Raw genomic sequence first — 72,089 nt, 5'->3', positions numbered from 1 at the left:
GAGACGGAGGGCGGGGTTAACTGCAGCCCAAGGTGGTACCGCCCGCTGCTGAGCGCCGCCTCCGGAGCGCAGATGTAGATGGAAAGAGCGGAGGGCGGCCTAGAATGGGAGGGAGCGAACGGTGGGCGGGCTTAGAACGGGTGGGAGAGAAGCCCGCCTAAGGAAAGAGGCGGGGGGCGTGGCCGCGACACCCCCCACCTAAGGAAAGAGGCGGGGGGCGTGGCGGCGACGCCGAACAAGGCCGCAATAGAAGCCGGGGCCTGGAGTAGATGCGGCTGCCGGCGGGGAGCGCGGAGGCAACGCACTGCCGCGCGATCGCCCCGCAATGGATCCATGCCTGCCGCCCAGCTGTTGTCGAAATAAGATAAGTGCAGCCGAGGAGGGGAGGGGGGGCGCAGAGAGAGGAAGAGGCTGCTGAAAGGAGCCATGACACCTGGGGATGTCATTAAGGGCGCCCGCTCCGCAAGGTACCCAAGCCTGCAGCATGGCTGGCCAAAATAAGAGAGGTGTAGCTGGGGAGACGTGGGAGGCTAGGGAGAGGAGGTGACTCCGGGGTCCCATACTTACCTCTCGGCAAAAACCTGTACCTTATCATGATGCTGTCCTCTTCCATAGAAGGAGGTCCGCGTCTCATCCAGACCGACAGGCTCTGGTGGGCGAGTGGGTGGGAGACGGGGGGGCGAGGACCAGGTGGATCGCCTGACACGCATCCATGCTCGGGGCTCTTGGTCCTGCCGTGGAGAGCTATGAGGATACGGCGTGGCAGTACACGCCGTACTCATAGTCTCTTTGTGGGAGTACGGATGTGACTGTTCACTCCGTATCCCTCCAAAACCTGCAAGGGAACGACGCACGCTGAGGTAGATATGGGTCTAATGAAAGACCCGTGTCCACCTCCTACTGACACTAAGCTAAAACTGAGGAAATTAGTGCCGGTGGGTGGGGTGTATACTGCGGAGGAGGAGCTAACCTTTTTCTGTGCATAGTGTCAGCCTCCTAGTGGCAGCAGCATACACCCATGGTCTCTGTGTCCCCCAATAAGGCGAACGAGAAACATACTTTTTTGTGGATTTTTCATTCCTTTGAATCACTGACCTAATATTTGTTACAGTTTTTGGTTTTAGAACTGCTTCACATCTATGTTGCATGGAGGCACCTGTTATTCCAGCCCAGGACGCTCGGACTTCGTCCCACAATCCCTTGGCATTTGTTGGCTTTGCCTCAGAAACAACATTTCTAATGTCACTCCACAAGGGTTCTATCGGCTTAAGCCCTGGGGATTGGGCTGGTCACTCCATAACCAGATTTTGCTCGTTTACTGGTGTGTTCAGCGTCGTTGTCTTGTTGAAACACCCATTACAAGGGCGTATCCTCTTCAGCGTAAGGCAGTATGGCCGCTTCAAGTGTTTTAATACATGCAAACCGGTCCATGATCCCTGGTATGCGGCAAATAGGTCAAGAGTCTGATCAGCCTGGAGCTGATCATTCTGGCTCTTCTTCCATCCATTAGAATGGTAGTCTTCCGTTTTCTTCCGCGTCTCTCCGGTTTGGTTTTAAATTGGAGATCATTTTAGCTGAACATCCTATCATTGTCTCCAGTTTTTTATAAGTTTTACCCTCTCCAATCAACTTTATAAAGAAAGTACATTATTCTTCTGAACAATGTCTCGAACGCCCCGTATCTCTCAGGCTGTCAAGGAGAAATGCATGTAGAACATGTTCTGGCTTCACCCTTGGCAAAGGACCACCGGATTCATACCTGGTTCTTCACAGAATGATTGACCTCACTAATTGATCTCCACATTGATATTATTGTGAACACCCCCCCCCCCCCCCTTCAATTAATTAATCTAATACACAGACTCAAAAACCTGCAGATCATGACTGCGGCGTCTGGCGGTTTTGTTAGAATCTACGGCACCAACTGGTAAATTGTGTGATATAATTTATACCAAAAGCAGGGATTAATCTGATTAGTCATATTGGACTGCTATCATTTTGAACACTACTGTATACCCGTATAATATTTAATATATAACATCTGTATACATATACACCTGATATGAGCAATAGCCCTTCATTGGGAGAGATGAAGACGGTGTGGTGTGCAGTGAGCTGGGTGTCGCAGTCACTTTATTCTACCTACTGGGTAGGATGACGCTCGCTTATTGACAGCCTAGGACTTGCCTCCATAATTACACTTCTTGTTTTTGTAAATGCTGTTGCAAATTTGCTTATTTTTTTTTTTTTTGAGTCAGAAGTTGATCCATAAGGCTAAGTTCACAGGTAGCGGACCTCCCGCCAGAATTCCATTCTGTGGGAAAATCGCATTTTAAATTCCCACGATTTTCCCGTGGAAAAACTAGCGATTTGCAAGCGTAATTAGCTTGCAGAATTGCTAGCGTTTTCCAAGCGATCTGTAGCATCGCATGGAGAAGTGATTGACAGGTAGGTCACACTTGTCAAACATAGCGTTTGACGAGTGTGACCAACTTTTTACTATTGAGGCTGCCTATGCGGCATCAGTAGTAAAAAGATCTAATGTTAAAAATAATAAAAAATCAGGTTATATTCACCTTCCGATGTCCCGCGCAGCGTCCCCAGGCCTCCGCGATGCTCCAGCAGGTCCCGTTCCCAGTGATGCATGGCGAGACCGCGACGTCAGCAAAGGTCATTATCGCAATTCATCACAAGGAACGGGACCTGCCGCGTGTATCGCTGAAGCCCGGGGACGCTGCGCGGGACGTTGGAAGGTGACTATAAGCCGATTTTTTTATTTTAATTATATTTTTACAGGAATGTGGTACCCAGAGCCCGGAGGACAGTCTCCTCTCCTCCAGACCGTGGGTACCATCCGCAAATGTTTTGCTTACTTTTCACATGGTGTGCACAGCCACATGCGGAAAGTAAGCAGAACAATGCATTTCTATGTGGGCGGAATTGCTGCGATTCCGCAAAATGAGCATGTTGCGTATTTTTCCGCGATACGATTCCGCCCCAGGAAAATCCACAGTATTAGCACAGCATTGCAGGATTGCATGGGATGCTGTTTTTTAGCATTTTTGCAGCAAAATCACGTGTTAAAACCGCGACGTATGAACGCAGCCCCTGCAGCAGATTTGTTTTTACTTTTTTTTTATTTTTTTTTTTTATTAGGTTTGTTACAAACTTACTCACTTGTGTAATGGCTCAAAGCTGCACCACTAGTACAGCGTAATATGCAGTGGTGGTGATGTTACTAAGCAATCTGCAGTGCAGGTAAATCAATGTCACCTGCTTTCATAGAATGGTAGAGTTGGAAGAGACCTCCAGGGTCAATATCCAATCCTCTGCTCAATGTAGGGATTCACTAAACCATCCCAGACAGATGTCTGTCCAGCCTCTGGTTGAAGACTTCCATTGGAGGAGAACTCACCATCTCTTGTGGCAGCCTGTTGCAAATGGAATTGATAACAAGATCACTGGAGAGGAAAAGACAGATGAGCCACAAATACGGAATGGTTAACGGCTACCGACAATGCTGCCTTCCTTATCTTTCTTTTGACTGGTGTCCTTATCACTGAACAAAAGGATGTGGCGCTATCTGGTACATGGTACAGCCATACAGGCCAACACAGGCTTTGTGGCTGGACGAGAATGGACAGGAGAAAATGACTTCTCGTGGTACCCTCTTAGGTCTCAGGGCTAAATCCTAAGTGTCAGACCTTACTGTGGTCCAGGCCAATGATCGTCCTCGTGTGGCTGGACTGTAGGCAGTTCCTAAGCGATTGGTGTCACAAGCCCCAGACCTGAATGCAACTGAGGACCTTATGTATCAGTGTATGACACCAAGTAGCACCACAGACTGGAAAGAAGATCCAGGTCTCCGCGCAGATCCCCAGATACTGGGCGCACACACAGGCACGTGGTGGCCATACAACCTGAGTTGCTGTAATGAAGTTCACATAAATTTGATCAATTTTATTTCAATTCTTTTTACTTTGACTTTTAGGGCAATTTGGAATCCAGCCCTCAACTGTTCGATAGTTTGTTTTCCATTAACGGTTCATATGTTTTGTTCTCAACCAACTACCTGCCTGTTCAATCCCAGCACCGGCTCAGAGCGGTTACCGACCTCTCCTGCTGGCTATTCAGAAGCTCCACGTCAACAGAGCAGCTCTACTGCATCACTGCTTTGTAGATGGGGCGTAACTGCTGACATCATGATGACTGACAGCTGGCACCCCCTGAGTTAGGCAGTGGGGAGTCGACTGTCAATCAGCAGTGAATTCCCGTCAACAGAGCAGAAGAGAAGCTGCTGCTCTGTCAACATGACGTTAGCAAAAGCCACTGAATCGTTGGCTGGAGCAGTCTGTGACCGTCTGAGCCGGCAGAGATCAGCACCGGGCACAACAGGCAGGTAGTATTGTATTTTTCAGACTATTTTCAGATTATTAATCGCACTTTTTTCCAAAAATTTTTTTTATGAAAATAGGAGTGCGTCTTATACTCCTAATGAGGCTCACTGAGGGGGGAAGGCGGCTGCGTTGGAGCAGGGTTGCTGCTGCAGGAAGCTGGCAGCAGCAGGAATGGGCTTTCAGAACATATCGGCAGTGAGCCCCTGCTCTGCTCATTGATTTCCCGGCGGTAGGCATCAGAAAATGGCCACTGGAGGCAGTGCATGAGCTGACTGATTTTCTGGGGTGGGACGTGATCTCGGTCAGAAGAGCAGGCCGCTCCACTCACTGCCCACCACCATTTTCTGAAAGCCCAGGGCCCGTAGTCTCACACAGCCAGAACATCCCCTCCTCCCAGCACGGGCCTGCAGCATGATCCCACCCCGGCAGCTTCCTGCAAAAGCGACCTTATCTCCTGTGATGCCACTCCACGCTGCCCCCATGCAGTGACTACCGTAAATTCAGACAAGATGGACCCCCATTTTATTCAAGTTTGTTTTCCTCCCCAAATTTGAGGTGCATCTTATGGTCTGCAAAATCCGGTAACCATTTGCCTGTTCTTCGGCCCTTAGTGGGGAAAAAAAAAAATAAAATGTAGCAGTCCCTGATAACCTAGGTTCAGTAAATACTAAAACTGTCCTGCCATCATCAGTCTCCAAGTCATTACGAGTTCATAGACACCAAACATGTCTAGGTTCTTTATGTAAGTGATGAAAAAAAATTCCGAAGTTTAAGAAAAATAATTGCAGCAGTTTCTGAGACCCGTAGCGTCTCCATTTTTTGTGATCTCAGGTTGGGTGAGGGCTTATTTTTTGCGCACCGAGCTGACGTTTTTATATACCATTTTGGTGCAGAAACAATCTTTTGATCACCCGTTATTGCATTTTAATGCAATGTCGCAGCGACAAAAAAAACTTAATTTTTTCTCGCTACGCTGTTTAGCGATCAGGTTAAACCTTTTTTTTTTTTTGATAGATCGGATGATTCTGAACGCGACGATACCAAGTGTGTGATTTATTTTTTTTAATGGGGTGATAGGGGCGATTTAAACTTACATTTTTAAAACTTTTTTTTTTTTTACTTTTGGCATGCTTCAATAGTCTCCATGGGAGGCTAGAAGCTGCCACAACTCGATTGCCTCTGCTACATAGAGGCGATGCTCAGATCACCTATATGTAGCAAATTACAGCATTGCTATGAGCGCCGATCACAGGGTGGCGCTCATAGCAATCCAGCATTAACAACCATAGAGGTTTCAAGCAGGGCTGTGGAGTTGGTAAGCCACCGTTGCGACTCAGACTCCTGGATTTTATCAGGCTCCGACTCCGACTCCTTTATAAATGGCCAATTCATAACAACAAATTTACTGTTTTAAAATATTAAACATCGTGCTTATTCAGTTTCTCACCATCATATAAGTAATCAGACCACTTATAGCAAAAACTACATTTATTAGAATACAATTAGAATATAGCAAATAACTTTTATAAACTTTTCTAAACTATAAGTAAATATGCAATAAACACTTTTATGCAGTTAATAAGAAGAAATCTATAAATTTGTCCTCAGAAAAAGTATTGCCTCTGTCAGATCCTCCTTCATGGATGCCCTCAAATCTGATCTAATTATTTTGAGAGCAGAGAACAACCTCTCTACACTAACTTGTGTTGGTGGCAAAGCAGTAACCACTCGGGCAACATCTCTGACAATGTCAGGATACAGAGGAATCGCTTGTTGCACTGTTATTTTTGATGAACGGTCAAATTTCTCAATTTCTTTTAGTGCACATGAAAAATTCTGCTGAAATGTACTGGCTGTGTACCTTGATGGGGATGACTCTTCTTCTATGCGGGAACGCTTTGCACGGTCCTTGTGATCCAAATATTTTTCGAAATTAAATTCTTCATCAGTTGATGATAAGGGTGAAGATGTGGCAGGACGACCAAATTCTTCTTGTTCCTCCTGACTGTTCTGCAACCCTTTCATCCTTACTGCTATTTCAAACAGAGCTTCTTTTCCTTTACTTAGCTGTTGATCATCTAGAAGAATCCGATGCATTGGGTCTACATAAACAGCTGCCAAAAGAATGTTATTTTGGAATAGTAGCTCCTCTCTCCGTTTCATTGATGTAGCAATGCCACTTGCAATTAACCCTCCTCTTTGGGACAGGCGAAACATCAGGTTCTTCCACTCCTTTAAGAAAATACCTGGAGTTAAGTCCTCTGCTTGTAATTTTTTAGTCACTGTAAATGGGTGCTCTAGCAATTTTTCCAGCTCAGTCACCTGATTCCACTGACTTTCATTTAGCCTCAGTTGAGGGTTAGCCATGTCTACAAGAAAGGTTTTCAATTCAACCAAGCGCTGAATCATTAAGTACTGCCCCATTGTGTGGCTTGATCAATAATTGCCCCTTTTCCAGCACGTCTCTTCAAAATTGAGTCAACTTTAGGGGTTCTGGCAACAGTAGCCAATTTTCTCACCTTGCCAATCAGTGCAGCAGCATGTCCTTCTTGCAGACTGTCTCTTATAGCCAGCTGTAGCGTATGCACAACACAGCGCATGTGATGAATGAATGAACATATTGACACAGTTTCAACAAGATCATCTAAACTATCATGTTGCTGTTCATCTGAAGCAACTTCAGTTTGCTCCTCAGTTACAATACTGTGTTCCTCTATTTCAAACATTTCTGTGTCTGTGGACCCAGAATGTTCTTCTAGCTGCTGGTCACCATCATTACTCTCATTCATTAGCTTAATAGTACTTATCATATTTGAAGCATTGTCAGTTACGACAGAAAGAACTTGCTCTTTTTTAAGTTCATAGTCTTGCAGAACCTTTTCCACCAAGACCTGGAGAAACTCACTGGTGTGATGAGCTTTGGTGTCTTTTACTGCCAATGTCTTGGTAACTATTTCATTTTTGTCACAAACAAATCGAACGTTGATGGCAAAATAGTTCACTCTGTGACGTGTGCAGGCATCCATTTTAAGAAACAGAAAGCGTCCCTTGAGAGTTTTTTTAAGTTCTTCCTTTTGTTTAAAAGCTTCTTCGATTACTAATTTTCTAATACTCTCTCTCTCCAGAGAAACACCAAGCTTGCGGGCCATTTCCCCATTCAGACACATAAAAGCTGGTCGTGAAAATAATGAAATAGGCACACTATCCTTTACAACAAGCTCTATGATCTGTTTTTTAAATGTATCTACTGTCATTGTCACAGTAACTTTGTCACTGACAAAATATCTTGCAACTGATGGCTGCAAAGTTCTCTGCTCCTTTGTTTGGCTGGAAGAGCTGGGCACTGGTTCATTGGTTTGGATGCAGTCTTTCTCATCCACTGCTTTCAGTACTTCTGGATGAAAGCGCTGTAAATGTCTCTTTAGATTAGAAGCTCTGGTAGGAGCATTTTTATCTTTGCCTGAATATGCACTCATCTTGGCTTCACAGCATTTGTTTTCGTCTGGATCATTTGTCATACACTGACAGACGTGATGGTGAAATGTTCAAATACAGCTGATTTAATGTGATGCTTCTTTGACATTCTCAGGTTTTTAATTCTGCATTCACAATCCAAATGACAATTGTTTTTCCTAAAAACAATTGTACAAAATTATTGCCAGGTCGTACAACTGATATAGTGGTCAGTAATACTGATATTATTCCTCATGTACTCACAGTTAACTGATGCAAAGTTTGTTGAAAGGATAATACTTCTTAGTCTTCCTCTTCTGAGTAGCAGGCAGCTGTGAGATGCTTGGAAGACGCACACCTAGTATGATCTAGTCTAGAGGAGGAGCTTTACTACTAAGAATTTGCAACACATTTTCACTTTCATACATTGTAAGTAGGGGGGTTGGGGCAGCATGAGGTTAACCAAGTATAAGATTAGATAAGGGCAGTGGAGAACAGTGACACACAAGAAGTAAGAAATGTCTCTATCTCCAGCAGAACTGCTTATCACTGTTGTTCATAGTTTGATAGAATATATATTTGAGTAACATTTATAAAATTCATATGAAAGTTCAATTATGAAATATTAATACATTTTTTTTAAAGCTGGAGTCGGTACATTTCTACCGACTCCAACCAAAACTAACCCCGACTCCACAGCCCTGGTTTCAAGGAGACCACTAGTTGTTATGCCATTGCACCGATGACCCCCGATCACGTGACGGGGGGGTCAGCGGTGCACGTATTTCCGGCCCTAATGGCTGGAAGCGCTCGTTAAATGCCGCTGTCAACGTTTGACAGCGGCATTTAACTAGTTAATAGGTGCAGGTAGATCGCGATTCCACCCGTGCCTATTGCGGACACGTCAGCTGTTCAAAACAGCTGACATGTCCCGGCTTTGATGAGGGCTCACCACCGGAGCCCACATCAAATCGGGGGTACTGCCATTGGACGTACTATTGCGTCCAATGGCAGTAAGGGGTTAATTAACGCTCCCCTATTGTGATGGCTGGAGCTGCTTCTCGGTGTGGCTGTGATGTTAGGTGGTATGGATGATGTTGCTACTCCTAACTACTTGTCCAGGTTTACATCAGTCTGTAGCACGGGTGTTTCTTTGAGATAAGATTAGTAAAGAATTCAGTAAAGCCCCCGTTACATACTGCGATATCGCTAGCAATATCGCTGCAAAGTCACCGATTTTGTGACGTTGCAGAGATATTGCTAGCGATATCGCTACATGTGATACTTACCTCCGACCGGCTCCCCCGCTGGTTATCGCTGATCGCGCGAGAAGCTGCTGGACCATTTCTCGTTGGCCACTTCCTGCTGCGCTTCCTGCTGTGACGACGAGCGACGCGTGGAGCCGGGCGGGAGGACGTCAGGATCGCCGCGTCTGACAGGTAAGTAGCGATCCCTGTCCCCAGCGATGTCGCTGGTGAGATCTGCCTGAGTGGCAGCTCACTAGCGACCACCTAGCGATGCACCAGCGATCCTGACCGCGTCATATCGCTAGTCGGGATCGCTGGTGCATCGCTAGGTGTAACGGTACCCTAAGTCGTACTGAACCCAGATGTATATTACACTGCAGTCTCCTCACAGTGGGAAATTCATCATTGCTCACGTTACATTATAGAACTCAAGTAGTGGGAGATCTGCAGTATAAATCACACAGTCACAGAGACTGCCGTATATACATCACACAGGAGTCACAGAGACTGCCGTATATATATCACAGGAGACACCGAGACTGCCATATATACATCACAGGAGACACCAAGACTGCTTTATATACATCACACAGGAGTCAGAGACATATATATATATATATTACACACACATGCATACACAAGCAAACATCACAGGAGACACAGACTGCTGTATATACAGTGGGTACGGAAAGTATTCAGACCCCTTTAAATTTTTCACTTTCATTGCAGCCATTTGGTAAATTGAAAAAAGTTAATTTTTTTCTCATTAATGTTCACTCTGCACCCCATCTTGATGGAAAAAAACAAATGTAGAAATTTTTGCAAATTTATGAAAAAAAACAACCTGAAATATCACATGGTCATAAGTATACAGACCCTTTGCTCAGACACTCATATTTAAGTCACATGCTGTCCATTTCCTTGTGATCCTCCTTGAGATGGTTCTACTCCTTCATTGGAGTCCAGCTGTGTTTAGTTAAACTGATAGGACTTGATTTGTAAAGGCGCACACCTGTCTATATAAGACCTCACAGCTCACAGTGCATGTCAGACCAAATAAGAATCATGAGGTCAAAGGAACTGGCCAAGGAGCTCAGAGACAGAACTGTGGCAAGGCACAGATCTGGCCAAGGTTACAAAAGAATTTCTGCAGTACTCAAGGTACCTAAGAGCACAGTGGCCTCCATAATCCTTAAATGGAAGAAGTTCGGGACCACCAGAAGTCCTCCTAGACCTGGCCGTCCAGCCAAACTGAGCAATCATGGGACAAGAGCCTTTGTGAGAGAGGTAAAGTAGAACCCCAAGATCACTGTGGCTGAGCTCCACAGATGCAGTAGGGAGATAGTTCCACAAAGTCAACTATCATGCAGCCCTCCACCTGTCGGGCCTTTATGGCAGAGTGGCCCGACGGAAGCCTCCCCGCAGTGCAAGACATATGAAAGCCCACATAGAGTTTGCTATAAAACACATGAAGGACTCCCAGACTATGAGAAATAAGATTCTCTGGTCTGATGCGACAAAGATAGAACTTTTTGGTGATAATGCTAAGCGGTATGTGTGGAGAAAACCAGGCACTGTTCATCACCTGCCCAATACAATCCCAACAGTGAAACGTGGTGGCAGCATCATGCTAGGGGGGGGGGGTTTCAGCTGCAGGGATAGGACGACTGGTTGCAATTGACGACTGGTTGCAATTGAAGGAAACATGAATGGCCAAGTACAGGGATATCCTGGATGAAAACCTCTTCCAGAGTGCTCTGGACCTCAGACTTGGCCGAAGGTTCACCTTCCAACAAGACAATGACCCTAAGCACACAGCTAAAATAACAAAGGAGCGGCTTCAAAACAACTGACCATTCTTGACTGGCCCAGCCAGAGCCCTGACCTAAACCCAATTGAGCATCTCTGGAGAGACCTGAAAATGGCTGTCCACCAACGTTCACCATGCAACCTGACGGAACTGGAGAGGATCCCCAAATCCAGGCGTGAAAAACTTGTTGCATCATTCCCAAGACGACTCATGGCTGTACTAGCTCAAAAGGTGCTTCTCAATACTGAGCAAAGGGTCTGAATACTTATGACCATGTGATATCAGTTTTTCTTTAATAAATTTTCAAAAACTTCTACATTTTTTTTTTCAGTCAAGATGAGGCACAGTGTACATTAATGAGAAAAAAAATGAACTTTTTTGAATTTACAAAATGGCTGCAATGAAACAGTGAAAAATTTAAAAGGGGTCCGAATACTTTACATATCCACTGTAAAATCACACAGGAGACACCGACATTGCTGTATATACATCACAGAGGAGTTACAGAGTGTATACACATCACAGGAGTCAGATTGTCATATACATCATATAGGAGACAGACTACTGTCTGTATATCACACAGGAGAGACAGACTGCCGTATATACATTACACAGGAGACTGCTGTATATACACATCACACAGGAGACAGACTGCTGTACACACAGTTGTGCTCAAAAGTTTACATACCCCAGTTGAATTTTTGCTTTCTTGGCCTTTTTTCTCCCAGAGACCATCAATGATAACACCAAACCTTTTTCTCCACTAATGGATAGTGGTCGGGTGAAGCCATTTATTTTTGAAACATCTGTTTTTTCTCTTTTTAAATCATAACTAAAACCCAAAACGTCCAAATAACCCTGATCAAAAGTTCACACACCCTGGTGATTTTGGCCTCATAACATGCACAGAAGTTGACACAGATGGGTTTGAATGGCTACTAAAGGTAAGATCCTCACCTGTGACCTATTTGCTTGTAATCAGTGTGTACATAAAAGCTGAGTGAGTTTCTGGGATCCACACAGGCACTTGCATCTTTCATCCAGCCACTGACGTTTCTGGATTGCGCGTCATGGGGAAAACAAAATAATTGTCAATGGATCTATGGCAAAAAGGTAGTTGAACTGTATAAAACAGGAAAGGGATGGTGTTATCATTCATATTCTCTGAAAAAAGGCCAAGAAAGCAAAATTCTGCCAGGGTATGTAAACTTTTGAGCACAGCTGTACATCACACAAGTGACAGACTGCAGTACATACATTACACAGGGGACACAGACTGCCATATACATCATATAGGAGACACTGAGGTATATATACATCACACATACATACTCAGGCTTCTGTTTATACATCACAACAGACTGACTGCGAGGCTGGGGCATATAAATCACAGGAGAAAAGGGGCTGCAGCATATACATAACTGGAGACCCTGGTTGAGGCATACATGTCACATGACGCTGCCTTTCTTTTTCTGTGGGATGAGAACCCACAGAGTACAGATTAATAATTAAAAAGGCCAGAGCACTTTGGGAATCTGCATGGGAACCAGAGAAAAAGCTCATTGCGAGCCGTAAACAACTTATGGTCCGGAAGTTCCCCACCCCTGATGTAGGGCATCGCAGTGGGGCTGACTAATGGCAAAGCCATCATACCGTCCATACTGGCCCTAGTATATACCACCAACTGAGCCTACAATGGGCATGTGAGCATCTGACTATAACCACGGAGCAAAGCAAGATGGTACATCACCTACCACATCATTGCACAGACTAAGTATCCCCTTCATTTGTACCCAACTTTAAAAAATAAAAATAAATAAATTGTCAAAGTAAGTGTCATATTTTCATTTTTATTAGTTTTCTTTTCCTTTTTTTCGGTGGGGGGGATAGGATAGCATACATGTTTAATTTGTACAATATTTAACAATCACTTTTTTACCAGGGCATTTCTGTAGGTTCTTGCAAAACAGATGGGAAGGAAAAAAAAAATAAAATAAAAATATATATAGGATATGAAAAATTGCAATTATAAAGAAACAGTAGTAACAGCAACCTGTTCAGACAAGATGCATTAGGATTGCTTTTACCAGAAAGATCAGAGGTAACGGATTATTCTATGGACTGAAAGAACTGCATAATAGAACATAGTTGCTGGTTGAATTATCTGAGGTAAATGATTCTCGATCAGACGACTCTTTCCCTTTGCATCGTTCTGCATTTTAAAAACCATAAATAACTTTCTGCATAATTATATACCGAATGCACCCTGGTAAGAAGAAGAAAAAAGTCATAGAAAGTTTCCAAACAAGAGACCGGAAAACATCAGTACATAAAAAAAAAAAAAGGAACTAAAAATTGGCAGTTGATAGTATCGAGCTATTGTCACAGAGAAGCGATCACAACACCGTCCATTACATTCAGTACATGTCTCAAGGCATCGGGAGCATGAAATGTATCACTGCTCCGCACCCATCCAACACTGAGCGAGAAAACGGGAGTCCAGGCTGCAGAAGGGGACGCACCCGCCCGCCGGAGCGGCTCTCTACGGATTCCTAGATCAGATTGTCATTTACACTGGGATTCCACCTGTCCAGACTGGAAAGACAGAAAATAACCGATTTTTCCTATGCAAAAAGGACCACCTCTGCTTAAAGGGGTAGTCTAATATGTCAAACATTAAACATTTTTTTTTTTTTCTTTACCCCTCCACATTAGCTAGGTATGATAAGGCAATATTCACTTTAATAGATCTAAGATGCAATACCAAACATGACCTGAAGGCAAGAGTGGTGCTGTTTCTAGAATTAAAAAAAACCTAGACCTTTAACCTGAGCGGTTACTTTAATTTCAAGTCAAAATTAGAATTCGATTCCCGGTATTTTAGATTACGTGTAGTGTGTACTGGCTCTAACGCCATCAGCCGTATGTACTTTAGCAGATTAAGGTTTTTCTTGCGCCCCAAAACAGCGCCACTGTTGTTTATAGGCAGAATCTGGTATTGCAGGTCAGTCCAATTGAAGTGAATTCTACAAAAAAAAAACCAAAACAAACAAACTTTAAAATAGTAAAAAAAAAAAAAAATGGACACAGACACGTTATAAGTTTTGATAAAGTGAGGTCAGTTTTTCGAGACACCCCCCCCCCCCCCCCATGATTGCTAAAATGAAAGGGCAGAAGCACCAAGTACTGAGTCTCTTCTGAGGATTAAAACGAGCCAATTCTTCAAAAAAATTAAGTTAAAAAAAAAAAAACGGATCTTTTAATTGCATGTGCGCCAGTGTAAGAACTGGAGTGCAGTTTTATCGTAATTTACTCCACTTTTGTGCCATAAATTACGACAAATTCTCGGCCATGCCCAATTCCCGTATTAAAAAAAAAAAAAAAACACTGCTAGCCTCCACTGGCATTAAAAACCCTAGAACGATCTAAATTTTTGCTCAAACATCTCCAACACTTTTCTGCCAGAATCTTGCTGCAAAAACCGAAGAATCGGACGCCTAGACTTTGTAGTGAGCTCATGCTCAATAGATATGAGCCGCGTCTACCGCATCCTTTTAGCGAGCGGTGGGGTCTTAACATCCGGATCTCCACCAATTAAAACTTGCGATATGACTCGTGTCAAGTTTGGTCTTTTTTTGCACGATTGTTACACTTTTTTTTTTTTTTTAATGGGCACATGAAGCTGCCAAGAAAGAACATGTAAACTAAAAAAAAAAAAATGAAATAAAATAACCTAATAAAATAATTTAAAAAAACACTTCTAGGGTAAATTATTGTCTCGATTTCACATGATTTTTTTTTGCCCGCTATGGAGCGTTTTACAACTTGCGAGGTCTCAATACGGATCTGGTCGCTGCCTTGCAGCCACTGGATCACCCATCCGCAACGCTTTCTCACCGGCGTATAAAAAAAAAAAAAAAAAAAGATTGCTCATCAGCTTTAAAATAAAACACCATCTTTCATTTCTCATATGCAAATGTTTTGTAAATCACAATAGACCTGATCAAAAGATTAAAGAATAAAGTAATGGAAATATTTCTCAATATCCAACACTCATCGTAGGATTTCTGCATATAGGAGGGACGGGCGTTCCTAGAGTCTGGACGGGTGGTTTTTTTTTTTTTGCATTGTTCCCGGAGTTCTGTGCATCCCCGAGCAGCAGCCTGGTACTCAGCACTTACAGTGATATTGTAAAAAATAATAATATTACACATTTCCTGCGTTATAATAGACAGAACATAATACTAGAGTCATGGAGGTTTTCACTGAACGTCGACTTTGGCATGCACAAATCTGTTACAACGCAGCCGTCGCCATTACGGCGCTGCAGCCATATTAAGACTTCCAGAACGGGGGGGCGTCCAGTCCGTACGACGGGGGAGTCAGAGCTCACAGCCCAGTAACTGGAGAGGTCGTATCCTCCGCTGAAAGACATTGCATAACATTAGGTGAGGATATTACGTGGCTGCAGACGCTGATGGATGGCGATAAAAGGAAACCGGCCACCTGCATGGACCCCTATAAAAGGAAGAGAGTAAACACTTCTGAAGCCCGACAGCTTGTCAAGTTGATTCCCCTCGGCCCTTCAGATTGTCCGACAAAACTCGGTGTAGGAAGGGCATATCCTATATACACTGATTAAGGGGTTACAAACATATGGCTGCCTTGTTTTTACCCCCCAAAACAGCTCCAGCCCTGTCTTCACACCACATCTGGTAATGCAGCTCTCGTCCATTCTTTTTTCTAATGCTGAACTGCAATACCACACACAGCCTGAAGCCAAGGGATGGCTCTGTTTTTCAAAGTTCATAGAAGGCAACCATGTGTTTCTAATCCTGGACAACCCCCACCGATCAGTATATCTATCGGTCTAGCGTTAGTAGGGGGATCTGTAATAATATGACCACATTTAAAGGGGCGTCTCATGCAGACAGGATCACTTTAAATGTCTTTCCTCCACATTGAGACAGACTTTGGCACCTATTCCTAAGTCTTAACCAAAAACGCCACCATGTGCCAGTGTTGTATCGCTCCCCCTGCACGTAACCTGTGCTACCCACGTCAGTATTGGTTAAACCCGGAAAAAGGAGTTGCATAATGTAGGGTTTGTACATTTCACCAAATTTTCCCTGATATATTATTTTTTGTAATATAAGGTCAACATGAGAAAATTGACGGGAGGTCGGATTCCGCATGTTGCTCTGACACGATGGCACTGTGTGATTGCAATTCTTTAAAAAAAAAAACAAAAAAAAAAAAAAACACCATATTGAGGAATTTTGGGTCGTGAAACTTCCTGAGGAAATCCGGAAACGGCCGGGCTGGCCGCTTGCTGAACAGACGAACAACATAAATAAGAAGAGTGAGGAGAACTTGAGTGTTCCAGTGTTAGAGCTTGCAAATAATAATTAAAAAGAAATTATTTTTCTTTAAAAAAAAAAATAAAATAAAAACAACAAACATGCTTCTATTGTCAATAATTCCTCAGACACAGCAAACCTATATAATACATTGGCAGGTAAAGTTTTACCTACAAAAAGTGATGAGGGGCAGGATTTGGGAAAAAAATAAAATAAATAAAGTTAAAAAAAAAAACTTTAGGAATGGTTTTTTGTCGCGAACATTAACCCTTCCCGTGATCGAGATTTTAGCGAGTCGTGTATTTAATCCATGCGTCTCAAAAAAAAAAAAGGGACAGTTGGATGGCGACGGATGGGTTAAACACAGCGTATGGGCTCTTTGCCTTTAAGTAACACATCGAAACTGTGATACATATATATTTAAAAAGAAAAAAAATATTGGTTCAATTATTAAAATTGCTTAGTGTTATTTTTTTTTCTTTAAAAAAAAAAAAAAAGTATAATTTAATTTCGAGAGGGTGTTGTGGAACTGAGGTATAGCTCGTTGAGGGAGGTTACCGTATATGCCTGGAAGCCTCTTTAAAAATGTCCAACGGTAATAAAAAAAAAAAAAAAAGGTCTTTTTTTTCTTCCTTTTTCGGTTTCTGTACATAGAACAGCAGCACGGGGAACATTCACAAGCTGTGTCATATTGGCATCACAATAGTCATTGATAGAAACACAACAGCAAATGCGATAAAAACATTTACCCTTTTTTTTAAATCTGAAAATGAAATGCTTTGATTAAAAAAAAAAAAAAAAAAATATTCGTATGATATATATATACACATATAGGTATATGTGTGCAATATATATATTATATATATATATATATATATATATATATATATATATATATATATATATATATATATATATATATAGCGCAGTAGTTCGCTCAAGGTTTCAGTCTCTTCTGACATTTACAAAACTCGGCTCAGCGAATTATCCAGAGAGCGAGAGGATCCGGAGAGGGCCGTGTTGCAGTGTTTCTTCATATTTTATTCATTCCATAAAATTGTGTTTTTCTTAGATTGTTTTTTTATAAAGTTTTCCTCTATTTTTGTTTTTTCCTTTTTTTTTCCCTCCGCACAACCGTCACGTGGAATGAAATAAGTCTGGTGCGTCCCGTCCGGAGGACGCCACAATTAAAAGACCAACCATCCGAAAAAAGGCGAAGTCATTCCTTAGCTTATAGCAGCTCCGAGTTCTGTTGGTCGAGTGCAAGTATCATAGACTCGATTCCTTGGGTGGGAAGTCCACGTTTGTTACCATGGTGACCACCGTTACAATGTCCTCGGTGGTGATGATATTTGTAAGTCTTTGCATCTGGATAATTCGCTCCTCCACGCAGCCCGCCGATAACCGCGCTTCTGCGTCGTGATCCCAGCACTCTTCTATCGTCTCGCAGAGCATCGCCAGCCCCTAGAGAGAGGGGGAAATATTCAGAGACAGGAGGGCACCGGGTACACAACAGATATGTCATAATACCAGTCTGCAGAGCTAATCTTCACCAATAGAGGGCATACGGCCTCAGGGGAGACTAGCGCACAGCTGGACTACAGAGAGTCCTCAGGGGAGACTAGCGCACACAGCTGGACTACAGAGAGTCCTCAGGGGAGACTAGCGCACACAGCTGGACTACAGAGAGACCTCAGGGGAGACTAGCGCACACAGCTGGACTACAGAGAGACCTCAGGGGAGACTAGCGCACACAGCTGGACTACAGAGAGACCTCAGGGGAGACTAGCGCACACAGCTGGACTACAGAGAGTCCTCAGGGGAGACTAGCGCACACAGCTGGACTACAGAGAGTCCTCAGGGGAGACTAGCGCACACAGCTGGACTACAGAGAGTCCTCAGGGGAGACTAGCGCACACAGCTGGACTACAGAGAGTCCTCAGGGGAGACTAGCGCACACAGCTGGACTACAGAGAGACCTCAGGGGAGACTAGCGCACACAGCTGGACTACAGAGAGTCCTCAGGGGAGACTAGCGCACACAGCTGGACTACAGAGAGACCTCAGGGGAGACTAGCGCACACAGCTGGACTACAGAGAGTCCTCAGGGGAGACTAGCGCACACAGCTGGACTACAGAGAGTCCTCAGGGGAGACTAGCGCACACAGCTGGACTACAGAGAGTCCTCAGGGGAGACTAGCACACACAGCTGAACTACAGAGAGTCCTCAGGGGAGACTAGCGCACACAGCTGGACTACAGAGAGTCCTCAGGGGAGACTAGCGCACACAGCTGGACTACAGAGAGTCCTCAGGGGAGACTAGCGCACACAGCTGGACTACAGAGTCCTCAGGGGAGACTAGCGCACAGCTGGACTACAGAGAGTCCTCAGGGGAGACACAAGCACACAGCTGGACTACAGAGTCCTCAGGGGAGACTAGCGCACACAGCTGGACTACAGAGAGACCTCAGGGGAGACTAGCGCACAGCTGGACTACAGAGAGTCCTCAGGGGAGACTAGCGCACAGCTGGACTACAGAGAGTCCTCGGGAGACTAGCGCACACAGCTGGACTACAGAGAGTCCTCAGGGGAGACTAGCGCACACAGCTGGACTACAGAGAGTCCTCAGGAGAGACTAGCGCACACAGCTGGACTACAGAGAGTCCTCAGGGGAGACTAGCGCACACAGCTGGACTACAGAGAGTCCTCAGGGGAGACACAAGCACACAGCTGGACTACAGAGAGTCCTCAGGGGAGACACAAGCACACAGCTGGACTACAGAGAGTCCTCAGGGGAGACTAGCGCACACAGCTGGACTACAGAGAGTCCTCAGGGGAGACTAGCGCACACAGCTGGACTACAGAGAGTCCTCAGGGGAGACTAGCGCACACAGCTGGACTACAGAGTCCTCAGGGGAGACTAGCGCACAGCTGGACTACAGAGAGTCCTCAGGGGAGACACAAGCACACAGCTGGACTACAGAGTCCTCAGGGGAGACTAGCGCACACAGCTGGACTACAGAGAGACCTCAGGGGAGACTAGCGCACAGCTGGACTACAGAGAGTCCTCAGGGGAGACTAGCGCACACAGCTGGACTACAGAGAGTCCTCAGGGGAGACTAGCACACAGCTGGACTACAGAGAGTCCTCAGGGGAGACTAGCGCACACAGCTGGACTACAGAGAGTCCTCAGGAGAGACTAGCGCACACAGCTGGACTACAGAGAGTCCTCAGGGGAGACTAGCGCACACAGCTGGACTACAGAGAGTCCTCAGGGGAGACACAAGCACACAGCTGGACTACAGAGAGTCCTCAGGGGAGACACAAGCACACAGCTGGACTACAGAGAGTCCTCAGGGGAGACTAGCGCACACAGCTGGACTACAGAGAGTCCTCAGGGGAGACTAGCGCACACAGCTGGACTACAGAGAGTCCTCAGGGGAGACTAGCGCACACAGCTGGACTACAGAGTCCTCAGGGGAGACTAGCGCACAGCTGGACTACAGAGAGTCCTCAGGGGAGACACAAGCACACAGCTGGACTACAGAGTCCTCAGGGGAGACTAGCGCACACAGCTGGACTACAGAGAGACCTCAGGGGAGACTAGCGCACAGCTGGACTACAGAGAGTCCTCAGGGGAGACTAGCGCACACAGCTGGACTACAGAGAGTCCTCGGGAGACTAGCGCACACAGCTGGACTACAGAGAGTCCTCAGGGGAGACTAGCGCACACAGCTGGACTACAGAGAGTCCTCAGGAGAGACTAGCGCACACAGCTGGACTACAGAGAGTCCTCAGGGGAGACTAGCGCACACAGCTGGACTACAGAGAGTCCTCAGGGGAGACACAAGCACACAGCTGGACTACAGAGAGTCCTCAGGGGAGACACAAGCACACAGCTGGACTACAGAGAGTCCTCAGGGGAGACTAGCGCACACAGCTGGACTACAGAGAGTCCTCAGGGGAGACTAGCGCACACAGCTGGACTACAGAGAGTCCTCAGGGGAGACTAGCGCACAGCTGGACTACAGAGAGTCCTCAGGGGAGACTAGCGCACAGCTGGACTACAGAGAGTCCTCAGGGGAGACTAGCGCACAGCTGGACTACAGAGAGTCCTCAGGGGAGACACAAGCACACAGCTAGACTACAGAGAGTCCTCAGGGGAGACAAGCGCTCAGCTGGACTACAGCGAGTCCTCAGGGGAGACAAGCGCTCAGCTGGACTACAGCGAGTCCTCAGGGGAGACAAGCGCTCAGCTGGACTACAGCGAGTCCTCAGGGGAGACAAGCGCTCAGCTGGACTACAGCGAGTCCTCAGGGGAGACAAGCGCTCAGCTGGACTACAGCGAGTCCTCAGGGGAGACAAGCGCTCAGCTGGACTACAGCGAGTCCTCAGGGGAGACAAGCGCTCAGCTGGACTACAGCGAGTCCTCAGGGGAGACAAGCGCTCAGCTGGACTACAGCGAGTCCTCAGGGGAGACAAGCGCTCAGCTGGACTACAGCGAGTCCTCAGGGGAGACAAGCGCTCAGCTGGACTACAGCGAGTCCTCAGGGGAGACAAGCGCTCAGCTGGACTACAGCGAGTCCTCAGGGGAGACAAGCGCTCAGCTGGACTACAGCGAGTCCTCAGGGGAGACAAGCGCTCAGCTGGACTACAGCGAGTCCTCAGGGGAGACAAGCGCTCAGCTGGACTACAGCGAGTCCTCAGGGGAGACAAGCGCTCAGCTGGACTACAGCGAGTCCTCAGGGGAGACAAGCGCTCAGCTGGACTACAGCGAGTCCTCAGGGGAGACAAGCGCTCAGCTGGACTACAGCGAGTCCTCAGGGGAGACAAGCGCTCAGCTGGACTACAGCGAGTCCTCAGGGGAGACAAGCGCTCAGCTGGACTACAGCGAGTCCTCAGGGGAGACAAGCGCTCAGCTGGACTACAGCGAGTCCTCAGGGGAGACAAGCGCTCAGCTGGACTACAGCGAGTCCTCAGGGGAGACAAGCGCTCAGCTGGACTACAGCGAGTCCTCAGGGGAGACAAGCGCTCAGCTGGACTACAGCGAGTCCTCAGGGGAGACAAGCGCTCAGCTGGACTACAGCGAGTCCTCAGGGGAGACAAGCGCTCAGCTGGACTACAGCGAGTCCTCAGGGGAGACAAGCGCTCAGCTGGACTACAGCGAGTCCTCAGGGGAGACAAGCGCTCAGCTGGACTACAGCGAGTCCTCAGGGGAGACAAGCGCTCAGCTGGACTACAGCGAGTCCTCAGGGGAGACAAGCGCTCAGCTGGACTACAGCGAGTCCTCAGGGGAGACAAGCGCTCAGCTGGACTACAGCGAGTCCTCAGGGGAGACAAGCGCTCAGCTGGACTACAGCGAGTCCTCAGGGGAGACAAGCGCTCAGCTGGACTACAGCGAGTCCTCAGGGGAGACAAGCGCTCAGCTGGACTACAGCGAGTCCTCAGGGGAGACAAGCGCTCAGCTGGACTACAGCGAGTCCTCAGGGGAGACAAGCGCTCAGCTGGACTACAGCGAGTCCTCAGGGGAGACAAGCGCTCAGCTGGACTACAGCGAGTCCTCAGGGGAGAATAGCGCACAGCTGGACTACAGCGAGTCCTCAGGGATGACAAGCGCACAGCTGGACTACAGCGAGCCCTCAGGGGACATAAGCGCACAGCTGGACCGCAGCGGCTGCATTACAGAAAGTCCTCAAAAGAGCAACAAGAGCATGGCTGGACTACAGCAAGTCCTCAAGGGAGACAAGCGCACGGCTGCATTACAGCAAGTCCTTGAAGGAGGCAAGCGCACGGCTAGACTACAGCAAGTCCTCAGATGAGAAACAAGCGCACGGCTGGACTTCAGAGAGTTCTTGAGGGATACACGCACAAGGCTGCATTACAGCAAGTCCTAGAGAGGGGCACAAGTGCACGGCTGCACTACAGCAAGTCCTCGGGCGAGAAATGAGGGTTGGTTGGACTACAGGTAGTTGTCAGGAGGAGACATTCGCACATCTCGACTACAGCAAATTCTCGGAAGACCGTAGCACACAGCTGGACTACAGTGAGCCATCAGAAGAGAAACAAGCACATGGCGAGACTTCGAGTCTTCAGGAGAAAGAAGTGCACAGTTGGACTATAGGGAGCCCTTGGGAAAGACAAGTGCATGGCTAGAATACAGCGTGTCCTCGAGGAAGACACAAGCAAACGGCTAGAATACAGCGAGTCCTCATGGGGAGACAAGCGCACGACTGCACTACACAAATTCTTTAGGGATAGGTGAGCAGCTATAGATAAAAGGATGGAATAGCAGATATAGCCAATTACCACATGGCAGATTTGTAACAGAAAAAACGACTGCCCCATACATCTGAATTATGGTTGTAGAAATAACCAGATTCCCATTGTTGGAGTTACATTTTCAGATCTGGTCACTCACTGTTGGGTTGTACTTACTGCGTGTTTCTGCCAACATTCCCTTAGAATGGGCCTTTTCTTTTTATGTACAACCACCTCCTGCATGTCCTCCAAAGACGGGTGCTGCCCAATCTCCTCTTCAAACGGCAACATGTACTCGTCCACTGGACCTACGGCGACATTACAGAATGTGTAAGAAAAACCCTCGGTCCAGACTGGAACCATCGTAACAAGTCACAAGCAATGAGATGTACGAGTAGAGATGAGAAATCTGCCAACTTGGATGGAAAAGTATACGAAAGGCTGCAGACATCGTGCTTTTTTCGGCAATTACATTAATAAGAGACAGAACAGCTCCTTTCATGTTGGCATAGCTGTAAAACATAAGCATGGATGCCCAGGTCCGGGAACTCACCATCAGATGCCGTGCACCGCGACGCCAGTTCCCACAGAACCAAGCCGAATGCATACATGTCTATCCTCAAGAACGCGTCTCTCTGGAAATTTATAGCGCCCTCCAGCACCTCTGGAGCCATATACCTTCTAGTGCCCACCTAGGAAAAGAAAAAAACGCAATATAGGCAAGGCTGATAACTAACCACAGGCAGGGGGGGGGGTGTCTCCCATATTTCACCCGGACGCCTACCTGGCCATGAGTATCACCAGCTGATTTACCGGCTTCAAACTTCAATGCGAGGCCGAAGTCCGCGATACATGCAGTCAGGTTGTTTTTCAGGAGTATATTTTTGCTCTTTATATCCCTTCAGGATGAAATGCGCAATACGGTGGTTAGAACGGGACCCTCGGGACAAGGTGGCGCCACAACATGAAGACAATGGAGCACGTACCTGTGGGCTATGGCGGGTTTATGTCCGTCCTTCAGGCCTGGGATATCTTCATGAAGGTATGCCAGACCTCGGGCCATGGTCTCAGCAATGTGGTAGAGTTCATTCCACGTGACCACGTTCGCCTTCAGAAAGTCTGTGAGTGAACCCTTTGAGGAAGTAAAGAAGCATGGTGACTTTAACATGTTAAAAAGGGTTGTCCACCTTTGGGCGGACATTTTACATTTTTCGTCAACGCAAACACTTGGGTTTAAAAATCATTTTATAAATACGGTTTCATTAAAAAACATTGCACCGCCTCTGCTGCATGCTGCACAATGAGTTAACTGAGAATCTATCAGTGAGCTCACTCTGACAACAGAGTTTATAACTCTTTGTTCTGTCTTTTTCTGAGCAGATTTATAACCATTATATTTATAAATACTTCTTGTACCGAATATACCGGGGGGGTCATGGTGAAACTATATAGACACTTAGGGAGTGACACAAGTAAGATGAATGCAGGTCCAAGAAAACTGTAATTTGGGAGATAAAGGGCTATTGGACCCAACTGGGGCAAATTAATACAGAGAGGCCTTCACTGATTTGCCACATAGGCAACAAGTGATCTGCGCAAGACCCGAATCATTCAATAATGCACATGCCAATGGGACCCGTGTAATGCTTTATTTCCCCACGAGGTGGTGCTACTACATATGCCAGTGGGCATCCAACCATCAACACTTAGCACAAAGCTACGTAGTGCGTACAGGCCTTTCAGCTTGTGGATGAACCTTTTAAGGACTGGCTCACGCACACATATAAGCTTAGACCGCTCTGGGAGTCTGAATGTGCAGCGTGGACGCCGTCGCCATTTACCTTGTCGTGGAACGCGGATATGAGCCACAGATCGGTGTCCAGGTTGGTGCCGCGCTTCTCTGCGCCGATGAACTGCAGGATGTTCTCGTGCTTCATACCGGGCAGGCTGTACACTTCATACTCGTTTTGCCAAGATAGCTTGTCCTGAAGGGAGACAGTAACAAGGGTTAACACGTAGGAGCCCCCCTTGTGCCAGCATTTAAGACAGGTGGTAGAACTGGAGGTCTGCTCTAATGGCCGAGATGAGAGCGCTCTGATCCTGGGCGGTTAACCCCTTACTGGCAATAGTCATCAGTGACCTTAACGTCTGAGTGGTGAGACAGTCTACCGCATTAGGATACTATGGCAGCCCGGCCTTAAAATACTTTTATTTGGAGAAGTAACTAAAAAAAGGTTGGAAGAATAAAAACAACTTAAATTAATAGATATAATATAAACTAAAGATAAATTAAAAAAAACCTTAAAATACTAAGACTGCTGTTTATTGCCTCTTTTTTTTTTGATGGAGGAACAATAATATAGTGATTAAAAAGTCTATATGATAATAGTCCGCTCTAAAGCCCAACCTGATGAGGGTCCATATAATCGACACAAAAAAGCCTCCGAAAAAAATGTGCAAAAATAGAGAATTGAAAAGGTCAAGTCCGTGGCCGCATTCTTATGCGGACAATGCTTCTTAGCAAGACATAGCAGGGGCCTTGAATGCGACGTGTTAAGTATTGGGGGTTTCTGACCCCCCCATCGCTGCTGTCCTCCGACAGGTCAGTATTAATGGACGCGGCACAGACAACCTTTCACTTTTGCGCACTTTGCATGGAGATCACAGGTCTGAGCTCCAGGAATGAGGCGTCCTGTAGCAACACGTCGGCCGGTACCGTACCTGAATGGGGAATATCTTGACGGCCACCAGTTCGTTCAATAACTGCGCTTTCCACACGCAGCCGAACCTCCCTCGAGCTTTCACCTCCAACAGCTGCAGTGGCTTCAGCCCCAGCAGAGGCGATGGCGGCGGAGGGCCGGGGTCCTGCAAGAGACACAACCAGTCACCACAGTGCTGTATGGCGGCCGCTGCCAGCGCTGGACATGCATGTGACCTATGCGGCAAAGCACGCAGTCGATCCGCTCTGATCCTCACCACAACGCATTGCTCTACGGCCAAACATCACTTTCACCCAAAATTCAAAGACATCCCACCCTCCGGAGAAAACCCCAAATATACTGAACCGCAGCGCTCAGCACCAAGTTGTTAAAAACTTTGAAATTAACCATTTAATAGATGCACAAAACACCAGTAAGTCCACGGCTGTGATGGCCGCCACTTTCCCAGATTTCTACAGTAGAGACTTTCGATGTGGAAATGAACCCTCACATCCTTAGCCACGTATCAGCCAAATTATAGGTAAGAACCCGTTGCAAAAACTATAAGCAATCGTTTAATTCATAGACAAAGCCAAGAAAGGGTTAATTTGACTAATTTAACAACTCGATGACTTTACCCCCTTTTATTTTAGTTGAAAGTGATCTGAATGTGTGTTATGTGCCATCGCCTCCTCGTGTGAGGGGGTGGCCAAAATCATCTGCACTTTTTTTCCCTGCGAAAGGATAAAAAAAAAAAACAAAAAAAAAAAACAAGAAAAAACTTTTTTTAATGAAAGATTTGCTGATTTTTCAGGGAAGGTGGAAAACTTGAACAGTTTTAATATAATGCATGCCGCGTGGGTATGGATTGTCCACCCTTTACCTGCAAGGTACAAAATTCTGTGCAGACTTTCTTACGTATAACGAACATGGGTCTTTAATAATTGTCAAATCTCCTGCTATTCGGCCGCAGCGCTCCCCAATGCTGCCAGCACAGACCGAAAGTTAGATGGTGTAGTGACCGCAGCCACCACTAGGGGGAGCTTTAAGGTCCCCAATCTTTTTTAATGTGAGAAATTACGCCTCCAAATATTTTTAAAATTATCCATCAATGATAAAATGATAGATACGTTCAGCAATGAGCAGATCCATCTGTAGTATAAAAGTGAGAGCTGCTGGAATAATCATTTTAACATTTGACCATGATTGTGAAACAAAAAGGCAAAATGCAGCGAGATTTAAAGGATGGATGTAAAGAATGCAATAAGCTCCCTCTAGTGGTGGCAGCAAGTCATCACAATGTGATGTTCTATGTCTCTACAGGCTTGAGAGTTGAAAAATGGAGCTCTAATGGAAATTAAAAAGTTAAAAAAAAATTAAATCAGCACAGAATTTTTACACCTAAGTAGATTAAAAAAAAATATAATGTATATCTCCTGATGGGTGGAGCATTAGCACCGGCCCTACACACTGATCATGTCCATGACGCATTCCCTGTAACGGTGAGCAAAGCAATTTGTTAGACAGAGTTAGGCAGTTCTGTGTCAATGTCTCCGTGTATCCAGCCTGAAGGAGTAAGCAAGCTCGCAGGCTGACGAGTCTCCAGGTTACAGCACATCCAAAAAAATAAATAAAAAAATAAATAAAAAGTGTATCATGCATTAGCACTGGATGTTACCGGTCTGTGCAAACCGGTCTCTTACCTCTATCATAATGTGAAAGGCGTGCTTGTGAAGAAAAACACATATGCAAAAGGAATTACTATCTGCACCTCTGGAACACTTAAGGTCATTTTACATTCCTAAAATGGCTAAATTCTCCCAAAGAACACAGGAAAAAAAAAAAAAATGAAAAAAAAGAAGTTTGGCTAAATGAGTCCCATCAGCCAGTGCAAACACAGTAACACAGGAGTTCACAAGGGAAAGAGCTGAGGCGCAGTTTCAATTTTTGAACACAAGAGGGCACTAGTGTCACAAACGTCAGGCTGCGCAATAATATGAACATTGCAAATCGTGCACAAGGAGCAGCGACAAAATGGGGCGACGTCACCCTCCGATCCCCACAGTGTCCACGCTAAACACACCCAAATCCATTACACTTTGGTGCAGCAGCCAATACAACTGGACACTACAGTCCAAACTACAAGGTGTAAAAAAATCATCACAGCATAAACTGGAGACATTGTCAAGGTACAAAAGTTACACCAGATAAATAGTCTTGGACCCAGAGTTACATCCTGTATTCTACTCCAGAGCTGCACTCACTATTCTGCTGGTGCAGTCACTGTGTAAATACATTACTAATCCTGAGTTACTTCCTGTATTATATTCCAGAGCTGCACTCACTATTCTGCTGGTGGAGCCACTGCGTACATACATTACATTACTGATCCTGAGTTACATCCTGTATTATACTCCAGAGCTGTACTCACTATTCTGCTGGTGCAGTCACTGTGTACATACATTACTGATACTGAGTTACATCCTGTATTATACTCCAGAGCTGTACTCACTATTCTGCTGGTGCAGTCACTGTGTACATACATTACATTACTGATCCTGAGTTACATCCTGTATTATACCCCAGAGCTGCACTCACTATTCTGCTGGTGCAGTCACTGTGTATATACACATTACCTTACTGATCCTGAGTTACATCCTGTATTATACTCCAGAGCTGCACTCACTATTCTGCTGGTGCAGTCACTGTGTACATACATCACAATACTGATCCGGAGTTACCTCCTGTATTATACCCCAGAGCTGCACTCACTATTCTGCTGGTGCAGTCACTGTGTACATACATTACTGATCCTGAGTTACCTCCTGTATTATACCCCAGAGCTGCACTCACTATTCTGCTGGTGCAGTCACTGTGTACATACATTACTTATCCTGATTTCCATCCTGTATTATACCCCAGAGCTGCACTCACTATTCTGCTGGTGCAGTCACTGTGTACATACACTATATTCTGTACTCATTGTGTGTTATACTCCAGAGCTGCACTCACTATTCTGCTATTGGAGTTGCTGTAGCGGCACCAGGAGAATAATGAGTGCAGGTCTGGAGCATAATAAAAGATGTAACTCATCAGTAAACTAGTAATGTGCTACTATTTCAGTCATGTGACTAAATGACAAAAGGCTGACAACTACACAGATCAATAACTATACCCCAGAACACAGCGCCGCTTGGTGGACATGCTACTGATCTTTGGCAGGATGCCCCATTTAATGACTAATACACTCAGGAGCAGTAATCCTACCGCAGCTTTCACATACTGGATAATCATGGAAAACGTGGACGTTTCTTATTTTTTCAGATACAATTCACTTTGTGCCGTTCTAGCTGAGATCTGCTGGAGGTCGGGGAGTAACTCTGATCCCATCCAGTAAACGCTCTCTCGTTTGGCCGTGCACGTCCCCTTTGTCAGATTACAGGGGTCTGGGGTTTTCGGTTCAGCCTACGCAGCAGTTCCGGAGTCTCTTATTGACAGATGACGCTGGCGCTATTGATACAGACTGTCTCGCTGAGCAGATACATTCACTACTACGAGAGTCACCGGCCGAGATGTGCACAGGAGGGAGGGACAGGGACTAGCTAGCTGCAATTCACCCCTATTATTAGTGCCACCACAGCCCTTTAACCACCGGGCTCAGTAACATTTACAGCTCATGGCGCTCGAACATACGCTGGCGTAATCGTATACACGGGCATCCACCACAAGAATTCCACACGATGCCAGGAAAACCCCCTGATCACTCAATTGCAATATCCCATAATGGGTTAATAAGCAATAAAACATTATTACATCCACTGGATGTCCCGACTGCTAGAAAACGGGGATCCCAACATTCAGCTCCCGGAGGGGCTCCAGCAATCCACGCACTCAGAAATAGCAGAGAACAGCCCCTTTCCCTTACCAAATCACTGCACAACATGGATAATACACCGTAAAGCCCTATACTGACGGCACCGCCGGTGACACATGCAGAGAACGTACCTGTGTAGGGACCAGCACCGGAGGGTAAGCCAGCTTGTGATGACGGTACATCCAGAAAGAGATGAGAATAATGACAGCAAATCCCATGATCGGCACAAGGGTGTACAGCAAAGTATTGAACAGGGGCGGTTTGGGTGGAACGGGATGCAAGGTGGCTGCAAGAAAATAATAAAGGAATCAGACGTCGATACAGTTCATTGCGGAGATTGGGAAAGGCTCTCCTCCCGGCCATGACAATGATTCCACAGAAGGTAGAAATACGACATACTGCAGAAGTCTGATCTCAAAACAAACCCAAAACGCAGAAAGTAACATTTTTATTCCGGGCACCGGCTTATACGACGGCCGAATCGACTTGTTGGGGTGTGTGCACACGCTGCGGATTCGGCCACTGTAGATCCGCAGCAGTTTTTGCTGCGGTGTACAGTAGCATTCAAACCTATGGGAAAAAAACCCACTGTGCACATGCTGCAGACTTTTCCGCGCGGATTTGCTGCAGTTTCAAAACCGCAGAAAGAATTGACATGTCAATTCTTTCTGCTGATTCCGCTGCGGTTTGCCATCTCCGCACGGCCAAATCCGCACCCCAATCCGAGCATGTGCACAAACCCTTATTACTTGGGAAAACGTCATTTAAAGGGACAGTCTTATGTATCAGGACTTCTGCGATACCCGCACTGAAGCCCCCTCTGGACATTTTGCCTCATGCAGCAATCACTGATTTTGAGGATTGGTCCCAGGACTCTGTCTCTCACTATTGGGTAGTAGCCAAATTGTGTCCTTGTGGTCAGCCATCAAGCCCATTAACCCTTTAAATACAGTGTCAAGATGGGAGAAACTGGACATGTTCTGGTTAACACAATCCGCTGCCTCTGTATGAAGAGGTTTCCAAACGCTGACAGCAACGATTTTGAACGTTTGGTTTTTGAGCTGCACATTTTAAATCCGAATTGCAAAAAGGAAAAATATATAAAAATATATATACAAAAAAAAAAAAAAAAAAAAAAAAAAAATAGGTGAGCAGCTACTTATCAAAGTGGATTCTCTTCAGAAAACAAGCACACAGATATGCCACGAACATGTCCATTGCAGAAATCTGAAGGTCGGCCTTGGATTCCATGGTGTGACTACATCCTGAGCTCGGGCATTACTCAGACTCACTACTTACTGAGTGTGAAATAAATGAAGCCAAATGTGGTTTATCTGCGCTGCTGGTAGGTAATGAAGATCCAGATGGAAGTATAATATAGGATTTTAATTCCAAGTTTTACTCAAAATGTATAATACTTCCACCTGGATCTTCATTGCCTACCAGCAGCGCAGATAAACCAACCACATTTGGCTTCTTTTTCCCCCTCTTCCCTGGTTGGAAGACCCGTGGATCTGCAGCAGCTGTTTCATGTGTATTCATGGTTGTGTGTCACAAAACCTTATCAGGTTAGCATAATTTTATTTGACAATCATTATTCTCAGATAAGACTATTTGTGCTTTTTTTTGCTCCTAGCTTCTACTTACGGTGTGTGACCTCCATCTCCGGGCTGTGGAAGAATCGCTCATTGCAGATGTTGCCTTCACAACAGCAGAAAAACACATCCGGGTTCTCCTTTCTTTCTATGCAGTCAACACTGGTGAGAAAAATAAAAATATATCTAAATATTAACCATCACATTGCTAAATAAAAAGCAAAGCGATCACTCCGCAGCTTTCCCAACAGGTGCTGACTTAACTCCTCAGTTACGGGCAGAGGAAACACTTTCCACGTCATCTTTTAATGTCACACTCCAGGCAATTCCCATCTGTAGAGTCATGCACAGCGCCGGCCTGCGGGGGTGGCGCCATGATGGAGGGATTTTAATTTCCCCGAGTCACGTTTTGCCCCCTCAGGCCTTGCACTAAGGTTTCTTTATATCTGCGCCTTATGCTTTACCCTTCATTGACTGCACTAGTAGTTGCTTTTTCAGCTTTCTCTGCACACCGCCGACTGCGTCAGTCGACAGTGCTGAGTGGTCTTCTCTGCACAACAGCTGCATTTTATTAATGGGGTCCGACATGTCAGAGTTTGCACAGGTAATTTGATTTGTGAATCAATTATTTCTTATTATTCTCTGGGGTCTGTTTAGAGTCTCACCTTTCCCATGCGGGGGCTTCTGGCACCAAACAGGCAACTGACCGGGTGATGTGCATCATGACCCTCAGATGTTCACTCCGCACCGAAAGATGAAGGAAGGGGACGATGCATGTGGTGCAAAAGGAAACGAGAGATCGAAAGGGGCCGTGTGGCGCTCGGAGAAAGGCCACAGTGACCAGAAAGATTTTTTCCCCCCACCCCTGAGTAGAAAGCCGACAGGACTCCATTTTGCACAAAGCAAATCACAATACGATTCATATTCTGGAGAATTCAGCTCTTTTGTACAATTTCAGACAAACCCGAACTTATTCGCTCATCTCTACCTTTGCAAATCTTATAAAGTGGTGGCTCAGCATATACCATCACTTTACAGAGGGAATACAACCTATGGTTTAGCAGTGAGCCCCCTGGCACAGCGGGTGGCTTGGAGAGCCATCGTACGGGGAAAACCTGCAAAGGGGATGGAGCAGTAGCCGACTGATCGCATGCCATCACTTTCTATGGTTGTCTGGAAAATACTCCTCTTTCTCCTTGGGAAAACTACAAGATGGCAACGCTTCCTGGCCACGTAAATTAGCTCTTCCTTCAATTTATAATCAGGGCTATGGAATCGGAGCCCATTTTAGTAGAGTGGGAGTCATGGAAATTTAGGAGTTGGAGTCGGAGGTTTGGCTTACCGACTCCACAGCCCTCGTATGAGGTAGTCGGAGTCTGTCGTGGAAATCGAGGAGTCGGAGCTGGAGTCGGAGGTTTGGCTTACCGACTCCACAGCCCTGGTTATAATACATAAGCACGTAGAAAGTCTGCGGCGTTTCTTTACCTGTCATAGCAATTGATATCGTCCAACCAGCAGCCTTGCTTCAGAACTTCTATGGAGCCAGAGTTATTCTTCCAGCTGGCGAAGCAATGGTGTCTCTTGTCGAGGTCGCCCAGGCAGCGCTCGATGCCGCTGTGGTTCGTCTTATCCTTCTCCCAGCTGGCGTTATAGAAGATGCATTCCTGGGTCTCGGATCTCCCCAGTATGGCTCCTGCAAATGAGGACAACGACCATGGTAAGCAAAATGGACAACACGCGATGCGCACACAGACACGTCCAGGGCCTGCTTCCACTATTGATTGGCCTCTTAATGCAAACACTGAGCCGGTTTTACAAGGAAGATTACCTTATGTGACCAATTACGGTAAGACGACGACGGTGATGAGGATGGCAAATTATTTTCACCAACATCGATGGTGATGATCACCAGAATCATCCATCACAGCTTATCCCAATCATGTGGTCATGACCTATAGGACCACCACACTGGCTGGACGGGGCCTCAGTTACCAGGTATGAAACATCTACGGTCCTATTACATAGCAGGGAACATGAAGGACAGTGATGGTGCGAATATCACAAACATCATGTTAAAGGGGTACTCCCCTCTTAGTAAGTGATGGCATATTGCATCTGGTAACCATTGCCAGGGGTCCGACCTCTAGAAGCCACCACTACACGTGCAGGGAAAGGGCTCGTCGGCACAAACCCGCCGTCAGGTCATTCTACACAAATCAAGCTTTCAAGTCTTGCAAGCTCTGGTTTATGGTGGAATAAACTAACTTCAATAAGACAGGTCCAGGCAGATAAGAGGTGGTTGCGTCCCCTCCTCAGTCTGTTAGCCCCCTCTATATTGAAAGCGCTAGTCTGAAATATCAGCAGATTATGAGAAACATCAAGGGACGCCTGGCCGAGCTCAGTAATAAAAGCACAGTGGTGCGATGTTCGGCAGCGGACGGTATATTACACTTTAATCAAGCTCCTTCATACCCGGCACGCTAGGGGAATTCTCATCAGCAGCTTCGGTTATAAATATATGAGGACGGGCGCTTTGCTGGCAGCGGCACAAAGTGAGAAGACGACAGGCGAGGAGCTTCATCAATCACTTCACAATCAGTTACTATAGATATAGCTGCACACAGCGGTGGCTGAGTTCACGCGGGGTCAGAGCAGAGAGGCCAAAGCCAAGAGGTTGTTACAACTGCAAAGGAGACTGCCAAGACCGCCAGGCCTCCGGTGGCACGACGACATCCAGATCTACATAAGTCAAAGTCCACTCTCTGCAGCCTTCGACACTGTTGACCACCATCTCCTACTCTCTAGGCTCCAGTCACTAGGCATTAAGGACACTGCTCTCTCCTGGTTCTCTTCCTATCTTTCTGACCGCTCCTTCAGTGTTTTGTTCTGTGGCTCCACTTCATCTCCTCTTCCTCTCGCTGTCGGGGTCCCTCAGGGCTCAGTCCTTGGCCCTCTTCTCTCTCTACACGGCCCCAATTGGACAGACCATCAGCAGATTTGGCTTTCAGTACCATCTTTATGCTGATGACACACAAATATATACGTCATCCCCTGACCTTACCCCTGCTGTACTACAGATCGCCAGTGACTGTCTGTCCGCAGTCTCCAACATCATGTCCGCTCTCTATCTGAAACTCAACCTCGCCAAAACGGAGCTTCTCCTCCCGCCATCTACTGACCTCCCTAAATCAGACACTTCACTCTCCGTGGGCGGCACCATAATAACACCCCGGCAGCAGGCGCGCTGTCTGGGTGCTATGCTTGACACCAATCTCTCCTTCACCTCCCATATACAATCTCTTGCCCGCTCTTGCCGCTTACACCTAAAGAACATCTCTAGAATCCGCCACTTTCTCACCAAAAACACTCAATGTCGCCCTGATCCACTCCCGCCTGGACTACTGTAATGCTCTAATAATTTGCCTCCCCCCTCACTTGACTTCCCCTTTCCAGTACATCCTTATTGCAGCAACCAGGGTCGTCTGCACATACCCTAATGGGGAGAACGACAGAAGCCCGGGACAGGATGCACACAGCGGTGCCAGCTCTGGGGCGCATCTGCTGATATCGGGATGACAACCTATATTTGTCCTCAGGTCCTGGAAAGCCCACTAAAAATCCATTCCCAAGTCATAGAGCAAATGTTTTGTGTGTAGGTAAAGCCAACATGAAAAACAGATGGCAGCGTACAAGAAACCCCGAAAACCTCACAGTTCTGAACTATAAGACACCTCAACCACTGGACGAAGCAGGAACGATAAATTCCTCGCCTCCATTACTCATGCTGCACACATCTGAACCACATATCTGAAGGTGCACATTAAATCTCCTGCATAATCATTACAGGCCCGCACCTACGACTCACGGAGCATCATCAGTGCGAAGATTCACTGCCTATCTGGAAGGAGGCTCCCTCCCGGGAAATGTACCAGGAACAATACGTAATCAGCAGCGGCCGCCCTGCACAAACACTGCACCTCGCTGACGTCACCACCCCAAGCACCTCTGGAGGCAGTGCCACGGCCAGGCCACGAGGCGGACCACAGAGACCCCCACTCCACAGGGCAACTGCAAGACCGCCCCACTCCACAGGGCAACTGCAAGACCGCCCCACTCCACAGGGCAACTGCAAGACCGCCCCACTCCACAGGGCAACTGCAAGACCGCCCCACTCCACAGGGCAACTGCAAGACCGCCCCACTCCACAGGGCAACTGCAAGACCGCCCCACTCCACAGGGCAACTGCAAGACCGCCCCACTCCACAGGGCAACTGCAAGACCGCCCCACTCCACAGGGCAACTGCAAGACCGCCCCACTCCACAGGGCAACTGCAAGACCGCCCCACTCCACAGGGCAACTGCAAGACCGCCCCACTCCACAGGGCAACTGCAAGACCGCCCCACTCCACAGGGCAACTGCAAGACCGCCCCACTCCACAGGGCAACTGCAAGACCGCCCCACTCCACAGTAAAACTCCTTTAGTTCGGCATTTAGTTTGCACTCATGGATAATCCGCAATCTCATAAAACCAGCAGCAGAGGATGAAGATTTCTATTTTAACCTCTTCATGGCTAGGCGATATCCTCCCCACCCCCATTCACTTTTGCTATAAAACTATTTATTTTTCCATCAATATACTTGTAGTGTTGAATGACATCATTTATGTACCGCCAAAAGGGAAAAAAAAAAATGCAGTTTTTTTTTTTAGGGGGTTGGTAAAATTTGGGGGATGCAAAATTGATCCATAAAAAAAAAAAAAAAAAGCTTCCAGTAGACAGTTGCATTAACCCCTTCATGACCAAGCCTATTTTGACCTTAATGACCAGGCCATTTTTTGCAATTCTGACCAGTGTCCCTTTATGAGGTAATAACTCTGTAACGCTTCAACGCATCCTAGCGATTCTGAGGCTGAGTGCAGACGTACTTTTTGGCCCTGCGGATTTTTCCGCGCAGAATGGAAGAAATCCGCAGGTCAAATGACCTGCATTTTTCCTGCGGATTTCTTCCATTTTTCATGCGGTTTTCCCCCTGCGGATTTGGTGACAGGGGAGATGGAAAACCGCACAAAAGCAACATGCTGCGGATTTTGTACCGCGCGGAAAAATCCGCAGCGTCTGCACAGCGTTTTTTTTTACATTGATTTTAAGGCTACTGTACATCACAATGCGGATATGCAACGTTTCTGCGCGGTAAAATCCACTGCAAATCTGCATCGTGTGCACACAGCCTGAGACTGTTTTTTCTTGACATATTGGGCTTCATGTTAGTAGTAAATTTAGGTTGATAATTTTTGCGTTTGTGAAAAAAATCAGAAATTTGGCGAAAATGTTGAAAATTTTGCAATTTTCAAATTTTGAATTTTTATTCTGTTAAACCAGAGAGTTATGTGACACAAAATAGTTAATAAATAACATTTCCCACATGTCTACTTTACATCAGCTCAATTTTGGAAACAATTTTTTTTTTGCTAGGAAGTTATAAGGGTTAAAAGTGGACCAGTGATTTCTCATTTTTGCAACGAAATTTACAAAACCATTTTTTTTTTTTTAGGGACCACCTCACATTTGAAGTCACTTTGAGGGGTCTATATGGCAGAAAATACTCAAAAGTGACACCATTCTAAAAACTGCAATCCTCAAGCTACTCAAAACTACATTCAAAAAGATTATTAACCCTTCAGGTGCTTCACAGGAACTAAAGCAACGTGGAAAGAAAAAATGGACATTTTAATTTTTCCAACAAAAATTTTCTTTTAGCATCAATTTTTTCCATTTTCCCATGAGCAACAGGATAAAATGGATCCTAAAAATTGTTGGGTAATTTCTCCTGAGTACACCGATACCTCATATGTGGTCATAAACCACTGTTTGGGCGCACAGCAGGGCTCAGAAGGGAAGGAGCGCCATTTGACTTTTTGAATGGAAAATATGCTGGAATATTTAGCAGTTGCCATGTCGCATTTGGAGAGCCCCTGTGTGCCTAAACATTGGAGCTCCCCCACAAGTGACCCCACTTTGGAAACTAGACCCCCCCAAGGAACTTATCTAGATGTGTGGTGAGCACTTTGAACCCCCAAGTGCTTCACAAAAGTTTATAACGCAGAGCAGTGAAAATAAAAAAATCATTTTTTTTCCCTCAAAAATTTTTTAGCACACCATTTTTTATTTTCACATGGCTAACAGGAGAAATTAGACCCCCAAAGTTGTTGTCCAGTTTGTCCTGAGTACGCTGGTACCCCATATGTGGGGGGGACCACTGTTTAGGCGCACAGCAGGGCTCAGAAGGGAAGGAGCGCCATTTGCTTTTAGCAGGGGGTTGGACCAGATGGCCCAGGAGGTCCCTTCCAACTCTACGATTCTATGATTCTATGATTTGACTTTTGAAATGAAAATTAGCTCTAATCGTTAGCGGACACCATGTCATGTTTGGAGAGCCCCTGTGTGCCTAAAATTTGGAGCTCCCCAAAAAATGACCCCATTTTGGAAACTAGACTCCCTATGGAACTTATCTAGATGCATAGCAAGCACTTTGAACCCCCAGGTGCTTCACAGAAGTTTATAACGCAGAGTCGTGAACATAAAATATATTTTTTTTTTCAAAAAAGTATTTTTTAGTGCACAATTTTTTATTTTCACAAGGGTAACAGGAGAAATTGGACCCCAAACGTTGTTGTCCAGTTTGTCTTGAGTATGCTGGTACCCCTTATGTGGGGGGGGGGGATGAGAGACCACTGTTTGGGCACACGTCAGGGCTCAGAAGGGAAGTAGTGACATTTTGAAATGCTGACTGATGGAATGGTCTGCGTTCGTCGTTACATTTGCAGAGCCCCTGATGTGCCTAAAAAATAGAAACCCCCCCACAAGTGACCCCATTTTGGAAACTAGACCCCCCAAGGAACTTATCTAGATGTGTGGTGAGCACTTTGAACCCCCAAGTGCTTCACAGAAGTTTGTATCGCAGAGACGTGAAAATAAAAAAAAAAAAAAATTTTTCCACAAAAATAATTTTTTAGCCCAATTTTTTTTTTTATTTCCCCATGAGTAACAGGAGAAATTAGGCCCCAAAGTTGTTGTGCAATTTTTCCTGAGTACGCTGATACCCCATATGTTGGGGTAAACCACTGTTTGGGCACACGTCGGGGCTTGGAAAGGAGGGAGCACAGTTTGACTTTTTGAATGCAAAATTGGCTGGAATCAATGGTGGCACCATGTCGCGTTTGGAGACCCCCTGATGTGCCTAAACCGTGAAAACCCCTCAATTCTAACTCCAACCCTAACCCCAACACACCCCTAACCACAACCCTAACCATAACCCTAACCACAAGCCTAACCCTAATCCCAACCCTAACCTTAACCCCAATTCCAACCCTAACCCCAATTCCAACCCTAACCCCAATTCCAACCCTAACCCCAATTCCAACCCTAACCCCAATTCCAACCCTAACCCCAATTCCAACCCTAACCCCAATTCCAACCCTAACCCCAATTCCAACCCTAACCCCAATTCCAACCCTAACCCCAATTCCAACCCTAACCCTAATTCAAACCCTAACCCTAATTCAAACCCTAACCCTAATTCAAACCCTAACCCTAATTCAAACCCTAATTCCAATCCTAACCCTAATTCCACCATAACCCTAATTCCAACCTTAACCCTAACTCCAACCCTAACCCCATTTCCAACCTCAACCCTAATGGAAAAATGAAAATATTTTATTTTATTATATGTGCCTACCTATGGGGGTGATAAACAGGGGGTTTGTTTACTTTTTATTTCATTTTCTTCACTGTGAGTGATCAAAATGAATGAATGGAATCTGCAGCCGCAGATTCCGGCCGGTGCACTGCGTCCGCCATTTTCCAAGATGGCGGCACCCACGATCCGGGACATCGGGAGCGACAGCGGCACTCGGAAGGTACCAGGGGGTGGGAGGGGAGGTGATCGGAACGCAGGGGGAGCGGAGGGGGGAGCAGATGAGGACAGCGGCGGGCGATCTGCCCCCGTTAACCAGTGAGGGGGGTTGGGTCGGTGTCTCCAGCCATGTCCGATGCTACTGCAGCATTGGCCATGGCTGCTTTGTAATATTTCATCAAATTTCATTGATGAAATATTACTATCGCTCTGATTGGCTGTTAAAAGTGAAACAGCCAATCAGAGCGATTGTAGGCACGTGGAGGCTAAGCCACACCTCCTGGGGTTAACTATGAAGGTTCCTCTCTGTGCGGGTCTGGTGACCTTACAGTGACCCCGGTCACCCGACCCGCAGGAGTGCAATTAATTCATGACGCCACATAGGAGTCACTGGTCATAATGGCACAGGTTTTCATGCCGCCTATGTGGCGTCATTGGTCGGGAAGGGGTTAATGTTTTTTATTCCCCCTAGATACGGGCTATATTTTTATTGGCACAATTATCCATTTGACTTTTTCGGTCTTTTACTCTATTTTTTGGGAGGGACTATAACCCCGCCACCACCACCACCCAAAAATGCCCCCAGAAGTTTGCTAATTTTCTCCCGTTTGGAGTTCACTTTATAAGATAAAATGTTTAAAAATAAATTACTTCCAACAACTAGACAAGCAGCGATCCCACATGGTAATTTCTTTTCTTATTTTCCTACTCGCATTATGGGACAAGGTGACGATGTAAAGCTTTTATATAGTACTTTTTTTGTGGACGACACATTGTATTGCAAAGGCAGGATGTATGTATAAATGCGTAAAAAAAAAAAAAAAAAAAAAAAAATACATCCACTAAAATATACATGGATGCATTAAAAATGGTGTGAACGGGGTCTTAGTTTTGCACTCACGTCATGATATGTAGGTGTACTTGGCGTCTGCACCACGGACGCTCCAGGCACATCACTGGCGCCCAATCACCCAATGGAGGTCGAATAAGTTGGCATTAGACCGCAAATAGGGTTTTTTGTCCCCCCCCCCCCCATTTCGGAGAAATCTTCCATGGCCGTTTGCTAAAGCAGTTTGAAAATAAAGTTTATTTGATAATCAGATCCCATTTGTACAAGATTTAAGGAGGTGGGGTCCATTTTTAGAAAAACTTTTCAGACAGAACGAGCTTCTGAGCTCGGCGATCGGCAGCAGCGGTGATGCGAGTTTTCAATCCCACGTCATCTGCTGTAGCCAAAGCACCGAGATCGGAGCAGTGACGGAAGGGGCTACCTGAATGCTATTTTACATGACAGACCTCAAACCTTTCCTACTTTTCTAAAAGTGGAAAAGCCCTTTAAGGAAAATATATGGGGAAAAAACAAATCAAAATCCCTGTAAGTGATCAATCCTGTTCATTTCCAACCACATACACAATGCCTCATCACCCATAGCCACCATATGACTGATTGCTCTGGAAATCAGCGCTAGTAGGTGGTTTAGGCCCCACTACAGCCTCTCGCCATGCGTCGTCAGGCTGGCCGTGTCATGACCGTCTTTTTATAAACCGACGACGGAGGCAACCAATATTTAAATACGAGTCAAACGTGTTCTGCTCGGAGGAGAAAGCCCACGCCTTCTCCCAGCAACACCCTGCATTTTCCTCCATGAAACCGGTAAATCAGGACGGATGGCCCGCCGGGAGGAGAGCCGACTGATGAGTCACTGGTGCAAAAGTTACACCGGACGCCATTGCCCGGGTCACATCTATGGGACTGAAATAAAGAACATTCATGGCCTGAGCGTGGGATAAGACAGGAAAGGAACGGCTTCATAGACCCTGCATTAATCGCTGGGTTCACACGGGGGTATTTCACGGTCCATAACGGACTACAACTCCCAGATTAACCGCAGGTTCCTTACCCCAAACTTACAACCTTAGACACACCACAGCTGTAGGTTTGGTGGACCCTGGGTCAGAACGAGCATTGGGGGTCTGTAAATGGACCGTGGAATACGCCCAGGAATAAGGGTGGAGGGCTGTAATCTGAAAACCCCAGCCTAAGGGCTCTTTCAGATGTCCGGTCGCAGTGCACAGACTGACTGCACATCCCCTGACCAGAGCGTGACAGCTTCATACATCTCTATGCAACGGTCACGCTCGGGTCAGGAGATGTGCAGTCAGTCCGTGCACTGCGATCAACAAAGGCTTCTGTCCAAGTATTAAATACATTTAATTAAAATTTGACTTGTCATTTCTCATGATATATACACACACAATTGAAAATATACAAAAATATATACAGAAAAAAGTAAAAAGATATCTAAAAATATATATAACAAAAAATATATCGAAAAATTGATATAAAAAGTAAAAAAAAACACACACTATCTGTACCAATGATGAACAAGTTTGAAAGAAAATTAAAAAAAAAAAAAAGAAAAAAAGGTGCATCAGACCTGCCATGTATCAAAATTAGTAATCTGGATTTACCAGCCCCATCATGCTGCCTGGAGGACATATGTCAATAAAGCAGTGGGGATAAGAGGCATCAGACTACACTGTGCTGCTTGTCCCCCTCTACACTCCTCAAAAAACCCAGGGGATCAGACATTAAAGGTCCGACTAATTTTTACATTGGTACTTTTTGTTTATTCTTTTGGCGTTTTTCTCCTCATTTTAATTTGCAGCCATTTGTAAATTTTAATGCACATGTGCTTGCATGCTTTTTTTTTTTGTAGCCTTGCCATCTTCTGCCAGATTTGTGTGATTTCTAGATATTTTCAATCGATTCAGCAATTGTAAAAAAAAACAAAAAAAAACACACTCCAAAAAGAGACAGTACAATTGTGCAAAAACATGGGTCTTTTTTTTTTTTTTTTTTTGTTGTTGTAAAATGTGTGCAAAAAATAAACCGCACATTTGTGGGGGGGGGGGGGGGTAACAGGCAAATAAGGTTAAGGTACGGTAAACAATAAATTAATTGAGGCTTGGAAGTACCAAAAGTAGTCTAGGACAGGGTTCCCCAACTCCAGTCCTCAAGGCCCACCAACAGATCATGAAGCAATTATCACCTGAGCAATACTAAGGAAATCCTGAAAACATGATCTGTTGGTGGGCCTTGAGGACTGGAGTTGGGGAACCCTGGTCTAGGACATAGTTTCTAAGTACCTAAAATTATAGGGTGTAAATTCTACTCCGGACAGTGACGTATAGGTGGCAGTAGAGAGTGTTGTCCTCTTACCCCTCTCCTACAACACTACAGCTCTAGAAATAAAACAGCAGCCCCCCAATTCCGCTGGATGATCAACTGGATTATAGCAATCCGGTGGTGTCTGCATTACTTATGAATTGCAAAATTATTAGCACCGCCTCCGGGGAAGAAACACCTGAATATCAGCAGCAAATTTCCATCTATTAGTCGCGATTATATCACTTGCTTTACTCATTCCTATTGTCTTCTGCTGAAATGATTCCTAGGAGCTGATGGAAGGCTTTCTTTCCTGTGCTGAGCGATTGTAGGCCATACCAGGACACATGGGAAGCGCGGAGAGAGCTACGGATGGAGCACGTTTCACTACTGTTAACCTCTTCTACGCAGTGAAAATACATTACCCTGCCAAGACGGAAACGTGGTGGGTGGCAGAGCCACAATTACTTCAGAGAAAAACAACAGATCCATTAGATTTACATGGGGCTTCAAGCAGCCAACTCTATCATTAAAGCACTGGTATTTACCTGCAGTCCTAAGTAAAACTACAAATGTTCCACAGATCTGTATGAACGTCGGACTAAACTCTGCAGCATCTGCATACAGGTTAGGGCACCTTCTCATCTCCATTTCCTCCCAGCTGATTTTCCTCAATTTTGCCCTTAATGCAGACATAAGATTAAATCCTGTGGGGAGCAAAGAAATGAAGGCAAAGCGTAAAGTTACTCTAAAACAGCACGCAAATCTGCAATCCTCCCGAGCTGTAGAGAGCAAGGATCAAAGCAGCAGGAGAATGCAGACATGGAGTCTAGACCGACGTCGTCTACTGGGGAGAGGCCCGTGAAGTGTATAAAACCAGCATGGGCACCTCCGCATTAATCACTCCGAGAGGCTGGGGCGCTCCTCGTCACTTTCATACACTGCACACGGCCCACCTTTACCTCTCCGCCAGCCTCTGAATATGTATAGGAACCATTGATCGATTTCTGATGGCAGACATGAAGGAGCCGGGGATAGAGACAGTAGACGGAGGAAGGAAGCCTGGACTCATATACAGTAATCAGCTTCATCAGGCGAGGGGGGGGGGGGGGGGGGGGGACACATCCTCTATATATAATACAGCTGACAGCACCGACACCGTATACTCTGCCCCTGCAGTACCAATCATCGGAAAATATACAGATTACATAGGAGACGTGACCTCTCGCTACTTGACAGATAAACAGGAGTTTATTTTTTTTATAAGAACTGAAAATACAGCAAAAAAAGAAAGAACGCAGCACACACACAGCACAGGCAGACACATCCCTAATGAGTTTTTTCCCCTCAAGGAAAAGTTCACACACTGGGGTCCGCTGCGGTGGGCTGTTTGTTTTTAATGGAGCCTCATACACTGCATTGGCCTAGTGTGTCCTGTGAAAACGAAAGAGAAGGACGTGCACAGGACACGGGGATCCGAAAACTCCATGGGTCCGTGTGTCGCGCGTCAGATTGTGTTGCAGAAATTTCTCTAGTTGCACTCCGTCATTGTGGGGTGGCTTCAGATGAATGGGACGGTCATATAAATCTGCAGCGTGGGATCTCACATTTAGGGTGGTTTTTTTATGTTTCTAAAGTGGATTTTTCAGCCAGACAAAACAACAAGTTACAAAACAAAAAGCCTCATATCGCCCAAACTGTTGCAGTTACTACGCCAGCCCTGGACAGCGTCAAACAGTAGGTAGAACTTTGTGGGAAACTTGAGGTTGGCAAATTCATCAAAATACATACATCACAAATGAAAACGTAACCCAGTCCCTCGACGAGCACATGTACTAGGATGAAACACAGAGGCGGAAAAAAAATGTCAGTCTTGGTGAATCGGGGTCCAAGTGCGCATGTTTTATGCTCTTTTTGTACCAGAGTCCTTTTTCCCCAGCTTGAGTTGATTCAGTAATCAAATCCTGAGCCATTTTTAAGGCAGAAATGCCCGAAGAACGGACAAACTGCATCCTTTTCCACTGGAAAAGACACATACAGCGCCATGGGCACAATAGACATGTATTCTTGAAGTCATGTTTTCATCTTCTCAAAATTTCACATTAAAAAGTACCATACTTTTCAGACTATATGATGCTCCATATTCTATAGGGCAGCATATGGGGGCTCAGTGGTTAGCAATGCAGCCTTGCAGCGCTGGAGTCTTGGGTTCTAATCCCACCAAGGACAACATCTGCAAGGAGTTTGTATGTTCTCCCCGTGTTTGCGTGGGTTTCCTCCAGGTTCTCCGGTTTCCTCCCACATTCCAAAGACATACTGATGGGGGCTCACAATCTAAATTCCCTATCGGGGACAGTGATGATAATGTGTGCAAACTGTTAAGCGTTGCGGAATATGTTAGTGCTATATAAAAATAAAGATTATTTATTACGGGGCAGCATATGGGGTCATATTCTATGGATTCCACCCTCGGCTTATACACAAGTCAATACGTTTTCCCGTTTTTTCTATGTAATTGACTTTTTTGTCTTCCACTTTGTAGTTGAAGTTTAGCGATTAGATCTTTTCACCCGATCAATTGCAACTTTTTTCTTCTTTTCAAGTCTCAATTTGTGCAACTGCACTCTAGTCACCCACCTTTCCTTTTTTTTGCGTAATTTTACAAAAAGCTGTGATTTTTTTTGCCAAAAAAAGTCACAAAAACAATTGAAGACAGAATAAAGAATATTTTTGACTGAACAAAATCTGTGAATCTCGTGCATTTTTTTCAGGAATTTGGTGAAACAAAAAAAAAAAAAAAAACATACCACAAGACAAAAAAGGAAAGACAAAAAAATGCTCAAATGATGAATTGGGGCCCAAAGTTATTGTAGAGGATTTTGTAGAGATTCTTCTCCAAAAACCCAACAACAAGACTCCCACATTCATCTTGCGCCACTGGGCAGCTTGCTGTACCTTTGCTAAATCACTGATTTAATAGATCACTACAGGACTAGTAAACCTGCTGCCAGGTAGTCACGCATATTCATGATCTCTGTATAACACCACCCACACCAATGAGTGGCAGCTTTCTGCCTACACCTAAAGTACCCAGCAGCCAGTCAGTGATGTGGGTGGGATTATACAGGGCTCAGCATTTGAGCACTGCTAAATCTGCAACAGAGAAAACAGGAACTATATCAAAATGACAGCAGGCAGCCCAGTAAGTGACATATCAGGAATCGAAGTCTCTGCCTCTACATCATGCTATGCGCCCGTGCCCACGTTGCAGAATTGCTGCAGAAATGTCCGCAGTAGAGTTGAGCGACTTTGGTCGGATCGGGTTTCATGAAACAAAGTTTGTTTCAGATGAAACTGGTCCGACTAGGGCAAAAAACAAGTCGGAGTTTTGTTCGAAACCCGACCCCAATGTAAGTCAATGGGAAATAAAAGTCGGCATTGAGCGGATGAATGTCATCCACTCAATGCCGACTTTTAATCCCCATTGACTTGCATTGGGGTCGGGTTTCGGACAAAACTCCGACTTTTTTTGCCCTAGTCGGACCAGTTTCATCTGAAACAAACTTTGTTTCATGAAACCCGATCCGACCAAAGTCGCTCAACTCTAGTCCGCAGCATTTCCGCAACTCCCTGCCAACGTTTTTAGCTTGCAGAATGCTTGCGCTTTCCAAGCGATTTGAAGCATCGCTTGGAAAGGTGATTGACAGGTTGGTCACACTCGTCAAGCATAGTGTTTGACAAGTGTGAGCAGCTTTTTACTATTGATGCTGCCTATGCGCTATCAATAGTAAAAGACAGAATGTAAAAAATAAAAAATAAAAAAATATGGTTATTTTCACCTTCCGACAGCCCCCAATCTCTTCAGCGGCGCTCCCGGTACGTTCCGGTCCCAGGGATGCATTGCGAGACTCACCCCAGATGACGTCACGCTCGCGAGACCACGACGTCATCTCAGGTGATTCGCGCAATGCATCCCTGGGACCGGAAGATACTAGCAGCGTGGCTGAGGGCGGGAAGGACTCCGGGGGCCATCAGAAGGTGAGTAGATCACTTTTTTATTTTTTACAGGGATATGGTACCCAGGGCATGGAGGAGAGTCACCTCCAGACCCTGGGTACCATCCGCCCCTGAAGCGCTCACTTTATGCATGGTGGGCATAGCCACATGCGTTAAGTGAGCGTTTCCATGCAATCCTATGGTGGCGAAATCGCCGCGATTCTGCAGAAATAATGAACATGCTGCAGATTTTAGCGCTATGCGATTCCACAGCGGTAAAATCTGCAGCATGGGCACAGCAACTGCGGAATACCATAGGAAAGCATGGGAATGCGTTTTAATAGTGTTTTTTTTTTTTTTTTTTTTAAGTGTTTCCGCTGCAAAAAAAAGCAGCAAAAACGCTTAAAATATGCAACGTGTGCACACAGTCTCAAAATGGAGTAGCAAAAACTTGGTGACAAATTGCCTATTTTGTGTGGTTAGCCATTACATTCATGCTTGTAGTGAAATAGTAGTGAGCGTTTCTTCCTTAGTCTGCAACGTACAGAAATGTGTTGTGTTTTGTCTCTTTAATACTCAGGCAATTAAACCTATTAGGCTCTGGAGCTATTTTAGCAGATGGGACTGCAGCGACAAATGTTATTTTTTTTTTCAATCAGTTATGCAATCAGTCACCCACATACAACAAGGAACAGGAGAAAAAAAAAAAAAAAGCATGGTGTATATATGAAGAGGACATAAGAGCTGAGAGCGGGAACATCACATTCTGGCCGATCACTATGGCAGAGAGGAAGCATCCTGGCATACCTGTATGCACTACCTCACCAGGACATGCCAACTATGCACATACTACAGATAGGGCTGTGCTGGAGAGTTAACCCCTTCCTACATGGAGTATGAGAACAGAACCATAACGGAGGATCGGAGACTGCAAAAACCAAAGGAACCCTTCATTAGCACAAGTGAAAATAGGATCTGGAAACCTGCGGACATTACTGCAAACGCAACAAAGTCTGCCGCGGTAAATCGGTGTGTGAATGTAGCATAAGAAGGCTGGAGCGGCAGGGTATGAATGTCCAATGCGGCGCTAAAGTACATTTTTTTTTTTGACCACAGTCGTAAAACTAGTGGAAACTCTGAATTGGTGATGGTCCTCCTAGCAGCTGGACCCCCAAGGATGTAGCGTTTATCACATTTGGGGAATAAGTGATTAGCCCCTGGACTGTAAATGGGTCACTCCGATTCCCATTTTATACCAGGGAAATAATGGCACAGATCACTACCCTGTTCCTTTGGTTAGAGACCAACACAGGTACTACAACGGGAAAGACGACAGCCCTCACTATCACACCGATACATTACCGGTAACGTGTTACAAGAAAAGATGAAACATGCACGTTACACAGACTCCAGCCCTCGCAGGCGACCATGCGGCGGCACGGGGCAGGCAGCGGTCACCAGCACCGCTAATAACACGCCAGTCTATATTAATCCTGCACAGCATTAGGTCACTGTCTAACCCTCACACCTCAGAAATAGGCCTGATATATTCAGCGTCGGGAGATCAACAAGATCAACAGGAACAAGCAGAAGCCGGAAACTCCTTATTACTAGGTGAAAAAGCAGATTGCAGCCAGTCGTCATAGTATACATACATGTATAATATATAGAAATGCAATGGACGACAACCAGAGATGGCCGGGCGCCAACTAGAATAAACCTTCTGATAAAAGGAGTAAAAACAACCATTGCTATAAGGGACATCTGTAAATTTTTTTAAACATTTTTGCCTGGGTAATTGTAACATACCAGAAATATTGTACTATTTATTTCATCCCTGCTCAGTTACAGCCATACATTCTTAGCCCTTCATTAGGGGCAGTTGCATCCTGTGACCTCCAGTATTACTACTAGTCCATTACATGCCCTCAAGACCGGAGAGGAAGTCAGGCTCTAATTTCCTGTGAGAAGAGAAGAAATCACCACCAATGGTATCCCTCCAGGCAGTTCTCAGGCCCTTCTCTCCACCCATCTTGTCTCCCATGCAGCTGGAGAGATCACTACTGCATAATATAAAATAGCAGACACATAATAAGCCAGTTCACACAGAGAATAGCTGCAGGATAATAAACCTTCCATGACTCTCAGCCTGTGTATACCATTTGTGTGCCAAATCTCCAGTGTATGTGGTAAAGTTAGTCTGTCTCCTACTTGTGATCAGTTTCTACCTGTCAGCTCTTACAAGCAGGAGGCAGGGTAGACAGGCTTAAATTGCATCATGTGAGATACAGACTCCATAGATTGAATTCCAACACTAGAAAATATAATCCAAGACTGACTGTTCACCTTTTAATCTAGACCCCTTTACTTTAAGAACATGCAGAGGTGGGATGAAAAAAAAAAAAACCGCAGCCAATTATTTCACATCATGTATGAGACCATTGTGTCTGTGTTGCTTATTATCCAACCGCTGTATGTGCATAAAATAAAGAAAAAAAACGTATGGATTAAAAGCAGAAGGGCAAAAGACATGGATTATTTTTTTTACTGCTGGAAAGGAGCATTGCATCTCCTTTGGAACACTGAGCACCACTTCTATGTATCCACCACTGCCCTATTGAAGCATTGCACAGTTCTGTCCAGGAGAATAAATAGTAGTAGTAGTTGATGTTGTTGGAAATGAACTCTATATATGTAATGTGAATGTGCATCCCACAGTTAATAGTCCATTTTGGACAACGAGGGTAAAAGTGTCTTTGCATATTTACAAATTATTTTAAAAAAATACAACTTAATAAAGCTAGTGTACTTTGCTTAAGTAAAGGAAAGTGAGGGTTACATCTTAGTATACGTAAATTACAGGAGCAATGAGAGTTAATAAAAAGTTTGGCAACCCTAGAACTGCAGAAAGCCACAATGTAAACACACAAAGATTGGTGAGGTCAGGGAGTTCCAGTTCCTCGAATCCAAAAGACACAAACCCATTTGATGGAAAAGACATTTTCTGTATATATGAATTACATGGTAAAGAACCATCACATTTACAACATCCAGATGTCTCTATGCCCTAAGAGGGAAATTACATAGGGGTGTAATCATTACAGAAAGGTCCAACTTCCAAGCATTTTGCATTTTTTTAAGATATCTGCTTATTGTCACTAAAAAAAGAAACAAGGTCTACATTTAAAGGCTAAAACCCCCGTTTCATGTCCTGCTCATACAGCTGAAAGGCTTCTCGAAATATCAATTAGCCATAATTCTATGCCCCAAACACAGCAGGTCACAGCTCTCCGGGGTTTCTATGGCCCATTTTTAGACATGACAATGGCCACCTGATCTCTGGAGACCACCAATGCCCCCCCCCCCCCCAGCTTACTTGAGTACCAAGATCTCAGTATTATTTATACATACTACATCAAGATGTCAGTACATGTGGCTGCTCGGAAAGCAGACCCCAAAGGCTCATATACCTAAAATATCAAAACTGACCAGGTTCTCACTTTCTCTGGGTCTCATTCGGATGCAGAGGTGATGTCACGTTGACCGCGTTCGTCACTGCTGCAGCCAATCTCTGTGCTCAACGGCTTAGGCCTGTTTCACACTTCCGTTTTTTCAAATCCGTCAAAATCCGTTGTTTTCCGTAAAAAAACGGATCCGCCATTTTTTGCAGGATCCGTTTTTTTGTCCCATAGACTTCCATTACGGTTACCGCGGATCCGTCAAAAAAACGGATCCGTTTTTTAAAAAACGGATCCGTTTGCATCAGTTTCCGTCAAAAAAACGGAAACGGATCCGTTTGGCGGACACAAAAACGGAAGTGTGAAACAGGCCTTAGGCCTGTTTCACATGTCAGTTGTTTGACGCCAGTTGAAATCCGCCAAAGTGTAAAAAAACGGATCCGTTTCCGTTTTGCAACAAATGGAAGCACCGGATCCGTATTTTTGACGGATCCACTTCAGCCACAAATGTCTGAAATTTAAAGCAGTAGGATTCTGGAAAATGGGAGCGGGAGAGAGAGAGATTGATTTGCTGCCAGAACGGGTTTTGGGGTTAAATTTCATTAAAGGAAATTCTTCCGGGCATGCTCAGTATAAAAAAGCGGAATCCGTCGGTGGATTCCGTCAATTAACTGTTTGCAACGGATCAGTCTCTCATAGGCGTCCATTATAAAGCATGGTGGACAGCGACGGATCCATTGCTATCCGCTGTTTTAACGCAGACAAAAACGATTCATTGTCCGTCCACTCCAGACAGCGGATGCCAAAATTATGATGGATCTGTCAAAAAACGGATGACCATCCGTCAAAATCCGCCGCTAATGCAAGTCTTGGGGGAAAATGGCAGATCTGCCAAGCAAAAAAAAAAATTGGCGGATTTTGACTGACGTCAAACAACTGAAGTGTGAAAGAGGCCTAAGGCTGTAACTTCGTAGGGTTAAGTGATTGGCTGCAGTGGTATTGCACTTTGGGGTCCAATTTCCTTAAAGTGGAAACCCACCTTTAAAAGGTTTTTTTCCCCCCCAACAGGCAGGAAATGCCTTAAAACTACTGAAATAACTAATACTCCCTCTGAAAACTACTGTTGCTCCGGTCACCATTTACTCAATCTGCAGGTGATCAGCTGCCCAGATGTCAAACCCATCTATGTCTACTATTTCCAATGTAACAAACCAGGCTGCTGTGTAAGAAGGTTGTGATCATGGATAAATCAAATTATAATTAGTTTGCAACCTCCAGATCCAGGATACATGATAACCACACACCACCACTAAAGAGTCAAGAAAACCACGATGGCCCCGATCCTTTGCGGGAATGGGGGGGAGGTTAAGTCACTTTCCATTGTCTTGTCATATTTGTTGCAGTTTTTTGGCGACAAATTGGTCAAAATGGCCCACGCGATTCATGAATTTGGTAGTAAAAAAAATGTTTTTTTTCTCTTGGCTTAAACTACTTTTGATACTTGTGGCAGTAAAAGTCACTTTTGCAGCCAAAAGATGCAAAAACTGCACAAAATTTTTTGGCGGACTCAAAAATGCACTGGGGGGGGCTAGTGTGAAACTGAGCCAAATTTTGCGACTTTAAAAAGTGGCAATTGATGAATAAGACAAACATTTTGAAAACACTAACCTCTGCCTAGAAAGCAGAAAAACACAAAAAAAGGCGAGCACATGTAAAATAGTTCAAAAGAGTGCAAACAGAATAAAGTATTGGATATTAAACAAAAAAGGCAAGAAACGGGCGCAAAAGCAGCGATGAATTGGGGCCTATATACCAAGCGTAAGTAGAACACAAAACAGAAAAAATTCGCTGCACAGGAAGCCATAGTAAGCAAGGGGGAGAGAGAAAAAAGAGGAAATCCTCATCCCACTGAGGAAACCAGAAAACCATCGATACAGAAATGTGGTCATCCCACAAAATCATAGACAAAGAACTGCTACACTAACCACACACTGTGCACACAATAGTAAACCCGACCACACGTGTCGCTCTATAGTATATACACAAACTAACAAGTTATTAGACAAGAGATTGAAATAAAGGATTAACACATACGGTACCTATGGACCCCACAGCCGCTCCGCTCCACTGCCATTATCCCTGCGGGTGTCTTGACTTCCAATTCCGGCAAGGGGACGTCAGGCGAGTGCTGCAGTCAGTCAGTGCCTGCTGATAGGTGGCCACAATTAATACCCAACACCTTTTGCCCTTATAAGGCAGATTTTGCGGCCCCAATAGATTTCTATGGGGCCGCAAAATTTCCATGGCGCGCCGTACGGCTGTGAGGGCCGTTTTTGCGGCCATGAAAAGCTCAAGCTTGCTCAATCTTTTATACGGCGTATGGACACGGACACCATTGTAAATCAATGAGGCTGCAAAAACAAACGGAAGTTTGTTTTGGCAGCGCACTGTCACTTCCGGTTTTGCGGAACGCCATTTTTTTCCCAATACTATTTCTATAGTATTGAAAAAGAAAAAACTGCGATCCGCAAGCTTTTTTGAGGCCCGTTATTGCAGTATACCACAAAAAAAATGCAGCAATACGGCCCGCAATATCGGATCGCTAAAAATGCAGTAAGTGTAGAAGTAGCCTAAGGCTACGTCCCCACGGTCAGTAATCGGCATCTCTTTAGACGCAGCACATGTCCGCTAAAGCAATGCCGGCTTTTGAACGCAGGTGATTCTGTATGTTTCCATTGAACTGTGCGGAATCACCGCGTCCAATACAGTGTACGGGTGATCTTTATCTTATGGAGACTCGCATCGCCGCAAGAAAAATTGACATGCTGCTGTCTGGAAAGACACGCCACATGTCCGTCTCCGCGCGTGTCTCTGGATGCACCAGTGGACATGGGATTTCTTGAAATCCCATCTACTATGCTGCAACATCTGGATGCTGCCGATTGGACGCTGCTGATGTACGCAGCTTCCAACCCGCAGCGTTTACTGACTGTGGGATCATACCCCAAGAGGATGCCAGGTGACCGGAGGGGGATGAAGTATTAAGGAGTGGCAAAGGTTTGGGCCCATTTTGTAAATCATTAAAAAGATGGAGAATCCCTTTAAAGCAGCACTCCAGAGGTTTTATTTCACTGCTGGAGTGGTGCTTAAAGTCCAAGTCCCCCTGTCAGATACTCATTTTCTGACATTTTCATTTGTTTTTGCCGCCACTCAGTCTCCTACAGTTTGTGACCTGCCGGCTGCTCCGGTGTTTTATGGGGCGAGCCGGTGGTCACTAATCGATGTAAATCTATAAGCGCCTCGTTCTCTCTCTCATAGACTTGCATTGAGAGTTTGAGACGTAACTTCTGACTTACAGCCAGTTAGAAGCTGTGCTCACAAGATGCGTTAAGGGACTGGAGCGGTGCTGAAAAACGGTGGCGACCCTGAGTATATGACAGGGGACTTGCGTTTAACGCACCACTCCAGTGGTGGGAAAAAATATCCACTGGAGTGGTGCTTTAAATTATGACTTTTGCAGGGCTGGCTAAATTTCCAATGTGTTTGGTGTCTGGAGAGGACGTGGCATGTTCTGGGGTCATCTCCCAAATCCAATCCCATCACTTTAACCCACTCTTGTGACACCAGGCTACAGCTGTGTGACACCTAACCAAGCTGTGAGTCCTATGCATGCTTGGACCCGTAGGTGACATTAGTACATGCCTGCTCAGGTTACTACTACAGTATCATTACATAAGAACATCTAATCCCATCCAATCAAGCAGGTTTTACACACTCATCATAACAAAAAAAAACAAAAACCATTTTCTTTTACCAACCACGCTCTTATTAACAATGGCATTCATTTCGTCATACACTACTTTCACAATCGCGAGACATGAATCTGAACCTCCCAGCCTCAGCTTTCCCTGAGCAGCGGTCAGACCTACACGAAGATTCGGTGCCAACCATAGGCAATTCCGCATACCCCTTTTTCGCCACATGCCATCCATGGACCACTTGGCATCTTGCCATTTCCAGGACAGAGATCCCCGCCCGATTAGCCAAATGCTGGCAGTCACAATTACAAAGGGTGCCACTTGTCTCCATTTATTTCCATGGGAGTTAGAGCTATTTTAACATATAAAAAAAAAAAAAAAAGGGTTGGGGTTTGCAGGGACCCCCAGTAATTCCATGAACAAGGCTCTGTTATACTTCATTGGAATGGAGCCATTTCCATAGGACTGCCAGAGATAATAAAGGACAGCGCCCCACTGCTTGAAGCAATCTCTCTGAATAAATGGAGTCATGGCCCTCGGCTTAAGTCAGACGGCATTTCGGAGCCTCGCTCTTGGGATTGGTGGCATATAATTTATTTTACTCACTTCTATAACTTCATTAATTCCACAGCTCTTTACAGACATTATCACCAGAGCAAAGTTTGCATATAACAAGACAGACTCCAGATTCCCAAGACCTGGTTATTAGCCTAAAACGACTGTCAAAAATGGCCGCGTTATCATTGCCAATTGCATGGCTTGGTTTCGATAACGAACCAAACACCCGTGTGGCCATCATATGATTGGGACAGGCTTCATCCTTAGGAAGCGATCACTGGTCTCCGACCTACCACTTGAGCAGCACGCTGGGACTTGTACAGTTGTCATCCAGTGCACACAGGACACGCTCGGGCATCAGTAGATCTGTCGAGGAGTCGTCCCCCTCCAGCGCTCCTGTTTACACAGGCATCACTATGCAAATCAGAAGTCAGATCGAGTGAGTGCAGCAAGGGGCTGGGTTTTTGAGAGAGGTCTCATATTTCCAGTTATTACAGGAAGCAAAATGGAGCCTTATGTCATTATACTATTTATATCCGGCACTTTCCCATTAAATTGGACACCTAGCGTACTCTTCCATGTCTCCATCCAGGATATGGACAGTGCAAGGTAACTACACTTCATAGGTGCTGAATGGACACTGATGGAAATGGTGGTGGGGGATTACTAAACCTATGAAAACAGAGAGCAACTGCAGCCAATCAAAAGCCAAATACACACTCCAATCCGCCATAACAAACACTACCTGTCTAAATTGTTAAATTCCCCCTGACCATCTGACCCAATGAGTCCTGGCCGCCACCCTCTGGATCTGGCAGTAGCAGCAGCATGGCTCGGTGCGGCCTCCAAGGACGGAACTTGCTTTCTAGCACACACCGCTGATGATTGATCTGGAGACAAGTCACCGCCGTCACTTATGTTCTTCAAACCATTCCTTACCGAACATTATCCTGCCACTGTCATTAATGATACAACGCTGCCATGGAGTTTGGCTACTTGGCCTGTACAATGGTTTGGTAGGTGCTGATTGTCACATCCACAAGATGCCAGGACCCGAAGTTTCCCAACAGAACATCACCCAGAGTATCACACTGTCTTCTTCACAAAGTACATCTCTTCCCAGGTAAATTACGCACACAACCGGCCGTCCACAAGATGGAAAACGCTAATTCAGACCAAGCCGCCATCTTTCATTGCTCCATAGCTCTGGTGCTCAGATGCCGAGTGCGGCCAGGGCACTGACCAGTCAGCGGTGATGCTCCACGTCAGGACTAGCTTTTTTCATGCTGACTTACCCTAAAAGACTTCACAAAAACTTACATAGCCTTAAAGTTATGGCTGATATATTGTAATGATTTTCTTCTGCCATAGTTTACATTTTACTTTCATTACGACCCTTTTTTTTTTTCATAAATATGTATATTGACATTAAACCCATCCACTGATGTAACCTTCGCTCTGAATTTGTGACCTTTATGGAAGGAAATGAGCTCCTGTATAAAAGAGCCAATATTTTATATACCGATATATATATATTTTTTTTTTTTTACAGTCAATAGTCCCCTGGACCCCACGCAGGTAGAGGTAATACCTGTGAGAACAAGACCTCGCTCCTGTTTGTGCAGTTATTTGCAGAACTCGAGAGCTGACATGTAAGGAAAGGAGAAAGGAATTGCAATAATCTGCTTAGAAAAACAAGAGGCTTTGCAGGAGCGCGAGCGGCCATTTCTCAGGTCTGTGCACTCTGCTGCCAGGGGTAGAGTAACTGGCGGTTCGCCACCTTCCAGCAAAGGAAATATTGATTCTGATTCTAAGACTGATGCCATTTAAACAAGAAGGAAAAAAAGCCCTGATAATAAATATGCATGCCTATGCTGCAATGCAGGTATTAGAGGATTCTGTAGGGTCGCTACTATCAAAACAAACAGAAAGCACAAGGACATGGGAGAATATGAGCCATATGTAGGATGTCAGCATAACTCTACCATGGCACGTTTTCTGACACCCGGGGAAAATGGGGGTGAGTTTTATAGTAGGAATATACTCACAAGATACTGTGGAAGTTGTCGCGGTCCAACGCTGCAGGGCGATGCAGCATCCCTTTCCAGACTGATGCGGTGATGGTACCCTGTGGTGCAGGGGGGTTGCTCCGCCGACATTTTGTGAAGGCCCAGAGACCCCCGCAGATCCACTGCTGCAATGCAGTGGCCTCCGGGAAAAAGGCCGCCGGGGGCGGAGCATGCTCAGGTTGAGATCTCGGCACCGAGAGCTGAATCTGAGCATGCGGTGGCCATTTTCCCGGAGTTCACCGCATCGCAGCAATGGATCTGCAGGGGTCTCTGGGCTTTTCACAAAATACCAGCAGAGCACCACCATCGCACCCTGTCGCAAAATGCTGGCAGAGCCACGCCGCCGAACCGGTTGCAAAATACCGGCGGAACCCCACAGCACCACCAGCCTGAGATGGGATTTCCTGGAGGCCACCGCATCAGCCTGGACCACCGAACAACCCCTGAGACCACGCTCCCCTGTGACCACTCCTCCAACTGTGCCAATCCCCCCCCTCAGTAAGCTGCATTTGGTCTGTAAGATGGACCCCCATGTGACACTTTTTTCCCTATTTTCCTTCTGAAAATTTGGGTTGTGTCTTACGATCCGGTGCGTCCTAAAGTCCGAAAAATAAGGTATATCCTCATTTTCTAATAAAAGAGGTTACAAAAACTAAGTTTCCCCACAAATCTGCAGTTCTTGCTACAAGTCACTATGTGACCGATCACATGCAATACCCCAATGCATGTGCTGTGAGCAATGGCACCAGACTGTCCGTTATTACATGTCTCACAGTGGTAACTCCCTCCTTTAAATTAAGATGAGCCCTGGAGACAGATTCTCAGGGAGATATATGTCCGGTCTATAGATCTTAGCTTATTTACATATTAAGAAAAAAAAAAGTGGATTTCTCTGGAATAAAATATCGGATCGCAGATATCAAGGCATTCTATTTAACCTTCTATGACCCATATAGACGGCCTAGGAGGGTTGATCCTGAGAGATCCTCAGATCTCCTTAGAATGATTCGCTGCGGGACTGGTGCTGGGCTTCTGCAGAGCCAATCTGAAGAAATTGAGCTCCAGGAAAAAAACCTTCAGAATTAAGTGAAAAGGCCCCCTCCCTCCATACACTTGAGAAAATTCAACCGACCATCTAATATGTATGATGTGAGGGATTTCAAAAACCCTGAGAATATTTTGGCAAGAGAAAAGTATCCAGATGTTGGAATTTTAAAGTCCGATCCTTTTGTTCGGGAAGATAAGCCGCTGTCAGAGTAGTCTGAGCTGAGCATTACTGTGTATAAGGGAGAACAGGAGAGAGCAGTGAACCGAATGGCTATATGCCACCACAGGAATCCCCCACATTTGCAGGGAGCCGAGCTGCAATATTGGACACAGTCATGGGAATAGATTGGCGCTGTCACTGATGAAAATATCAGACCTTTCTCTAGTCTCATATGACAGCCACAGATGTCCCCGCTGCACCTCTAGGACGAACAGAACAGCTTGACTAGAACGTTGAAATCTCTATAAACCACTTTTAAAGTCAACGTTACGGTTGGTGGCCGCTGCCTCCCACACATTATGTACCAGGTTCCAGAGAAGAACGACCGGCTTGTCATGATCGCAGCGCTTGGACCAGTCACAACATGTTGAGCAGCTACAGAACCACAGTGTACATTATACATGCCAAAATCAATTTCCACAAATAATAAAAGAAAAAAAAAGTCATCTGAAAGCCAAGAGACAAGTCTGCACAACTCTGAAGCACACAACTGGCACAGTCCTCCATGATGTAGGGAGGAAAATTCTTTTACTATGGCATTCCTCCTCTCCAAATCGTCAAAGATTCCAGACTACATGGAGTTCAATCATGAAACCAGTGCCGAACTACCAGAATATCTGGATTGTTAGATGCTAGATTAAAGAATTAAATACACACAACTTGGCTGTCGGTCACATCCTGCCCAATTTTCAATAATTTTGGGGAGCTGGTAGTGTAAAAAAGTGCCAAAAGAAGCCCTGGATTACTCACCAAGCTGAAAGATGAATGGAGCACAGGGCAATGTGAAAAAATAGGTGTCACCTGCGGTCCAAAATGTGTCAGATATTCTACTTGTGTTTTCTGTCTGGACCATGTTTGTGGATATTTCATAAAGTCAAGTTTTAAAAGAAATCGACATTCGGGTGCTGCACAGCTCCTTTTTGTATGGAAAAACGCCAAAAGTTTTCAAATGTTTACAAACTTCGACTTGCGCAAAAAATAAAAATAAAAAAAAAATCCATGTGATCAATGTGTTCGGTATGGAGAGGGGGGGTAACCCGCTGTAAGGCATCGCTTTAAATTCAACACAGTTGAGGCTTCTTTCTCTTGGCATCATCTGTCTGGAGACCCCCCCCCCCCCATTGATCATCAGATGCGACCCACCAAATCAAGGCTGTGTGTGCACGTCATCTTTTAGATGCGGTAGTACAGACAACGAATTTTCCTTGGTGAAAACGCTTCAGGAAAACGCTGGCCATTGGTTCCTGAAGCTGCTCTTTGGTGCTTTTTTGTTCTTGCGGCAGATCCGTCACTGGCGTCATTTACTATGGCCCTCTTTTTTTTTTTTTTTAACCACTTCAGGGAAAAAAGCGTGCACACAATCCGATTTACGCTCACTTTCTAAAATGGGACGTAAAAGGGGAAAAAAGTAACTTCCGATGGAAAGTCTAACATTTCTCAGTTTGTTTAGAGAAATGCAAGAAAAAGAAAAGTGAATGAGAAACTGAAATTCCACATGAGTTGAGCGCTTTCATTTTGTGCTCAGTTGCAGGTCATAAGATCCTGGTTTCTTCATACACACGTCTCCACATTTTAATCACATTTACATGGTGCGTTCAAATAGCATTTTTTACAACAATATGATGGAGTTTTTGCAAATTTGAAACTGAAGTAATAAATTTGCTTTTCACTGCACTGGGCAAAAGTACTTCAAGGCCAACACCAAGATCCCAAGGTCACAATGGGATGAATGGGCAAGTACTGTGAACATGGCCGTGGTACCAAAGGTGACTGCAGCACGACAGTCCCACACCTGCTGGTCACACATCGCTAACTACTTTTCCGATTTAGAAATCAACGCAAGTTGCGTGCAACTGTGACTCGCTTCCATTGAGCGTGTTACCAATTCTAAGGATCTGTTTCCGCGGTAAGTGATGCATGACCATAAGGCTATGTGCCCATGTAGCGTTTTTCAAGCGTTTTTTTTCCTGAGCAGAAACGCATGTCCTTGCCAGGGAAAACGCATGCGCTTTTTCACACGCGTTTTTGACGTGATTGTCAAGCATTTTCCTATGCGTTTTTGCAAATACAGTGTATGTATGCGGAATCGCATGCGATTCCGCACAATTAATGAACATGCTGCGTTTTTTTCCGCTAAGCGTTTCCGCAGCGGAAAAAAACGCACAATTAGCACAACATGTGCGTTTTCCATTCTATTACATTATATGCTTTCCTTAAGCGTTTCCGCAGCAGAAAAGCTTGTCTAAAAGCGCTGCGGAAAAGCTTAAAAAACGCAACGTGGGCACACAGCCTAAAGGGTGAAATCTGCAGTACAAGTTCACATGCTGCAGATTTCAATGCTTCAGCAGTGGCCAATTTACCCACCAATTATTCCCTGCATTTGATGGATTCAAGTTAGTAAAATGCTACTAGTGGAATATGACCTAAGAAAACATACAGTAAGCCACATCTAAATCTAATCCTAAAATAGTTGCCCGTTTTCAACATGACTTGAAACAGAAATAAAGGGATATTCGCACAATCAGAAGTTTAGAGATAGCGGATATGTTACAGATCTATGGGGGCTTGACTTATGAGACCCCAGCAAACCAAAGATGGGGACCCTGCAGATTTCCATCAAAATGGAATGAGATGCACATGCTTGACCTTCGCTCCATTCACTTTCTATAGGACTGCCAGAAATAGCCAAGACCTGTATTCCAGCAGTCCCACGGAGAATGAATAGAGCGAAGAGAAAATGAGTAACTTCGCTCCTTTGCAGAGCCTGTACTCAAATTCCAGTGATCGGACCCCCAGTGATCAGAAAGTTGCCCCTAGCCTACTGATAGGTTTAATGTTCAATTCTGGGAATATCCCTACAATGTACCCAATCACGAAATTCCATATATTGCAGGAAAAATATCATCTTATTCAAAAGCAGCAAGATGAACACCAAAGCAAGCATATCACAAAAAGAAAGAAAAAAAAAAAAAAAAAAATAGAATGTAACTGTAAATCAGTCATCCATTCATTACATCTCTTATCCATTCGCTTTCAGATCTTTAGATGTAATCTATGAGAAAATAAAAACACGATGTGAAACTGCGGACATCCGACCTTCCATACCACCACATTACGCAATGTTGGCTCCACGTGACGAGGGCGGCAGGAAGGAACTTGCAGCGAGATTCTCATCAATGCAGAACGTCTTGGGTCTTAACCAATTGATGCACTTACAGCAGCAGAAGAAAATTTAGAAAAAAAAAAAACAAAAACAAAATTGATCACGATTTAGGCTTCTCAATTGAGACTAGTGCGTATGGCCTCAATCCGGTGCTCAGCTGGCAGAACCTGCACTTCCACAGCCCAACATATCTGCCCTGAATCAATACCACTATAGACGGTAGAGCAGACCCCCCTCTATTTAATAACCGCAAGGAAACTGATCCATTCAGCTGAGCTCTCTAAGAGGTGAAAGCTTCACAAACACAGCTGAGCGTCTGCACTCAGCCAACAATGCGGGACCTAACTAACCGCGAGTAAGGAGTGAAACCGCGAGCTGAATGGCATCGGCTGTGCCACCGAGGCAGGACACGCTCCGCTGGCTGGAAGGGACGGATAAAACACAAACATTGAGATTCCTTCTGTTAGCAAGCACCAAATCCTAGAATGCCGAGCAACTGCAACTATCCACAACTACCCGACAGGACAATCCCTAAAACCAAATAACGCGCCTGCCACCCACACCACCGGCCAAGAGCAGGCACCAGATAGGGATCTCTCACAGCACCACGATAAGCTAGTCACATATCCACAACTTCACAAAACGTAGACAGGGCATATATAAAACAGTTCATACTGACTTGGCCTATGAAAAGACTATGTTCAAACAGATCTGAAAGCAATTTTGTAAAAAAAAAAACAAAAAAAAAAAACAACCCACAGATCTGCTGGAAAGACATCCTCAAAAATCATTGCAAGACTCTTCCTATTAATTTCCATGGGAGATCCACTTGTCTGTTTATAAAGAGCTTTCTTCTTGTTTTGAAGATTGAGGGGGGACCCGTTGTCTCTTTGAAGCATCCCTCAATGGTATCCACTTCAAACTAGACACTGTCCAATTAAATGGCTGCAAAAATGTGAGGGAAGGTGGGTGTGAAGCTTCATAACCTCTGCAGGAAAACCTTGACTTCTCCAAAAACTCCATTCACGGTAGCGCGCTCCTCGGTGCCATGAAGTATGAGTAGAGCGGCAGAGCCCATTCACAGTTGGCTGCACTGTTGTGGTCAGGGGAGAATTAGTGATCCCAGCTCCCCATTCTGGCAGTCGATGGGGGTCCGATTGACAAGGAAATCATTTTTGTGGCCATGTGCATGACAATCTGTTAGCTGGGGGGTTATTGCCTGGAATGCATGAACTCAGCTTGTCCTTATACTTCCAGTTGGATTAACTTCAAACTTTGGCTTCAAAAAAGTGCGCAAGACCTGTCCCCAGTCAATCCAAGCTTGGAGGAATGGATGCTATCTATACCAAGGCTGACTTTTACGGTTATCCAGCTACTGTGCATTAAAGGTTAATCTGTGAAGACAGCCCCCATTCTTAACATTGGGGATAATTTGGTGATCACTCTGCAGCCCGGTCCAGAACAGCTTGACCTCTCTGTGCCATTCATCGTCTATGTGACTGTTGAGTACGCAGCTCGGCTCTTTTCGGCAGTCCCATAGACGATGAATGGTGCAGCGGTGGAGCACGCTCACGTCTGCTCCGTTCCAGACAGGGCTGCAGGATACCATGCCCCGCACTCAAAATATTGAGGGGATAACTTGTATTTTTGGGAATACCCCTTTAGAAAGGTGCATTTACAAAACTTACCACGATTTATGGTATATAGACGTTCTGCAATAATAAACATTAATGGAATAAATATAGAATCTGTCTAAGTGCAGGTCACAAACAAGCAGTAAGAGGAAGAAAATTAAGGAAAAAAAAAACCGAAGAAAAAAAAAACCCTCAACGCCCCCTCCCCAGAATGTCACCTTCCATTACGTGAGAAACGCAATTGCAGCAACATATCTGTCACCGGGAGGATTTGTGCTCCATGTTTGCCTATAGCCGGCCACCTGCTTACACCACTTAGAGCGAGATCCTCTATCAAACGCGCCCCATCCAGCTGTTATCAATGTATACTGTCAGGCATACAGCCATTACAGGCACCAATATGCAGCTATATTATTTACATATCAAGCTCAAATGCACAATAAACGGACAAAGGTTACACGTCAGACCTGCACATGGCTGTCCTGAAATGCTCTGTCAGTCACCACGGCACTGGAGAGTGCAGGGTTAATGCTGCACACCTCACAGGGGTCTTACTATAGGTGCAGGTTAAGCTAATAGACACTACTGGAGCCAAAGTGTCACCATAATGGTCCCACAATAAGAACTGAAGCGCGAAACCTAAGAGCATTGTGTCATACATAATGTATATGTGACCCCTGCGCACGCAGGAGGATCCCCGCGACCCCTGTATACACAGTACAAATATATACACAGACCATGTATTCTATCGGTGTATACATCCATCACATGACCTGGTATAATCCCTGTAAAAATTAATATACTATGTACACTCTCCCAGTATATAGATACATAGTTCCTGAGTACAGCTCATTACACGATTACAGTATATAGATCAGTCTATACATCACACAATCCCCATATAGAGTATATAGATTACATAGACCCTGTACCACAAAAACACTAGTGCACGCTCTTATCATCTCCCGCCTTGACTACTGCAACCTCCTACTCTCTGGCCTCCCCTCTGGTACTCTGGCTCCACTCCAGTCCATCCTACACTCTGCTGCCCGACTAATCCACCTGTGTCTCCGCTATTCCCCAGCCTCCCCCATATGCCAGGCCCTTCACTGGCTTCCTATCGCCCAGAGGCTCCAATGCAAAACCCTAACCATGACAAACAAAGCCATCCACAACCTGTCTCCTCCATACATCTGTGACATGGTCTCTAGGCACCTACCCGCACACAACCTTCGATCATCTCAAGATCTCCTTCTCTACTCCCCCCTCATCTCTTCTTCCCACAACCGCATACAAGACTTCTCCCGTGCTTCCCCCATACTCAGGAACTCTCTGCCGCAACACATCAGACTCTCACCATCAACGGAAACCTTCAAGAAGAACCTGAAGACCCACCTGTTCCGACAAGCCTACAGCCTGCAATGATCCTCGGTCTACTGAACCACCGTGAGACCTGCTCTACCCTCTCCTACTATATTCTCACCCATCCCTGTAGACTGTGAGCCCTCGTGGGCAGGGTCCTCTCTCCTTCTCTACTTGTGTGTCCCTTGTCTTACACATGTTTACTATACTTGTCTATATTTCCCCTTTTCACATGTAAAGCGCCATGGAATAAATGGCGCTATATAAATGCATAATAATAATACTCAGCAGTATACACATGATCACATGCCTGTGAATTTAGTATTCTAGAGTATATAGGAGATTACATGGCCCTGAAGAGAAAGGGGTATATACAGTATAAACATCATATACTTCTGTATATACAGCACATAGTCTATAGATGCTATATTCCTTTGCAAACAGATGGTTATATATAGTATATAGGTTACATGTCCCTGTATACAGGCACACATACAGCACACAGTATATGGAGTATACAGACTGCAGGCTATACCCCTGTATATGGAGGTTATAATCAGCACACTACATAGTCTATAGATTACAGTGTCCCTGTATACAGCGTACAGAGCAGTGTATACAGTATATTCTCCAGCACACACAGTATACAGAGGGCTATATAGTGTAGAGCTTATATACTGCTGTATATGGAGGTTATACCCAGCACAGTATGTACAGAGCAGCAGTATACGGGGGGGGGTCACACTCAGTATACCGCGCTGTATACAGAGGGTTACACCGCACCGTATATACAGAGCAGTATATAGATGATATACAGAGGGTTACACCGCACCGTATATACAGAGCAGTATATAGATGATATACAGAGGGTTACACCGCACCGTATATACAGAGCAGTATATAGATGATATACAGAGGGTTACACCGCACCGTATATACAGAGCAGTATATAGATGATATACAGAGGGTTACACCGCACCGTATATACAGAGCAGTATATAGATGATATACAGAGGGTTACACCGCACCGTATATACAGAGCAGTATATAGATGATATACAGAGGGTTACACCGCACCGTATATACAGAGCAGTGCATAGATGATATACAGAGGGTTACACCGCACCGTATATACAGAGCAGTATATAGATGATATACAGAGGGTTACACCGCACCGTATATACAGAGCAGTATATAGATGATATACAGAGGGTTACACCGCACCGTATATACAGAGCAGTATATAGATGATATACAGAGGGTTACACCGCACCGTATATACAGAGCAGTATATAGATGATATACAGAGGGTTACACCGCACCGTATATACAGAGCAGTATATAGATGATATACAGAGGGTTACACCGCACCGTACATACAGAGCAGTATATAGATGATATACAGAGGGTTACACCGCACCGTATATACAGAGCAGTGCATAGATGATATACAGAGGGTTACACCGCACCGTATATACAGAGCAGTATATAGATGATATACAGAGGGTTACACCGCACCGTATATACAGAGCAGTATATAGATGATATACAGAGGGTTACACCGCACCGTATATACAGAGCAGTATATAGATGATATACAGAGGGTTACACCGCACCGTATATACAGAGCAGTATATAGATGATATACAGAGGGTTACACCGCACCGTATATACAGAGCAGTATATAGATGATATACAGAGGGTTACACCGCACAGTACATACAGAGCAGTATATAGATGATATACAGAGGGTTACACCGCACCGTATATACAGAGCAGTGCATAGATGATATACAGAGGGTTACACCGCACCGTATATACAGAGCAGTATATAGATGATATACAGAGGGTTACACCGCACCGTACATACAGAGCAGTATATAGATGATATACAGAGGGTTACACCGCACCGTACATACAGAGCAGTATATAGATGATATACAGAGGGTTACACCGCACCGTACATACAGAGCAGTATATAGATGATATACAGAGGGTTACACCGCACCGTATATACAGAGCAGTATATAGATGATATACAGAGGGTTACACCGCACCGTACATACAGAGCAGTATATAGATGATATACAGAGGGTTACACCGCACCGTATATACAGAGCAGTGCATAGATGATATACAGAGGGTTACACCGCACCGTATATACAGAGCAGTATATAGATGATATACAGAGGGTTACACCGCACCGTACATACAGAGCAGTATATAGATGATATACAGAGGGTTACACCGCACCGTACATACAGAGCAGTATATAGATGATATACAGAGGGTTACACCGCACCGTACATACAGAGCAGTATATAGATGATATACAGAGGGTTACACCGCACCGTATATACAGAGCAGTATATAGATGATATACAGAGGGTTACACCGCACCGTATATACAGAGCAGTATATAGATGATATACAGAGGGTTACACCGCACCGTATATACAGAGCAGTGCATAGATCATACACTCCTGTATCCAGGGGGTCACACTCAGGACACCGCGGATTACATGCCCCGCGCAGTATACAGGGGGTCACACACAGTACACGCAGGACGCCGCTGGTCCCCGGTCTCCTCTTACCGGACGAGCAGGAGATGAGGATGACGGCGAAGGCCAGCTTGGTGGCGGCCCCCATGGCTGCGGTAGATCCACACGGACGGCGGTGGCGCGGAGTGCAGGAGGCGGCGGTCACCAGCCGGAGGGCAAAGTGAGCAGCAGCAGCAGCCGGGAGAGCGGGGCCCCCATGTCCCGGGGGTGGCGGGGAGAAGGCAACCTCTACTCTTCGGAGCGGGAGCACGGGCTGTGGACGGTCTCCTCCTCTCGGCGCACGGGTCTGGGCCTGTCCCCCGGTCACTGGCTCCGGTGAAGCCGCTCAGTGTCCGCGCTGCGTGTCCGGCCTACGAGTCGCCGCCTCCTCGTCACGCCGAGTCCTCTCATCGCTGCCCATTCAGCTGCACGGAGCCCGGGCCAAGATGGCGGCGCCGAACGATTGTTTTTGTTTTCTCGCCGCCTCCTCCTCCGCGACTAACATCTAGGGCGGGACCGGGCGGCTCAGAACAGCCAATGACAGACAAGAAAGAGGACCAATCAGAACGCGAGAAAGGCGGGACTACCGGACACCGACCAATAGGAGAGAAGTGTTCGTGAGGTGGGTTCAGGAAGAGGCGTGGTGTAGAGGGCGCAGTGACGTCTTAGAGAGGGCGTGGTTAGGAATGAAAAAAAAAATCGTTGGAGCGGCGATGACTGGAGGGAGGCGGCAGTGCTGGGACACAGGGATCGTGTGCAGTTCCTGTGATGGACGGTGGTGGCGCCAGAGTAGGCTGCATGGCGGAGATAGATGAAACTATACAGTAAGGGGGCATGACATTTTTTTGGTCCGAGGGCTGCAATAAAGAATTTAAAGCGGTATTTGCACGAGTACATCTCAAGAACCACGATCAGAGCAAATAATACATCACCAGAACCAAGTTTTATGGATTTACACAGTTTCTGCTCCAAAAAATCAGCGTGAATGTATGCTTACACTCAGTTTTTGGAGCAGAAACTAACCAAAGACTCATCATAATCCCAAATCTCTACATTTTGAGGATTTTTTAAGTTTTACCATAGCCATGAAGCATGGTCAGTACATGAATGCAGCACCAGAACCATTATCAGTACACGAATGCAGCACCAGAACCATTATCAGTACACGAATGCAGGACCAGAACCATTATCAGTACACAAATGCAGAACCAGAACAATTATCAGTACACGAATGCAGGACCAGAACCATTATCAGTACACAAATGCTGAACCAGAACAATTATCAGTACACGAATGCAGGACCAGAACCATTATCAGTACACGAATGCAGCACCAGAACCATTATCAGTACACGAATGCAGGACCAGAACCATTATCAGTACACAAATGCAGAACCAGAACCATTATCAGTACATGAATGCAGGACCAGAACCATTATCAGTACACAAATGCAGAACCAGAACAATTATCAGTACACGAATGCAGGACCAGAACCATTATCAGTACACGAATGCAGCACCAGAACCATTATCAGTACACGAATGCAGGACCAGAACCATTATCAGTACACGAATGCAGGACCAGAACCATTATCATTACACAAATGCAGAACCAGAACCATTATCAGTACACGAATGCAGGACCAGAACCATTATCAGTACACAAATGCAGAACCAGAACCATTATCAGTACACGAATGCAGCACCAGAACCATTATCAGTACACGAATGCAGCACCAGAACCATTATCAGTACACGAATGCAGGACCAGAACCATTATCAGTACACGAATGCAGCACCAGAACCATTATCAGTACACGAATGCAGCACCAGAACCATTATCAGTACACGAATGCAGGACCAGAACCATTATCAGTACACAAATGCAGAACCAGAACCATTATCAGTACACGAATGCAGCACCAGAACCATTATCAGTACACGAATGCAGCACCAGAACCATTATCAGTACACAAATGCAGGACCAGAACCATTATCAGTACACAAATGCAGAACCAGAACCATTATCAGTACACAAATGCAGAACCAGAACCATTATCAGTTTACGAATGCAGCACCAGAACCATTATCAGTACACGAATGCAGCACCAGAACCATTATCAGTACATGAATACAGCACCAGAACCATTATCGGTACACGAATGCAGCACCAGAACCACTGTCAGGGCAAGTGTATTATCAGAACCATTGTCACTACGTGAATGCAGCACCAGAACCATTATCAGTAAATGAATGCAGCACCAGAACCACTGTCAGTACATGAATGCAGCACCAGAACCATTATCAGTACATGAATGCAGCACCAGAACCATTATCCGTACATGAATGCAGCACCAGAACCACTGTCAGTACATGAATGCAGCACCAGAACCATTATCAGTACAGTACATGAATGCAGCACCAGAACCATTATCAGTACATGAATGCAGGACCAGAACCATTATCAGTACATGAATGCAGCACCAGAACCATTATCAGTACATGAATGCAGCACCAGAACCACTGTCAGTACATGAATGCAGCACCAGAACCATTATCAGTACATGAATGCAGCACCAGAACCATTATCAGTACACGAATGCAGCACCAGAACCATTATCAGTACACGAATGCAGCACCAGAACCATTATCAGTACACGAATGCAGCACCAGAACCATTATCAGTACACGAATGCAGCACCAGAACCATTATCAGTACACGAATGCAGCACCAAAACCATTATCAGTACACGAATGCAGCACCAGAACCACTGTCAGTACATGAATGCAGCACCAGAACCATTATCAGTACACAAATGCAGCACCAGAACCATTATCAGTACACGAATGCAGCACCAGAATCATTATCAGTACATGAATGCAGGACCAGAACCATTATCAGTACATGAATGCAGCACCAGAACCATTATCAGTACAGGAATGCAGCACCAGAACCATTATCAGTACATGAATGCAGGACCAGAACCATTATCAGTACATGAATGCAGGACCAGAACCATTATCAGTACATGAATGCAGCACCAGAACCATTATCAGTACACGAATGCAGGACCAGAACCATTATCAGTACACAAATGCAGAACCAGAACAATTATCAGTACACGAATGCAGGACCAGAACCATTATCAGTACACAAATGCTGAACCAGAACAATTATCAGTACACGAATGCAGGACCAGAACCATTATCAGTACACGAATGCAGCACCAGAACCATTATCAGTACACGAATGCAGGACCAGAACCATTATCAGTACACAAATGCAGAACCAGAACCATTATCAGTACATGAATGCAGGACCAGAACCATTATCAGTACACAAATGCAGAACCAGAACAATTATCAGTACACGAATGCAGGACCAGAACCATTATCAGTACACGAATGCAGCACCAGAACCATTATCAGTACACGAATGCAGGACCAGAACCATTATCAGTACACGAATGCAGGACCAGAACCATTATCATTACACAAATGCAGAACCAGAACCATTATCAGTACACGAATGCAGGACCAGAACCATTATCAGTACACAAATGCAGAACCAGAACCATTATCAGTACACGAATGCAGCACCAGAACCATTATCAGTACACGAATGCAGCACCAGAACCATTATCAGTACACGAATGCAGGACCAGAACCATTATCAGTACACGAATGCAGCACCAGAACCATTATCAGTACACGAATGCAGCACCAGAACCATTATCAGTACACGAATGCAGGACCAGAACCATTATCAGTACACAAATGCAGAACCAGAACCATTATCAGTACACGAATGCAGCACCAGAACCATTATCAGTACACGAATGCAGCACCAGAACCATTATCAGTACACAAATGCAGGACCAGAACCATTATCAGTACACAAATGCAGAACCAGAACCATTATCAGTACACAAATGCAGAACCAGAACCATTATCAGTTTACGAATGCAGCACCAGAACCATTATCAGTACACGAATGCAGCACCAGAACCATTATCAGTACATGAATACAGCACCAGAACCATTATCGGTACATGAATGCAGCACCAGAACCACTGTCAGGGCAAGTGTATTATCAGAACCATTGTCACTACGTGAATGCAGCACCAGAACCATTATCAGTAAATGAATGCAGCACCAGAACCACTGTCAGTACATGAATGCAGCACCAGAACCATTATCAGTACATGAATGCAGCACCAGAACCATTATCCGTACATGAATGCAGCACCAGAACCACTGTCAGTACATGAATGCAGCACCAGAACCATTATCAGTACAGTACATGAATGCAGCACCAGAACCATTATCAGTACATGAATGCAGGACCAGAACCATTATCAGTACATGAATGCAGCACCAGAACCATTATCAGTACATGAATGCAGCACCAGAACCACTGTCAGTACATGAATGCAGCACCAGAACCATTATCAGTACATGAATGCAGCACCAGAACCATTATCAGTACATGAATGCAGCACCAGAACCATTATCAGTACACGAATGCAGCACCAGAACCATTATCAGTACACGAATGCAGCACCAGAACCATTATCAGTACACGAATGCAGCACCAGAACCATTATCAGTACACGAATGCAGCACCAAAACCATTATCAGTACACGAATGCAGCACCAGAACCACTGTCAGTACATGAATGCAGCACCAGAACCATTATCAGTACACAAATGCAGCACCAGAACCATTATCAGTACACGAATGCAGCACCAGAATCATTATCAGTACATGAATGCAGGACCAGAACCATTATCAGTACATGAATGCAGCACCAGAACCATTATCAGTACAGGAATGCAGCACCAGAACCATTATCAGTACATGAATGCAGGACCAGAACCATTATCAGTACATGAATGCAGGACCAGAACCATTATCAGTACATGAATGCAGCACCAGAACCATTATCAGTACACGAATGCAGCACCAGAACCATTATCAGTACATGAATGCAGGACCAGAACCATTATCAGTACATGAATGCAGGACCAGAACCACTGTCAGGGCAAGTGTATTATCAGAACCATTGTCACTACGTGAATGCAGCACCAGAACCATTATCAGTAAATGAATGCAGCACCAGAACCACTGTCAGTACATGAATGCAGCACCAGAACCATTATCAGTACATGAATGCAGCACCAGAACCATTATCCGTACATGAATGCAGCACCAGAACCACTGTCAGTACATGAATGCAGCACCAGAACCATTATCAGTACAGTACATGAATGCAGCACCAGAACCATTATCAGTACACGAATGCAGCACCAGAACCATTATCAGTACACGAATGCAGCACCAAAACCATTATCAGTACACGAATGCAGCACCAGAACCACTGTCAGTACACAAATGCAGCACCAGAACCATTATCAGTACACGAATGCAGCACCAGAACCATTATCAGTACACGAATGCAGCACCAGAATCATTATCAGTACATGAATGCAGGACCAGAACCATTATCAGTACATGAATGCAGCACCAGAACCATTATCAGTACAGGAATGCAGCACCAGAACCATTATCAGTACATGAATGCAGGACCAGAACCATTATCAGTACATGAATGCAGCACCAGAACCATTATCAGTACACGAATGCAGCACCAGAACCATTATCAGTACATGAATGCAGGACCAGAACCATTATCAGTACATGAATGCAGCACCAGAACCATTATCAGTACACGAATGCAGCACCAGAACCATTATCAGTACACGAATGCAGCACCAGAACCAGTATCAGTACACGAATGCAGCACCTGAACCATTATCAGTACACGAATGCAGCACCAGAACCATTATCAGTACACGAATGCAGAACCAGAACCATTATCAGTACACGAATGCAGCACCAGAACCATTATCAGTACACGAAGGCAGCACCAGAACCATTATCGGTACATGAATGCAGCACCAGAACCATTATCGGTACATGAATGCAGCACCAGAACCATTATCGGTACATGAATACAGCACCAGAACCATTATCGGTACATGAATGCAGCACCAGAACCATTATCGGTACATGAATGCAGCACCAGAACCACTGTCAGTACATGAATGCAGCACCAGAACCATTATCAGTACATGAATGCAGCACCAGAACCACTGTCAGTGCGAGTGTATTATCAGAACCATTGTCACTACGTGAATGCAGCACCAGAACCATTATCAGTAAATGAATGCAGCACCAGAACCACTGTCAGTACATGAATGCAGCACCAGAACCATTATCCGTACATGAATGCAGCACCAGAACCACTGTCAGTACATGAATGCAGCACCAGAACCATTATCAGTACAGTACATGAATGCAGCACCAGAACCATTATCAGTACATGAATGCAGGGCCAGAACCATTATCAGTACATGAATGCAGCACCAGAACCATTATCAGTACATGAATGCAGCACCAGAACCATTATCAGTACACAGATGCAGCACCAGAACCATTATCAGTACAT

The 72,089-nt window shown here is 45.4% G+C and overlaps 1 protein-coding gene across 3 annotated transcripts; it reads right to left on the bottom strand.

Moving 5' to 3' along the window:
- Positions 1 to 12,737: 12,737 nt before the first annotated feature.
- On the bottom strand, positions 12,738 to 66,110 carry ACVR2A (activin A receptor type 2A). 3 transcript variants are annotated; one of them, XM_073545582.1, is made up of 13 exons: positions 65,633 to 66,110; positions 42,322 to 42,480; positions 32,178 to 32,385; positions 30,745 to 30,854; positions 29,229 to 29,383; positions 26,927 to 26,950; positions 25,246 to 25,389; positions 24,366 to 24,509; positions 23,511 to 23,656; positions 23,309 to 23,423; positions 23,078 to 23,216; positions 22,702 to 22,832; positions 12,738 to 17,731 (listed from the first exon to the last, which is right to left on the bottom strand). In XM_073545582.1, exons 1-13 carry the CDS (start codon positions 65,685 to 65,687, stop codon positions 17,537 to 17,539), a joined length of 1,725 nt encoding a protein of 574 aa, XP_073401683.1. In that variant the 5' UTR covers positions 65,688 to 66,110; the 3' UTR covers positions 12,738 to 17,536. The 3 variants fall into 3 exon arrangements, with proteins under 3 accessions (XP_073401683.1, XP_073401684.1, XP_073401685.1); XM_073545583.1 differs by lacking the exon at positions 26,927 to 26,950 and having other exon boundaries at positions 65,633 to 66,109; XM_073545584.1 differs by lacking the exon at positions 42,322 to 42,480 and having other exon boundaries at positions 65,633 to 66,109.
- Positions 66,111 to 72,089: the final 5,979 nt, after the last annotated feature.

Source organism: Dendrobates tinctorius, unplaced genomic scaffold, assembly GCF_039654945.1.
Source record: "Dendrobates tinctorius isolate UK_male_01 unplaced genomic scaffold, ASM3965494v1 ptg000143l, whole genome shotgun sequence".
Lineage (NCBI taxonomy): Eukaryota > Metazoa > Chordata > Amphibia > Anura > Dendrobatidae > Dendrobates > Dendrobates tinctorius.
The sequence above is the reverse complement of the archived record's forward strand: the minus strand, read 5'-3'. Positions and strand labels throughout refer to the sequence as shown.

What these genes read in the sequence shown, in the direction of transcription:
- ACVR2A (XM_073545582.1), bottom strand. Translation starts at nt 65,687, where the DNA reads ATGGGGGCCGCCACCAAGCTGGCCTTCGCCGTCATCCTCATCTCCTGC. An exon ending in CTGGTGATACTCATGGCCAG is followed by an intron (nt 23,217 to 23,308) that starts GTAGGCGTCCGG and finishes TTCTTTTCCTAG; the next exon opens with GTGGGCACTAGAAGGTATAT. An exon ending in AATGTTGGCAGAAACACGCA is followed by an intron (nt 17,732 to 22,701) that starts GTAAGTACAACC and finishes CCCTCTCTCTAG; the next exon opens with GGGCTGGCGATGCTCTGCGA.